This window comes from Cibotium barometz, chromosome 5 (genome assembly GCF_041138505.1).
Source record: "Cibotium barometz isolate CiBa-2024 chromosome 5, ASM4113850v1, whole genome shotgun sequence".
Classification (NCBI taxonomy): Eukaryota; Viridiplantae; Streptophyta; class Polypodiopsida; order Cyatheales; family Cibotiaceae; genus Cibotium; species Cibotium barometz.
The window spans coordinates 55,481,948-55,546,483 of record NC_141050.1 but is presented as its reverse complement, the minus strand read 5'-3'; the positions used below and the strand labels follow the sequence as shown (position 1 = coordinate 55,546,483).

Genomic DNA, 64,536 nt, shown 5'->3' with positions numbered 1-64,536 from the left:
GGAGCAGCAAGAAGAAGCCCACAGTTGCCTTGTCGAGTACAGAGGCAGAGTACAGAGGAGTTGCAGTGGCAGCGTGTGAAAGGTAGCTTAGTTACATTATCAAGAGCAAGACTCAATTTCACAATGGGAGAGTCTATTGTATTATGAGAGAAATTCACTTATATACATGGCCATAAGTGGTCAACTCACTTAAACTATGGCCGGTCGGGCACTTTAGGCTCATAAGAGGCCTAATGCTATTATAATGATGACTGCTCTCATAATATATCCATGAAGTACATCCCTTGGGACTTCATCCTACATACTACCACACACTCTTGAAGTGGGAATCTCCTTAAGTATTCCGTCACACCATTGTGGGCGCCTGTCCAAGTTATAGATTTGGACACCATTGCTTCATATCTTGAATGTATGACCCTTTGGTGTATCTACCTTGACTCCTTGATGTAAGATAATGGTGGTAGCTCTTGTTAACCCTAGGAATGGGTTAACAACGGTGAAAATGCCAGAGTTAGCTCGGCTTTTCATTGAGAATATCTATCGACCCTATGGGCTGCTAGTAGCCAATATAGTCAGTGATAGAGTAGAGATCAGAAGTTTAATAGTCACTTTTGGCAAGGTTGGACACAATGCTCAATATGAGCATTGCTGACTAGCCCTAGAGTGATGGTCAAACAGAAAGGGTCAACCAAGTACTCGAGGATATGCTAAGGCCATATGTGAGTAAATGGAAAATGAATTGGGAAGATTACTTACCAATTTTAGAATTTGCCTACAATAGTGTGCGAAGCATGTCGCCTACAAGTTTTAGTCCTTTCATTCTTATGTATGGCTTTCAACCCCCTGATCTCAAGTAGCGATGGGGTTAGCTACTGAAAGAATTTAAAAGGTTAAAGATTTTCTGCAAGATCATCACGATATGCTAAAAATCTTTAAGGAAAATTTTAAACGGGCCCAAGATCATTACAAGCATTATGCGGACGAAGACCGCAAAGTAGTCACATTTGAGAAAGGTGACCAAGTGTTTCTTAAGGTTCCCCCGAGTTTGGAAACTTTGAGGACGGGAAAAGTGCCAAAGTTATCAGCGAGGTATTGTGGACCTTTCACAATACTTAAGCGTGTAGGTGAAGTTCCCTACAAGTTAGCTCTGCTAGAACATTCCAAGGTTCATCCAATTTTTCATGTTATTCGTCTGTGGAAATGACTAGGCAAAGATGCCAAAGTGGTGGATACAGGTGTTCTCGTAGATTTGATTGAGCCTCCAGTGTTACCACATGAGCCAGAGTGCATCTTGGATTGTCAACAAAAGCAAACTTGTCATCACAGACTTAGACAACAGTGTCTAGCTAAGTGTGGAAGGATAGACCGGAAGAAGGTTTAACTTGGGAGGACGTTAGTACTCTCAAGACCTCATATCTTACCTTTGTTTTTTATGACATAAACTCTTCCAAAAGTTGGAAGTAGTGTCAAGACACAGGTAGGACTAGGTGGAGTTGGGCGATTCAGGGGAGTCTGTACATGTGTGGATGGCCAGGGCTATTTTAGCCAGCTCAGGTCTATATTCGGTGGTTGAGTGGAGAATTGGCCTATTCTCTTCTAGCAGGTTTTGTGGAGGTCTATGGCGAATCTCGTACCACCATTCTTCAACTTCCCACATTTAAAATATCTATAATCTCTCAACAACCAATATGGTGAAGGCCTTTATATAGTATGGCTATGTACCAGATCGGACGGCAAATCCCACTTGTAGGTGGTCTTTTCAATTGATCCTCCTCCTCCTTAAAACAGTGCCCATCAAAGAATGGAACATATGGGAACAAAACCTTTAATCTTAACAAGGGTCCCAACCTCCACTAACACATGCAATATTACGTAAGATATTGGCCATCGTCTCATCACCTTTGAAGACATGGTTAACACTGGTGAAATGGGCAACAAGCTGCTTTATCATTGAGATGTTGTCAAGATCTATCACCACTCAGACAATGGCATGCCCATGATGAGAGAATGTGATCTGATTAAGAAGGGAGGTACGTTGACCAAAATGATTACATCTCCTAGATATCTTTGTAAGGTGCTCATACTGATAATTTGTGACCAAAAATATACCTTAGTATGCGATAACGCTAGAGTTAAAAAATGATCTCAAATTACGCTTTAATATACCTTATTATGTGATAATGCTAGAGTTAAAAAATGACCCCACATTTTGCATAAATGTTAATGAAAATGTCAATTGACTTCATAGTAATTCAAAAAAGAGCTACAAGTGCTAGTCTAGGTAAACCAAAGACTACTTTTGAGTCCCGGCGTCAAATGTGAAAACAACGCCGTGTATATAAGATGATTTTGTAGAGCTTTACTCATTCTTCTTGAGTTTAAACATATTCTAGCACTCCACATTGAGATAAACTTGCACTCTCTTTCTTTCTCTCTCTCTACTCTTTCTCCCTTGTTTTCTTACAAGTTTGTCTTGATTGCATGCTTCTTGATGTTGAGATTTGCATGTAGAGTAGTGCAGTATTGGTTAGCTTTTGCACTTAGGATCTTCTTTTTATCTTGAATCACAAGGTTGGATTTAGGCTTTGTCAGATATAGGCAAGGGATCTCTCCCTAGCTCCCCACATCTATCACACCTTCTCACTTAGATTTAAGTTAAATGAGCCACCTTCGCCCCATGTAGGCAAGGAATAGCTCTCCCTAGCTCCACCCCACCGCTATCAGAGCTTCTCAGTGCAACAACAAGGAGATAGAACCAGTGCGAGTTAGCACTCTAGGCATGGATGGTGTCTTCTTATGTAGCTTGGTGTCACCAAAACACCACGATGCATACTAAGGTAAGGCTAGAACTTTAGGTGCTTTAACTTTATTCCATCATGAGATGTTGATACTTGTTGGCATGCCAAAGTAGCAAAGTGATGGATGTCAATACATGGTCTTTGTATTCATGCTTTTCCACCATTACAATACCCTTAACAACCCTATGCATTTGTAAACAAAGCCCTCAATAGAGTCATCGAATATGAAATTCGGCACATTTACATCCTTCTTGATGCATGGATACAATGAAAGATACTTCCCTTAAGGAGGATAAGTATGTACCAAGATCACTTACATTATGATTTGACTGTTTTTCCTGTGAGAGTGTCGCATATTGTACGTAGCTCATAAAACTTATTTTAGTTGCTATGGGATAGGACTATTGTAGTCCATGGCAGGAGAGACACCATAATGACATGATGATGTGAGTGTACTTTACCTAGTGGGAGGACCCTATCGAGTAACTAATGCACATGGATAGCATATACATTAGGGGAGAAGGGCAAGAACTTGTGCACTTCACTTACCTATAGTATCCATGCCATATCACAGTGAGGATGCACTCAGACCGTTGCCTCATATACCAGAGGAGACGTATATATTAGAAGCAAACCATAAGGATGCACTCAGACCGTTGCCTCGTATACCAGAGGAGACATATATATTAGAAGCAAACCATACGGATAATGAGCTTAATAACACTAAGTCTAACCTAGCGTATAAGTTACGACAATTTGATGATGATCTGTTGCACTAATTTTTAAAGATTTTTTAAGGCTCACAAGAAGCACAAGGGAACTTCTCAATATTACAAGTACAAATCACAAGACTGACTTCCCAACCATACAACAAACCAGGTGTATCTATACCTATCCTCAACTAACGCTATTGTTTTTAATTTCAATAATTTTTTTATAATTCTACATTTAATGTTTGTTTGAGTGCTTTCTTGCATCGTTCTGTGACTAGTCTATCACTTTTCTAGTGATTACTTGGATAACCATTCAGAGGCTCCATCACTCCACTAAGAGCCAAAGGTCCTATCTAGATCGCACATGGCGATAGTTATTTTCTTAGGCTTTTTTTGGATGTTTTTGTTTTTGGTTTTTTGTTTAAACTCTTTCACTCATAATTTATGTAGAAGGCTTTATTCTAAATAAAGAGGGCACAATAAGAAAGTTGGAGTACTTGGCATAAAATAAAAGAATCAAGGCAAACACGTCACTTAGCAGTTTCATTTATGAGGCTAGATAATAGCTAGAGATGGTTTCACCAAAGTGACAATGTGTAGAGACTAAGGTCGTAACCCAAGGCATGGTGTTTGCTCCATTTTAGTTTAGATCGAATTTTGACCAACGTTAATATTAACCTTGTCTTAACTAGAAAAATTTGACCAGTCGCGCAAAAATCTTTCCTCATTGCTTGAGTAGGTGTTTGCATTATACTTAAATTTCAATAATTTTCCAAAAGAGCACCTTACTCATTATACCATGTTGCCTTGCAGACCTTCCAAGACCAACATTTCCAATGCCAACATGCATCTAGCATCAGCCTCATGCATCTTCATCGACATATTTCAAGAACAGAATCTACATCAGAAAGGGGGTTATGTTAACCCTATGGCGTCGATGCTGTCCTCACCACATCATTTTCACCACCATTGGGCCACAAGCGCCATAATGTGCGGAATTCACTTGAAAACCATGTTTTGTATATTTTACGTGTGTACTCATTGCTTGTATATTAAAGGTGCACCACGGGATTTTAGGCGGAGAGTGCTAGCTTTAGAATAGGTGTTTACACTAGTTAGCGTGGCCAAAAGAGCTCGAGGACCAGAATTTTAACTTTGGCCGCCCAAGAGTGTGAACCGTAGAGGTCAAATGTAACTCTCATGACTCATTCTCTTTAATGCTAATTCAATAGAGTGCTCTTCTTCTCTATCTACTATCTTATGCTATTGCTTTCTTGCTTGTGACTCAAATGACTCATTCTCTTTAATGCTAATTCAATAGAGTGCTCTTCTTCTCTATCTACTATCTTATGCTATTGCTTGCTGGGTTGTTGCAAGATCAGGGTGTCCAGTTTCATCCAGTTTATGCTGGACTGGGACAATGCTTGGAGAGCAAATATTTGCAGGCCTTCTGACAGTCCAGAAGAATTTTGAAAAAGAGATCATTAAAAATCCAACCATCGGATTTGTAATTTTTACTAACCACCACATTCTACTAATGTCTCAGTATCTACCCATTCCCTACAATAAATATCTCTTAATCCTCATCCCACTAATGATGCAAAGCATTATTGTAAATTGGGCAGGTGAAACCATGTTAACCTATGAAGTGGTTAACAAGCTGTAATCATGTAATGTGAGATCTTTGTATCACTCATCATGCCAATGGAGCTTCAATCATGTAATGTGAGATATTTTATCAAATATGGTGCTTTGTACATGGTTGTTAGTCTAACTATTGAATTGAAGAGAAGTGATTTTGTTTGTACATGGTTGTTGGTCTAACTGCTGAATTGAAGAGAAGAGACTTTGTTTATACACGGTTGTCGGTCTAGCTATTGAATTGAAGAGAAGAGACTTTGTTTGGACATGTTGGAAGTGTGTTCACGCAAGCATTACCTCTCTTAGCATATCAACAATGCATACTCATTGACTTATTTTGCCTTTGCTATTGAGGAGTTTTGTGCTTGAAAAATTTGTACATGGTTGTTGGTCTAATTGTTGAATTGAAGAGAAGAGACTTTGTTTGGACATATGTGTAAGCATTACCTCTCTAATCATGCTAACAATGCATACCTATTCATGAGGAGTTTTGGGCTCGAAAACATCACTCTTATGTATGCTTATTCATAATTTCACTACTAACGATCATAGAAAATATGTGTGAATATTATGGTGGCCAAATCTGTGAAATTGGGAATGTTTTTTCGAGTCTGAATAGACGTCTTAAACGCCTTGTATTGTGGCCTGAGACCACGTAGACAGACTTCCACCTTATCATTACATCTACTGAAACGCCAATACATGCAAGGGATTCCACAATACCCTTGATCTTCAATGCTGCATAGTCATTCATAGACATACTCTTTTTCTCCACATTATGAAGTTCATTCTTCAACTGTATCTTTCGTGCCTTGGTATTCGTTTCATAGAGTTTTACCAAGGTGTCCCACGCCTCCTTGGGGGACTTGGCATCCTGTATGTGCCCAATCATGGTGTCTTGTATACTGATAGAGAGCCAATACATAACTTTTCTGGCTCCTTGGTTCCAATCCTTGAACTCTTTCACATCTGCAGCAGTCGGATTGATCTCCGGTATCTCTGGTGCCTCTTCATGCTCACCTTCTATGTAGTCCCAGTAACCCTTTCCCATCAGGAAATTTCTCAACCTAGACCTCCAAGCATGGAAGTTGTTCTTATCAAGCTTCTCAGCAACTATCTGGTTTATGCCATCATTTGACATCTTGCCACACACAAATTTACCAGAAACAGCACTCTAGTTTGTCCTGCACAAACTGCTGTATTTTCTGCAGCGGTACTGTACTAGACTCAAATGTCACAACCAGTGACCTTAATGTGCATACATACACCCAATGGCAACTGTTGACCTCCTTGTAGCACACACAATGTCTACACAACCAATCTGTCTTCCTGCAATTCTTAAAACAGAGTTTGCAAAGAATCGATGACTTACCCGCATTGCTCGAAAATCACCTGCTTTTCGAAAAACGGAGGTCCTAATGCGCCCGAAACGCGTTTTCGGCCCAAAAATTATCGTCCGATATAGGACAGTATAGTTTCCCTATAGCTTTACTCCTGCGAAGAAAGCTCCTCAATCAGAGATCGTTTGCTCGGTCCGGTGCCTCCGGTAGAGCTCCCGACAAGGGTGTAGTTGCCAACACAAATAGGGAAGAGTAGTTGAAGCTCTTACCCTCGTACTGCTTCCTGTGCTTCTCTTGCTTGCAGCTCAGCCCTTAGCATAAACCAGGCTCTGATACCATGAAAAGATGCAGGGGAGAAGACAGCTTGAGCTCTTGCAAGCACACACACACTCACAAAACCCTAAAAGAGAACACACAAGGTGAGAGGCTGAAAATCTTCTTCTTCTTCACACAACACTCAACACACCATATACAAAGATTAGAGTACACACAATATGAAAGGTACTCAACCAAATACATACTAGGGTTCTCTATAGTGTGAACCCAACTAAATGAGCTGGCGCTATAACTATGTTAGTCTCTAGAATGGCTGTCACACAGCCTGTCATCCCACTGGCCGCATATCACCCATGATCTCACCAACCATGCCAGTGGTGTAAGTGTAGGGCCTATCCCCCAGGTGGGTCATCAGTGTCCACCGCCTCACTAGATGAGCTCGATATCTCAACATACATGAGTGATGCACGTGTGAGGTGCATGCACATGGGTTGGTTCCCACCCGAACTTCTATGTTCAAATTGGACCAGTGGTTCCGCTGTGAGCGAGTCGGCTCAAAATGGACTAGGTGTCTAAGATGTTAGACACGCACATAGATATTATAACCCTACCACTCATGAGATGCGAGTAAGCAAAGATATTATCTTTGATGGGATGAGTAGCTACTATACACTAGTGAAGGCAATAGGTAAGAAGTAATGATGCTACCCCACATGTAGAGCAACAATCAACATGTGCTTAGTGGACCTAGAGAGTCCTCTAGGTCCACTAGTAGAGCAACAATCAACAGGTGCTTAGTGGACCTAGAGAGTCCTCTAGTAGTGGATCCAATGTTAGTCCATGGTTAAGCAGATTAAGAATAGATGCAGGTACACATGTATCATGTAAAGGGAAGAAAAAATTAGATCAACCTTTTATGCTTGATCTATCAATAGGTCGCTCATATGTGGGATGGCGACTCTAGTTGCTCTAAGTAGAGCCTTGATGAGGATTTTGGCATTCCATCAGTTACTCTTGGTGCAAGGAGAACGAAGGCTATTTTGAGGATACCTGGAAGTGTTCCAGGTATACGCATGTCTACGAGGATTAGATACCTTGTTGACATTGAGACCCACAGGTGGATACAGAAAGGACATCTCTCCTCAGATGAAAGCTTCTTGTAGGCCATCTTCAACTCTGAGGGCCACCTTTTGGAGTTTCCTATTGCCCTGTCCTCTATGATCCAAAACCTTGCTGGGTACATGACCAAATTCATGGTGGCTAGACAAAAGGAGCAAGCAAAATGTGACCTAGCAAGCACTGTCCTCTATGATCCAAAACCTTGCTGGGTACATGACCAAATTCATGGTGGCTAGACAAAAGGAGCAAGTGAAATGTGACCTAGCAACAAGCACTCCTCCTGGCACATGCCAACATTGTCCATAGTTGGAAACTCAGAAGAATGCCACAATCGCACTCAATGATAGGTTACATGTGCAAGCTCTTGAAGCTGACTCTAGATCAATCGTCTACGTCGAGAGCTGGAAGTAGTACATACATAAGTTGAGGGAGCCAGGGCAGCCAAAGCCCAAACACGAGAGGAACTCACCCAAGCTACCACTGCACTCTAGAGAACAAAGAGGCAATAGCTCGTGGAGATGAGGTCTAGAAGTAGATGTCTGCATAGTGCAAAGATTTTTGGAGGGCTATCAAAGCACCAAACCATATCTCATCTTGAACAACATATTATAGAGATGAAAGCTAGTCCATAACAAGAGCAGGTGACCTCTGAAACAAAGAGGAAGGTTGATAGCCTAAGGGATACATGGCTACCAACCTTCTAAACCTCACCATTCCTCCCCAACCACCCTCTAGCCTACTCGAACTACAACCTCCTCTAACACAATATCTTCATCAATGAGGAGATTCCCACATCCAACTTTTCCACAATCGTCTCAAAAGTACCTTACACTTCCCACATCACCCTCACCATGCTCTTCTTCCCAACCACAATCTCCTTTACTAAGTCTTCCACCATCTTTTGTTTCCCTCACCACATCCGCTACCTCAACCTTCAATGCTGATACTGAGTCCTTAACTTTTTCTACCACACCTGGATGAAGAAGACTACTATATTGAGCTTTTTGTGACCTAACTTTTTTGACCACAAATGATGAGGAAGACTACTACATTGAGCTTTTTGTTGAGCTATTCCCATACACAGCCTCCACCAACATCATTATCAGGAAGGCCATTCAATGGATGAGGCTTACTGCCATCTCACTGCAAAGGCTAGAATTTTCTACGTGCCCATTACCATCCTCATCTTATATCATAGAATTTGGAAGTAGTAGCTGCAACTTATGAGCACCAATAATGCCTCCTATTGACACTATGCATGTGGCCTACCCCTAAGATATCGCAGATAATGAATACAGGGAGGCACACGAATTTTATCGATCCATGAAGCCAGTGCTTGCCTGTAAAGGAAGAAGAAGAAGACATAACTAACCCTGCCAAGGACAAGGATGATGATGCTACATCTCGTACCCAATCAAGTCAAGCTTCCCATGGCCCTTCAACATCTGGCCCCTCTTTGGTTACACAGGTTTCAGATGCTTTCACCAAGGGAAAGGAAAACAAACATGCCTTGACCTCCCTTCCCCTAGACCAACATTCAACATCATCTCCCCCTCGTCACCTTCACCTCACCACTTGACACTCCTCCTTGCATGCATATCCAACACCACCGATACCCCTCGCATCTCCCAAGTGAATCCCACCACTTACCTCTCTTGGGGACGTCCTAAATGGACTCACCACCAAACCCCTTTCTCCCATCACATGTCTTAGGAAAAAGGTGAGATCCTAGCACCCCCCATCGGAGAGTAGCACAACAAATGCACCCCCCTAACCGCCCATTCAACTAGCACAATCCTCAAGATGGAGTTGACATTGACAAAGCCATTAGGATCATGAAACACTCGTAGCACCTAGACCCCATTCCTGATACGAATAGGATCACTAATCACCTCGATATGTGCCTCATCAAGCTTTAATTGGAAACAAAAGTTCAATCAGTGGGCTAGATCACATCGCAAGAGGGACTAAGGGGGATACAAAAGACTACAAGCCAAGGCAGCCCCAATAATGCACGACCTCGTGTGGGTGAGAAACCTATGCGGCACCAACCATACCTTCTCCAAGCCAAGTATTGGAAGAGAAGTACTACTATGCTCCAAGAAGGCACCTCAGGATTAGCCCTATTTATTTCCCAATCAAATGCAGATGGGCCCCTGGGACCTATTTGAGCAAGAGTTAGAGAACAATCCGAAGCTACAGTTCAATTTTCCCTTGATACCTCCACCTCGACCACCCATCGTTGTGCATGAAGAATAGATGCCTCGCACAATGCGCAAGTTCATACAGATTACGATGCAATGTGTTTGATCCTCGACATTGTCATTGCTATTCACTTTTTTTAGCTCATCGTCATGGTTTTGGTGGAGTTTCTAGAATGGCATACATTTGAAGAAGGTCTCTAGGGCATGACCTTCAACATTAATAAGGGCGCAACTCTTAACTAACAGATACTCAACTACTACAAGCAAGTATAGTGGATGCAATTTCTTTCGAATGCTCACATTCAAAGATATGTTTGAAATAGCCTTTTGGATATCCTACAAAGCCTTTCATCGAACCACCCAGTACATGAAGTCTTGCTTCCACTTCTACTAGAACTCCAACAACTTCTACCACTAACCTCCCACCGAGATTCACCGGACAACATCGTGTGATTAGGGAGGGGGATATGTTAACCACATTGGCTAACATTACTTCGAATAAGCAGCAACACTTTCATGCACTTTATGTAAAATGATTATGCAAAATATTGGAGCTTATGACTTGCCTAATGCTCGAAGATAGTCAAGCATCAAGCTTATAGCTTGTGTAAATGCCGATAATGTACATTTAGACTACAAAATAAGCCTAGACTAACTTATTGGGGCCCGAACATTATTTGGGCGGTGGCCAAGAATTGTACAAATGAGTCTTGTATATAAGCAATTCGACTAATGAGAAAAAACATAATCCCATTCTCATAATTGAGTTTGAGTTTCCTTGCTCTTGTGATTGAAGCAGCTTTTGTATGCTTTCTCTTCTTCTTCTTTGTTGCATACATGCTTAGGGGTTGTGTGGCTAAGTGATGTTGTTGATGTATGTTCTCTTCTCCTTCTTTCTCTTGTCTACTCTCTCTCTCTCTCTCTCTCTCTCTCTCTCTTTGCTCCCCACCCATTTGTAAAGCTCCTTTGTGGTGACAATGAAGGAGGCAAGGTTGAATACCCCCTAGCTCTCTCTCCACAAGAGAGGTTTACTCTCTTGTGGAGGCCCTAGCTCTCCACAAGAGAGTGACTAGACGTGCAAGCCAATAGGCCCTTGCATTATCCTCTCCTTCTCCCTATGTTTCATGTGTTCTCAAGTCGATGAACATCTAGATAGGGGAACCATAGTGGATGAAAACATGGTCCATGGTATGATCGGATCCCTTTAAGGTGCACGCACAAGCCGTCGTCCTACCTATCTTTTTGACAACTCCCCATCCCCTTCAAACACTCTAACCTCTCCCTAAAACCCCTAATCTCCTCTCAACCACCAAAGTGAAAAGGTAGAGGAAAGCAGTAGTAAGAGTTGAAGAAAGTAGAGAGTTGGAACTTTCATTCAAAGAAACTCACACACTATTTCATTTGAATGAGAACACACACGGGCACATATGAAGCCCTCATAGCCCCCCATACATGACACCTACATTACTCACACAAGGGCTTTGCACAACATCTTACATATAGAAGCACTTACACAATAGTTAGCACTGAGCTAAGCCTTATCCTCAAAGCCATCTATGTACATCTTTGGATAGTGGGGCCATGGTACAACCCATCACTTGGATCCTGTTGTGTTAGCTTAGGTAATAACCTGCCACAATAACTTTATAACCTTAGCTTAAGGGTAGTTTAGGAATAGGATTCCAATAGTCTATATACCTTCTTATAGGCGCTCAGTGTAATCGTGCATGAATGGATAAATCGATAATCAAGAAGAAGAAGAGCTTTGAGTATACTTTCTGGTTTTTGCATTCTCTGTGCAATGTCGTATTCACCTACAGTATGTATTAAACAACTGTTCATTATTTAATTTTGCCATAATGTTTACTATTAAATCTTTCATTATTGTGTTGGTTTATCCGCCAACACTTTTGGTGATCCTACTATCGATTTCCTGCCCATGCTCTGGTTTTATCATCTAATCATTATGTCTGTGCTGCATGCAGTTGGCATAGGTGGATTTTCTACCCTTATCGATTAAGTGACAAATCGTTGTTAAGTCCTCCTTCCATTTGCCTTTGTTTTCATTTAGATCAGGATGGCATTCTCATTTGCTATGTTCTACATGTCTATGTGTTCGCTCTATGATGAAGAGGTTTCCTCTAGCCCGTACACTGCTATTTTGCTTATTGTTTGTGGCATTTGGTTGATCGTGTCAAAGTGACCACATTTTGTGGGTCTTCATCCATAGGTCTTTTAGAACATCTTCCATTTTTCAAATTCAAGCATGTTTTAGCACTCCTCGAGGGTTATCTAGTCGTGTTCCTTGTCCATGCTCAATCCGATGTGGAAATCTTCTTTTGCTAGAGTTGAGGGTGGGAATGACTGTTATTAGCCACTCGCCAATCTCACCGGATTATCTGCCGAGATGGATGGACCAAGAATAACGTTATGATGCTCGTCTGAAGTGTCATCAATAAGCTGCACTAAATTATCAAAGGGAGAAAGACTCAGAAAGTTGACAATAATAATGTCTCTCTTGTGGAGGAAGATGATGGCACCAGTGTCAGACTTGGGGAAGACAGTATCAATGTTCACTCCGAGGATAGTTAGCACATGGAAGAATTCAATGTTCGACCAGCGGTAACCTCCCATGCAGCTCATAATTTATAGACTACTAGACTACTACTTGCCAGAGTAGGTGCGAAATTGTCTTCAACACGTCCTGCGTGGCTCCAGCTCCAACTCCAGCAGATCTTGAAACCTTTTCAAGTCCCCTTGGCCTTGCTGGTGTAACCTTGCCTTCGCAGCTTTTTGTCATGGCTTAACCTGTGTCTCTTAAGTATCTGAAATTCCATGGTAAGAAGAACGAGGATCCGGATACACACGTGGCAAATTCTGAAAACACCTGGTTGGCCAATGATGATGGCATGCCACTTACTATCATTATGGTTCATTCAGTGGGCAGATTTGATGGGTGAGCAACAAATTGGTATGCACAATATAACCCCAATGCATTTCCAACTTATGTAGCCCTGCACGATGCCTTTTTGCATTGATTCTGGAAGGATAAGATCTCTTGAGAGGCTTGGAGAAATCCTGTTATCTAAAACAAAAGAGCTTTCTTGTGAAAGATTGTGTGGCTAAATTTTGAACTTTGCGGAGCCGGGTTAGATCCTGTCGATCAGGCCCTCATGGGAGAATGGTTTGTCTAGGGCCTGAAGAAGAAGTTGAAACCTGTGGTGGCATCTGTGGATCTTACACTCAATGGATTTGATAAGCTAGTGGAAATTGCTCAAAGATCAGAGCACAGTTTAGGGAAGAATTCCACTTCGAAGAAGGGGAAAACAAAGTCTCAAGAGGATTCTTCAGAGGATGAGTAGGAGGAAGACACTTCGGATGACGACTTGGATACGAAGTTGGATTCAAAATCCAAGCACAAGAATCGGACGAAGAAAAGCCAAAAGCCAGAGGCAGTTAAAGAAAGGCTCGTGGCAGCATAGACTAAGTTTTAGGGTGGAGGTGAAGGAGGAGTTGGATCTGGGATGCAATCCAATGTCTAGTGTATGAAGTAATCCAAGCAAGGTCATACCAAAGAAGAATGTCTGCTTGTTCTCTATTGTGCTATATGCTAGACCCCCACTCATGCTACGAAGGCTTGCCGGTACAATGGGACACAATCAATTGTCTACAGTGCCAAACAGAGCAAACTCAGTCTGTAGTTTCCATGCAACAGATAGAAGCAGTCAATCAGCCCACTACGGGCATACCACAGGCTCGCCCTTATGGATGAGGTTGTGGAGGAGCACCCAGTGCAACTTTTTAGTGTTACTACTACAAGGCGCTAGGGCATTGGAAGACGAAGTGTCCGATCTAGTAGCAACATCAGATGGAGTGTCCAATCTAGCAGTGACATATCAGATGGAACTCCAAAAAACACAAAAAAAAGGTCCACTTCAACTCAGTCTTCGGTAATTAAGTTAGTGCAGATTTAGTCAATTCTCGAGGAAGTGGAGCCTCCATAGACCGACATGGCAGTTCCAAGGGCACAACACCCAGTAATTGATATGGAGAATCAGAATTGATCAAGGACAAAGGATAAACCCCAGAATTGGGAGGAGCACCAGTGTGTCTAGAACCAAGTCGCCAAGTTAGTGCAAAATCAGGGCGAGGTTCGGAACGTGCATATAGCTCCACGACCAATCACGGTGGTAGCAAATGTCCATAGGATGTCCAAAGAAGACAAGGTACAACGAAGAGCCTAAAAATGTCGAAAGCACCAAAATCAAGAGGGAAGGGTGCAAAAAGAGCCAAAAGCACCAGAAGTAAGTGAAAAAGGTGCGAAAAAGAGCCACAAAGTGCCAGAATCAAGAGGAAAGGATGCGAGAGAAAGAGCCAAAAAGTGCTGGAAGCACCAGAAGTAAGTGGAAAAGGTGTGGAAAAGAGCCAAAAAATTGTCAAAAGAAAGCTGTACAACAAGTCCAAAAAGGGCTGGAAGTATCATTACCGAGTCAAGAAGCCAATAAAATAGCAATAATGAACCACAAGTAGAATTCGGAGGGATGTAAACAGCAAGGGAAGGAAAGAGGAAAGAACAAACCCACTCAAAGGGTAGGAATACTAGGAGTGACGTATGCATGAGAAAGGGATACGAATGTTACCTCGAACTATAGCAAGTGAAGTGCAAACAACTAATCCATTAACAGAGTATGGTCTATGGGAGGATTTGCAGAAGATGAAGCTTAATATTATGTTGGATCAATTTAGTGCCTACTCTTGAAAAAGATTATTCATGTGGAATCATTGGTAGAGATTCTTTCCGGAAGTTACAGTAACATTTAAAGCATGGAGAGTACCTAGAGTTCTCATTGATGGAGGATCTGGAGTTAATGTGTTATCAAAAGAAATGGCTCATAGCTTAGGCATCACAGATATCCAACCAGCGCCCTTTGCTGTCAAGATGGCAAATCAGTAGAGAGTGATGCCTGTGGGCATTGTCCGGAATCAAGAAATTAGTGTGGCTCACTGTAAATTTCAGGCATCCTTTGTGATACTTTGGAATGAGAAGTGTGAACAAGCATTCCAACACCTAAAGATGATGTTGTCCTACAACGCCGATCTTGCACCTCCGAATTGGGAGAGATTGTTTCATGTCTTTGTGGATGCATTAGAGGTTGCCATCGGCAATGCCTTAATGCAACCAACCAAGGTTGGATGGTTTTGTCCAATTTATTATGCTAGCCAAATGTTGTCTGCGGAATGAGAAGAATTACTCCACGGCAGACAGAAAAGCTCTCGACATGGTGTATTCTACTAACAAGTTTAGGCATTATCGTTTGGGTAATTGATTTGTTTTTCATGTCGATAACCATGCATTAATTTATCTAGTGAGCAAGCCTGATCTTACAGGCAAATTGGCAAGATGGATGCTGCTACTGCAAGAGTTCGAGCTCACCATCAAACATAGACCCAAAATGAGCATATAGTTGTTGATTTTCTATCTCGGACAGAATCCGGAGAGCCAACGAATGGTGCTCTAGATCCGTTTTCGGATGCAAATTTGGTTATTTTGGATATTCCACCAAATACATGGTATGATGAAATGTTGTTGTTCTTGATAAATGGACCATTTCCAAAAGGCATGAGCCATGATCATTGGAAGAGGCTGGCACTTCCAAGCATAACATTTACAGTTGTAGCCGAGCAGTTGTACAAGATGAGAGTTAATCAAATCTTGAGGCGGTGTGTCCCAGATCATGAGAAGATAGCAGTAATCACATAATCCCATCAAGGCATTAGTGGAGGGCATTTTTCCAGAGAATCACAAGTCGAAAAATATTCAATGCTGGATTATGGTGGTGGCTGACAATGCTGAAAGATGCGTGGCAATTTGCCAAAGCTTGCAATTTCTACCAGAGATGAGGACAACCAATGCAGCAATAGATAGAATGCCACACAATCCGGTGTTACCTTTGGAACCATTCCGAGTGGGCATTGGATTTTGTGGGTCCATTCCAACTTAGAGAACTAGCAATAGGTATATACTGGTAGTAGCCACTGATTATTACACTAAATGGGTGGAAGCCAAGGCTCTTGAGATAACATAGCTATATTTGTAGCAAAATCCTTATATGAAATGATTATGGCAAGGTTTGGCTGCTCAGTAGAACTGGTTACTAATGAGAGTGGACACTTCCTAAACTAAGTTATCCGAAATCTGACTGAATATCACATGATTATTCGTAAAAAATCCCCAGTATATTATCCACAAGCCAATGGTCAAGCATAATCCACCAATCAGTATTGCAGTGAATCTTGAAGAAGATTGCGAATGAGAATAGAACACATTGGGATCAGAAGCTGTATTCTACACTCTTGGCATTCTGAACATCATATAAAGTAGCAACTGGAAGTACTTCCTTCTCATTGGTATTTGGTTTGAAACCAATGGAATTTATAATCCCCAGTTTTCCAGGTGGCAGTGTCTCATAGATTATTGCTAGAAGAATTAGTCACACATCAATTGGAGCAGCTCTACTGGCATTGGGAGAAAAAGGCTCTAGAGCAACTAAAATGCTGATGTCATCTATAAACTACGGAAACTTTTCGTGGACAAAATGCTAAATTCAAAAAATTTTATGTCGGTGATCCAGTATTATTGTTAATTTTAGAATGGGCCCACATCCGAGCAAACTCAAGTTAAGATGGACAAGCCCATATCGGATATCTGCGAAGCTCAGCACCGAAACATTTGAATTAATATCACTGGATGGTGTGAAAATGCAAAGCTCGTAAATGGATTGAGATTAAAGCCCTATTTTGGAAGGCTACCAGAGCTAGTGCATGTGCTAGTGTGCACTATTTTTATCACACACTCATATGACACGTGTCCATGTCCACGTAGTAGTCATGTGTGCAAAGCCATTGGGTTATTATTATTGTATTGTGGGGCGGCCTCAGCTTCATTTCTCTTAGCCGCCGTGTCGCATCAAATTGTGTGCACTGTGAATCCAGCCATCATGAATTCGTGTGAATGTCTTATGCCATGCCCTACATCACTATTATCAAAACTTTCATCCTTCTCAATCACTTGTTGATTCGCAAAGCTCATTATTATCTCACTCTCTATCTAGCCATCATGAATTCATGTGAATGTCTTATGCCATGCCCTACATCACTATTATCAAAACTTTCATCCTTCTCAATCAGTTTTTCATTCGCAAAGTTCATTATTATCTCACTCTCTATCTTTTGCTTACTATTGCTCTTATTGCTTTTTGTTTCCTTTCGAAACCATGGTGGAATTTGAGAAGCTTACTATTGTTCCCAATGTGAATATTATTCACAAACGTGTCTGGTTGGAAAAGGTGGGTCTATTGCAGTTCACTTCTCTTTTGTGGAACCCTCAGTCCTTCAACAATGATTTGATCGAGAAGCTACACGAGGTGCAAAAAAATGGAGTCATCAAAGACAACTACACAGGGCACCCAGCTGTTGACTCCAAAATATGTGGCTCAAGTTTTTCAGTTGCCACTAGAGGGAGTAGTAGATATTCCTGCAGCATCAGATGCTAATATGGAATTTTACTTTGGTTCCAAGGGAGCAGGCAAGGAATATAAGCTTGCAGATTATAAAGATGCCCATAACAGATTACATTTCAGATTATTCTTACACACAAGCTAGCATATATGTTAAAGAGGGACCAACATATTTCTAGCAATCTGGAGAAAGTCGAGAATCTAAGGAGTCAGGATGGTGCAAGCCCATTTGGAGTAGTTGTCTTTCTGGGAAGAGGTGGACACAAATTTACTAAAGGTAGCCTGTCAATACATAACAGTGTGCCACACCAAAACCAAAGAGGCAGTTACAGGTATAATAGCTCAGAAGGATGCCCTGCAAAACGAGCTGAATTTAACAAAAGCTGAGCTGAAGAATATTAAAGCAGAGTTAACAAAGCTCTCTACAATTAAAAAGTGCAGGCCTTGGAAGCAAAAATCTCAGCTCTGAAGTGAACCAAGCTAATCAAGTTAAAGCACAAATGCAGGAGGAGATACTAGATTTCTAAAGAAAATATATAAATGCAGAACTTAAATGTTAAAAAATATTAACACAACATAAATTTTGTATGGATCAGCATGAAAAGGAGGCTCAAGTGGATAGAGCAAATCTCTAATTTTTGCAGAGTAGGATCAATGCTTTAACTACCAAATGAGGATATAGAAATTTATGAAATGGCTGCAAATTATGTAGATAATTATGAAGTTAGAATCCATGAGCTTATGGAGAATTTATATGCCAGATACATTAAATAATTTGAATATATCATTGATCGCCGACCAGATTAGGTTCAACACAAAAAAACCAAATGATCAATCCGAAGCAGGCGGATCAGGAGGTGAGGGATCTAGAGCAGGTACATCCAAAGGATATGAATCCGAAAGGCGCACAGAACCAGTAAACAAAAACAACATGCCAGGTTCTCCGTAAGGTCGTTAACAACATCCGGATCATGTTCCAAAGCTGAGACCTTCTACAACCAACAGAGACTCTCCAAAATCTCCTACTCATTCACGAAGAAGAGGTATTGTTACCTAACTATATGGTCAGAGTAACCATCCAAATGTGGCTGAACAGAGTGCACAAAATCTTGATTCAAGATACACAGAATAGCAAACAAATTTTTCAAATTATGTACATTCTATATTTCATGCTTGTAGGCAAGTTCATCCTTTAGCTCATGCCATAGATATAGATTTCAGACAACCATCAAATAGACCTGGATTAGGTTTTCAAGATAATATGTATAATCAAGAAGTTACACAATCTGGATTTATTTTTACTTATCCAAATAGTCCTAGTCATCAAGTAGTGGGTTCGACTTTTATTTGCAGGGTGAACTACCCATTGGGTGTGCCAAGTGTTAGCTTAAGAAATAAGCCACCACAATAACCTTACAATCTTAGTTTAGGGGTAGTTTAGGAATAGGATTCCGATAGTCGTAGATGTTGTTCTAATTCTCAAAGCAGATAACTAAATACTTGCTTACAAGCGCTCATCGTAATCGTGCATGAATGGATGAATGGATAATCAAGAAGAAGAAGAGCTTTGATCTACTTTTTGTTTTTCGAGTTGTTTGTGCAATGTCGTATATGCCTGCAATATATATTAAACAATTGTTCATTGTTTAATTCTACCATAATGTTTACTGTTAATCTTTTATTAATGCGTTGGTTTATCCGCCAACATATTGAAATGTGCATGAACCTCCAAATATCTTCAAAAGAAAACGACTCCTTGTGGTCTCCATTGAACCGTTTGCCTTTTTTTTAACTACCTTCACCTTCACAACAAGCACCTTCGAGCAACATGCTACGTATTAACCCAATCTCTAGCTCCCCAACATGAGATCTAGGAATCATGTCTTAATGCGCTCAACAAACCCGGACCACTATTGGTCATTACCAATCAAATGAAGGTGGTCTTGGCAAATGAATCCTCAAAGCAAGCCATGGGCCCAAGCAACACACAACTCGAGAGATGAGGCCTCGCATCAAACATTTTTTTGCCACCATCAAGCATGCACGTGTGGCAGATGGGTATTTTCAGCTACTCAATCTTATGTAAAAAGAAGAAGCTCATGAGAGAGAGAAACCTACTCATGAGATGGCACATACAATGATGGTAGATGGGCCTTCCTACCATTTACATCATGCTTTGTTTAGGTTATAGGAACTACCCTATCCATCTCCCACCCCACAATATTCACATAAAGTGGCCTTATGGACCGATTTCATTTAGACATAATCTAGCACTTTGCATTAAACTTGCAAGCTCTTGCTCCCTAACCTCTCTCTTAATCTTTTGTGAGTACAAATGGACACTTGTAGAGTACAAGATTAGTTAGCTTTGCACTTAGGATCTCCTCTTTTCTCTGGAGTGGCAAGGTCAAATTTAGGTTAAGTGAACCGCCTTTATCCCTAGGCAAGGAAGAGCTCTCCATAACTCCCCAACTCTATCAAAGCTTCTGAATGCCACAACGAGAAGATGGAATCAATGATGTTCGCACTCTCACCATTGGTCTTGTCTTCATATGCGGCTTGGTACAACAAATACATCACGACACATACTAAGGTAAGGCTAGGACTTCTTGTGCTTTCACTTCATTCTAGCACAAGAGGTTGATAACCATTGGCATGCCTAAGAAACCAAGAGCATCTATTTATGTTTTTCCACCATTTCAATACCTTAGACAATCCCATGCATTTCCAAACCGAGGACTCAATAGAGCCCAAATTGAGCTTGTTTGCTCAGTTGGGCTTTAGAAAAGAGGATGTAAATGTGCCAAATTTTTTCTTTAATGACTATCGAGTTCTTGCCTTGCTAATTCGTGGGGTCGTCCAAGGTTTTGAAACCAAAAGCACTACTCAAGGATGAGCATATACCAAGATCAACTTTTGATAGTGGTGGCAAATGGGTCCTTTTACAAGTTATATTATGCTTAGCTTAGGTTATACAAGGAATGCTCTATGCGTCTCCCACCACAATACTCACACATGAAGTTTGATGATTGGCCTTGTGGACCGATTCCCCCTCCAACCAACATTAGTAAACACCTCCCCTCTTATGGACCAATTCCGCCCCGAACCAACATTAATGAACCTCTCTCTCTCCTCTTTCCTCTTATGGACCAATTGCCCCTCCAACTGACATTAATGAACCCCTCTCTCTCTCTACCATTCAAGTCCCACAGTTGGTCGCATATGCCCTTGTGTTGCATTCTACCGACGTTAATACCTCTCTCTCTCTCTCTCTCTCTCTCTCTCTCTCTCTCTCTCTGCTTTGCCACCCACCAAATGAGTATGGCAAATGCCCCAATTCTGAGATGTGGCGAGCCCACACACCAACATCAAATTTGGTACATAGCCCAACACCATAGCTGTGAGCACATACGTAAAAAGGTGAACACTGACATTATTTGTACACAAGCCCTATTTCTTCTAGTACAAAGGCTTCTGTCATTTTTAGTCCACACACTTTCGTTCAATATCCTCCTTCAAAATTAATACTGAAAGGCAAGCATGCTTAACGTCTCGTCTTGTTAATTTGAAGCCACCAGCAAGAAGTGAATGGATTACCCTCATTGCTGCAACCAAAGTTCCTTGAGGGCAAGGACACTGAGACCCCCACATATCTTGAGCACAGGTGTACATCGAATATCCGTTCCGCACATCATGCATGATGCAACAAGAGCTGCAGAAGACTTCAAAAAGCTTGAAAAGCATGATAAGGGAACTTAGCGTGCATCATCTGATCTTTTCTTAACAAAACAGAAAATGACCGGTCTCGCTTCCAAGTCTCCAGCTCCCAGAGCTCTTTTCTAAAGCCCAACTGAGCAAACCAGCTCAATTTATGTTACCATGGCAATAGCAACGATTAGCTTCTTTAAGCAAAAATGGCTAGGCATGTGTTGGCAAATGAGAAGTGATCTCTTTTGGCTTTAGAACCTGCTTTCAGTGGACAAATTCCGCAACCTCAGGTTGATATAAGGACTGTAAAAACAGCTGATACAGCAAGCTTGCACGCTCCTACCTCGCAAGCAGCTGGAAAAAAATCTTTGAAGCTGCAATTTCTCTTTCTTGTCCCACTCGTTCCAACCATTTTGCCTGTGAAAGTTGTGGATACTCAGCTTTCAGACTTAGCATCTCTTCCCATTGACCTGCTCATGGACAGCAGAATATGGACTGGGCGGCACAGATGGAATTGACTGCAAAATGAACTTCCGACCACTTCTCATGCCAGGAGATCGTAATCCTCGATGCAATGCTTCCCTTAAACCTCGATGGTGAGGAGGAGAGACTCTCTTCTGCTTTGGTGAGCTTGTTTTCAAGAGGCATACTGGGGGACAAGCAGGTTCTGGATCTTTCAAAAATTCAGGTGTGATATCATCTTCTGCAGACCCCACAAACTTCTGGCGAAAACCCTCTGAATCTTCATAAGGAGGCTTATGGCCCAAACCACAAAGAGGTGCAGTAAAAATGGGAGTCATGGGGGTGCTCTGCAAATTCACTGGAGTCTGAGAATCGTAACTGTTGATAGATGAATGAGAAGACTGATGCCGAGATGTTGGCGATGAGCTTCGAGCCACTTTCACATCATTTCTTACAAAGCCAGTGCCAGAGCTTAAAAGGTCATTGCACTGCTGCCCATTGAAGGATGGAGAAGAATCAGCCCCATCCACCATAGATGCGGATGGTGGGGTTGGTCGGAGAGGAGCTTGAGGTAGAGGAGTAAGAGTGCAGATATCACCCAGCCCATCCCAACGAGGTGAAAACTGACCAATCCTTGACTCGTAAGAAAAACGTCTTTTGCTAGCAGATCGGGACATCATCCAGGACCTATTCTGCCTGTAGCCAGTACAATACAACCATCAGCATTAAAACCATTCATCCATATATACATCAATCAACCCATTTAAAAGTACAAATCAGAGTACAACAACTAAGCCCAAATAAACCAACATTGCCTAAACAAAAGCTGACTGGACTGCCCTACCTCTCTACTCTCTTTCCATCCTCCCATCTATCCGCACACCTCTCCTTCTAAGCTGCTTGCTCTCGCTTTCAGCTGAACTGCTCTCCCATCTAGTTGCACCCAATCCATAGCTCTTTGTTGAGTTTTTTGCTGCCTTTCCCACCTGCTTCTAGGGTCAACACTTCCCCTTCTCACTTACCCCTTTTCTTCTCAGGGGTGCCTCTGGCACCAAACCTGTGTCGGATATCCTGCGCCCTTGAGAAGCTACTCATAGCCTCCGCCATGAACAAAAAGAGAAATGAGGCTAAGAAACAGCCCCGATAGACCAAATCCGGCCTTCATAAAGTCCCAACAGCACTAAAAGATAGAAACCGTCAAGCCATCCTCTCCCGGCACTTTCTGCAAAAGAGAGCTGAGAGCTCACTCCAGCTCATCATCCAAGAGAAAGGTCTCCAAGGAGGAGCTTAGTGTTGGAAGACAACAGCACCGGTATGCTGCACCCTCAAGGCAAAACCTTCTATCCTAGTCATGCAGATAATCTTGTGGAATGGCCACGGACCAAAGGCAGCCAGTCGGCAGCCTGTAGGTACCCCATCTGTAGTCGGCCAGAACTAGGTGCCCTAGAGCACCAGTCGGCCAGCATGGCACAGGGCTAAGTCAGCCAGGCTTGGGACAGCAAAGCGCAGCATTTAATGCTGTTTAAAACAGCATTTTTGTCCATAATAAACAGGCTGACAGGGTATGAAGTTCCTCGTCCTTGCATTGGGCAGTCATATCGCTTGTTCTCAAGCATTGTACAATATTCTCCAAAGAATTAATATAAGCAAATACTCCTGCTCGTAACGGGGGCCCTTCAGTGGGTAATTGGGACCCAATACTGTGTCGTCTACTTCACTTCTATTCTCTTTTCTCTCTCTACTCTATGAATTGGATGCTAAAGACCTCACCACATAAAGGTATAAAGAAGGCCCTGTTGCGTGTTACTAGGATCAACATTGGTATCAGAGCATCAGGTTGGTAACCCAACTCGGCTACCTAAAGAAGTGAGAGCATCCGGTGGATGGTAAAGCTGCAGTCTCGAAAAAACACCCAAGCCTCCACCATGTCGGGAGAGAAATCGCATCAAGAAGTTATGGAGACACAACGTTTCCAAAGTGACACACCAAAAAGTACACTTCCGCCAAGCAAAGAAGAGCTCCTGAGAATAATGGAGCAAATAAATTCATTGAAGATGCAGCTTACCGCAGAAAAAGAGAAGCCCAAAGAATGCCTCTCAAATATGGCACAAATGTTCTTCAATCTGGAGGAACAAAGAGGAAAAGACGATGAAAGACGTGAAGAAGCAAGAAAAGCAGAAGAAGAAAAAAGTAAAGAAGAACAGAGACGTGCGGAGAAACAAAGGGATAAGGAAGCCACACGCAAATATGGGATAGACTAGCGCCATCGAGAAGCCGCCCGACCGAGAGTTTCAACAAAGATTCAATTGGGAGGCTATGCAAATCCAGCATCAGCAAACGATGGCACAGATTCTAGCATCCCTCCCCAAGACGGCTCAGAATACCTCGTCCTCCACCACCCCTACCACCACCGTCATACAAACCTCTCCAAATTTTAGTAAGTATGATGGTAAGTGTGATCATGCTGTTGTTACTTAGTTTATTCATCAGTTTGAAGCACATTTTCTAGATCCACAAGACAAAGTCCATGTGCCAGCACCCCAACTTACTAGGGAAGTTGTTACTTGGTGGCAACATTGGTCATAACTTCACACAAACCCTCTCATAGGCCAATTTGATTGGGCTACTTTCGTGGTGGCTGACCTCAAGGCCCGTTTTCTTCCACCACAATATATGACCAATCTTGAGGACCAGTTTTACAAACTCACTCAGGGTGGTTTCCCTATTTTGACCTATTTCAATAAGGTCATTACCTGGCCCAGCAGTTGGGCATCTCAAAAGAAGATAAGCTCAAGCAATTCATTATAGGTTTAGACACAAATATTAGGTACCCAGTTAGGAATTTTGAGCCTCAAACTTATGCACGAGCACGGACCCTCACTCAAAATCAGGAATTAATGCTAAACGGCAATAAGCCCAAGCAAGTTCAGTCTAATCCTAAGCCCAAGTAGCCATCATCTACCCAGTAGTCATCTACCAAGGTAAGGGGGCTCATAACAGGAAAGACCAAAAGGACCAAAAGAAAAATTCTCAGGGTCAATCGGGCAATAAGAAAGATTCTACACCCAAGAAGACTCCCGAGGAAAAAGCTAAGGAGGACATCACTAGTGGTTACCTCCAGCCAGATGAACAAACACGATACAAGACAGAGAACCGTTGTTTCTTCTGCCACACTGTGGGACACGGAAAAAAAGATTGCACTAAGTTTCAAGCTGAAAAGTCTACCAAGGCATCCACTTCCATAGTAGCGACCATAGCATCTCCATCCACACCTCCACCATCAACCTCTAATGCCGGTCAGCTATTGCCCGCTTTGAATTCGGTGCTACCAGTGGTATTTGATGATAAGCAGAAGCATGAGACTAAGTGACAGACGAAGGCTCTCATTTGTGGCTATGGCACTACAAGGGGGCAGCAGTTCATTGTCCTCTTCAACATGGGCAATTCTAAGGATGCCATCTCTCCGCACTTGGCAAACAAGATGAGCTATACCTTGGTTCCTTACCAGTCAGATGTCGGCAGATTTACACCTGGTCTACGTACACATATCTCTCATAAAGCTCAGCAGTTTGAGTTTCAAGTTCAAAGGGCAACATTCCAACGGGATTTCATTGTTTCCCCTCTTTTAGGGTGTGACATAATCCTCGGGATCTAGTGGTTTAGAGAGTATGCACGTATTCTTGATTGGAGGTAGGACACTTTTACCGTTGTTGAAGTTTTTCCTGAGCCCATTGATCATAGCATTCCTAGAATTCCACTCATTTCCACATTCACGCCCAATGAGCCATAAGAAAAGAAGCAGAGTGTGCGTTGCTATATGTCCACTCTCAATCTAATGCAGTTCAAATAACACCTGCAGTGGAGCAACGGCTGGATGGTCTTTTGTCTCAATACAGCAACATTATGCTACAAGATGACCTCCCACCCAGTAGATCTGAGGACCATCGCAAAGAGTTGGTTCCTGGTTCAACGCCTCCCAACAAGTTCCCCTACTGTCTTTCCAAGGCCTTGGAGAGCGAGCTGGAGCATCATTTATCCTAGCTACTCCCATCTGGATTTATCTGGCCTTTCTTCTCCCCATTTGCCGCTCCCATCCTGTTTGTCCAAAAGAAGGATAAGACCGCACACTCATGTGTGGATTACATGGCGCTAAATAAGATAACAATTAAGAATAGATTCCCCATGCCCAGAATAGACTACATCCTGGAACGACTCAATGGTGTAAAAATTTTCTCTAAGATAGATCTTAAGAGTGGCTACCATCAAGTTCGGATCTTTGAGGCCGACGTTCCAGAAACCGCCTTCACGACCGAGCACGGCCACTATGAATTTGTGGTGATGCCTTTGGAGTCTGGACTCTCCAACGCACCATCGACGTTCATGTCTTGGGTTTTTTAGGATCTAATTGGCAAATGCATCTTCATCTTTTTAGATGACATCCATATCTTCTCAGGGAGGACTACAAAGCAACATGAGCGAGATGTGGCTCAAGTTTTGCAACTTCTGCAAGACAATGAGTTGTTTATTAATTCCAAGAAGAGTGAGTTTGGAGTACTGGAAATCCATTACCTAGGATACATCATCAGTTCATCATGTATTAGCCTCAATCCTGAAAACTTAAAAGGTACAGGCCATTCTCAGTTGGGATATTTCCCAAACGGCCCAAGAAATCCGCTCATTTGTGGGTCTTTATCAAGTGTGCAACACGCATATGGACAAGTTTTCTGACCTTGTACCACCTCTCACCGCAAGGACGTGAAGACTCGTCGTCAGAAAGTGTCCATCACCGGCAAGGCTTTAGATGTCAAAATACGCAACGGAGATGATGACCAAATCTGGGAACACGAGAGCAAACGCAATGCAGAAAAAAACAGCACAAGAGAGGGAGAGAGATAGAGGCGTGTAACTCTGCTCTATATACACAAAGAAGATCCCGTATACAAGACACATGTGACAAGGGACTAGGGGGCCATTTTATATGGCCCCCATAGTGCAGTCGGCCTGTTTCAGAGGCAGCCGACTGGCACTAAGCCTCCACGACCAGCCAAAAAAACAATCGGCTAGCTGCAGGGGTGTCGACCAGCACATGTGGGAGGTCGTGGACATGAAGCAAAACAATCAGCCAGCACCAGCATGTACAAATGCAGTCGGCCAGCATCAGAGGTCCTCCTTCCACCACAGGGCTGCCACCCAAGCCACAGAAAAATAGGGAAAAATGGGGGAAAAGTACGGAGAGTGGGGAAAAATGAGAAAACACCTACAAGGGCGGGCATACCCACAACAAAGGCCCTGGTGTCTACAGAAAGACAGGAGATGACTTCTAACACCCCCTCTCAACTCCTAGCTGTGAAACCAACCACAGGAGCTGGGGTGCCGCCTGAGCAAATCCTGAGATAGCGACTGTGAAGAGGTCCACCGTATTGTCCTCCGTCGAACAGAACTCTAGCAAGATGTCATCACAGCAATGATCTGTTCACGAACAAAGTGCCTCTGGATGACCATGGGTTCCTCCAGTGGAAGCCCAATCCTGCAATGCAACCTCTGCAACCTCTGCAACCTCACCACCTCACAAGCAGCATCACAAGCAGCCCGGTACTCTGCCTCTGTCGACGACAAGGCAAAAGATGACTGCCTCTTACTGCTCCATAAAACTGCTCCTAGGCCTGAAGTAGATCTCCTTGTGTCCGGATCTCCTCCCCAAACTGAGTCACTCCAACCGTGGAGTCGGACTCCATCAATCAATCCCCTTCCTGTGTAAAAGAGTCCATGATCCTTCGCATGCCGCAGAAACCACAGGATACACAATCCTGCCTCCCAAAGAGTCATCTGCAACCATGAGCTCGACTGCCTCCTCTCAAGAAGCTCCTGTCCAATCCGGTATCCACCAACCAAATCAATGGACCATTCTGCTTCCGAGTCAAAGAGACATCACACTGCTCACAAGGATCAACACCTCTTACGGTGGAAAGCCAAGTCCTGGAAACCTGCTGAAGACCACGCAAGCAAGGCCTTCTGAAACCTATTGACCACTCCCTCTGAATCCGAAACCACAAAGCCTGGAGAATCCACCTCCTTCTGCAAGTAATCAACTGCCACCTGCTTGGCTTTCCGAGAGGTCCCCGTGGAAAGAACATCCTCATCTACAAGAGTTTCTTTGTCCCGAATGCTACGAGACATCAGAGCATAAGTTACCTATTCAGTTTCCTCTGACTGACGAACACAAGAACCACTAACATCAGTACTGGTGGAAAGTTCCTGCCAACTGCTGCCATCAACTAGCAAGCTATCCACCATCTGGTCCCGGAAAGCCTGTACCTGCAGCGTATCCACACTTAAGTGGCCATTACCAGACTGCCACTCATCACAAACCTGAGGACCTGGGAGAGAGAGTGCTGAAAGCTTGTAAACTCCATTCTCCACTCCGCCTTCCCAAACCACCTGGCCTATTGCTTTGTCCCAGAGTCTGGAGAGCAACAAAATGCTCATCAAACTCCACCCGTACGCCAGTCTTGCAAACCTGATGCATTGACAATAGATGAAAACCAAGTGACGAAACATACAACACTTGGGAGGAATGCTTCCCCCCTCTGCCCATCGGGAACTATCTCCAACCTGCCCTCACTGTGAACTGGGATAGTGGATGTATCCACAGTAAGAATGTGACCAAAATACCTGCAGAGATCCTGTAAATTTGAACGGGAAGGAGTCATGTGCCTGGAAGCACCACTGTCTAGGATCCACTCCCAAGTATCCATTGCAGAGAATCCTCCAACCTCCTCCCTGCCTGAAGAAAATGAAACATCGGTGTCCATCACCTCCAAGTGCACAAAAGCCAGAGTCTTCATGATTGCTGCTGAGGAATCTTCACTCTTCTTGGTCTTCCGCTTGGGACACTGCCTCCAATAGTGGCCTTTCTCGCCACAATCATTACAGGTCCTCTCTGCCTTAAGTTTCTCACGGTCAGCAAACGGACTTCTTCTCAGAAGACTTCTCCGATGAAGCCTTCCCTTTGCCCATGTTACGGCCTTTCGACCTTGGCCAATTAAGGCCTCCGAACCTCCACCCTGAGGAGGGTTTGAGAATCTTTCCTCCTGGTCCAAGACCATGGGCACAAGCTCCTCCCACGTGATGGTGCTGAGCCTGCCACTGGTAATCAAAGACGAGTAAAATGTTGAGTACTGAGAGGGCAAATGCGACAGCAACGTTATGGCCATGTCCTCTGACGATATCTCCTTCCCAACCTGAAGAACTTCCTGCTGAAGAGCCTGCAGCTTGTTAATATGCTCCCGCATCGTCAACGACTTTGCAGGGCTCATAACCCACATCTGTACTTCCAAGGAAATCCTCTTCATGGGCGATACCCTGTTGTAAAGAGAAGCCAAATGCTGCCATATACCTCTGGCCAACGTCATATGCTTTACATGATTGATTACCTGCGGTGTGCAGTTGAGGAAGATAAACGAACGGACCCTGGCGTTGACACGATCCCACATCTGTGCATGTGCCTCTCGGTCCTTTCAGATCGACAGTAACTTCCCTTCCTCTAATTCCGGTCGTGGAACCCCAACAACGATGAAATCAGCAAGGTCGTAAGACTCTAGAACAGATTCCATCATAACCTTCCATATGCCGTAGTTGTTCCCGTCCAACTGACGGTCCACCGGGAACGTGGGGAGTGTAGGGATCTTCACATGCCTCTCGGCCATCTCTAACAGATCTGCCACTGCGGGGATGTACTCTGAAAAAGGGTGGGTGGGTAGGAACAAAGAAGAACTTATTCCTACAAGTGGCTGTCCAACAAATCAGCCCGCCGTCCTCTTGCTTCTCCTCTTCCCAAACAGTCCCGTACAGTCCACCAATCAGCAACACAACAGTCCCCCTCTTGCTCACACAAATCCCAAGAACTATCACGAGCCAACCGCACAAATCATCATCCACAAACGACTGTGATCTACGCCTGCGAGCTCCGCCTCCCCCCCTCCCGCTGCTTCTCGCCGTCGCGCCCCCCTCTCCCCCCCGCCTGTCCCCCGCCTTCTCCTCCGTCCTCTCCCCCGCCTCCTTCCTCGCACCCTTCCTCGCCATCTCTCCCCCGCCTTCTGCCTCGCATCCTCCCCCGCCATCGCTCCCCCGCCTTCCTCCTCGCATCCTCCCCCGCCTCCTTCCCCCCCCCGCCTTCTTTCCCCCCCCGCCTCCTTCCACGTTTCCTCCCCCGCCTTCTTCCTCGCTTCCTTCCCCCGCCATCTCTTCCCCCGCCTCTCTACCCCCCACGCCTCCTTCTCCTCCACCTCGCTTCTCTCCTCCGCCATCTCTACCCCTTCCGCCTTCTCCTCCGCTGCGCGGCTCTTCCCCCCTACCTTCTCCCTCTCCTCCCCTTCCGTCTCGCCCCTCCCCCCACCGCTAGCTCCCCCGCCTCAGCTCCCCCCTCCCCCCCCCGGGCCCCGCCCCCGCTATCCTGTAACCTTCCGCCTCTCCTCTTCCTCGCAAGGCTGTGTCCCTCCCGTTGGTGACCCCGGTTTCTGGCCTTTTCCCTCTAGAGGACTCCATGGTAGCCGCTCCGACTACCCTGCCGATTCCGGTCTCCGTCTGGAGTTCACAGCTGAAGATCATCAGTTGTTTGTTTCCACAGTATCCGCTCTTGAGGCCTCCTCCTTGGTCTGCAAGATAGTGGGTAGCCGTCCGATGCGGAGAGAGCTTCGCGACCTTCTGCAAGGCAGCCTTGTTGGCGTGCCTGCCAAGATCGTCAGCGTAGATTTTTTGGGACGTGGCTACTACCAGGTGGATTTCGAGTCCCCTCAGGCAGCTCAGATGGTGCTGGCTCGGAGCCCCATTGCCCTCCGCTCTTCCCGGGCGTTCCTGGCGCGATGGACTCACGGTTTCGACCCCGCTTCTGACCCGCTAGCAGGCGCGACAAGTTTTCTCGTCACTATCTGCTTTCCTGGACTCCGTAGGGAGTACTTGCCCCTCTTGTCATCCATTGGCAAGGCGTTCGGGCAGGTGGTGGAGACGCCTCAGACAGCGGCTTCAGTGATAGCTCGGGCAGCAGGACTCCCGGCCATTCGTGTTGTGGTTCCGTCACCGGAGTCCCTCCCGAAGACGATCCTCCTCCCATGTCTTTCTGGAGGACATCTGATACAGCGCGTGGAGTATTCGGGCCTCCCCGGCCAGTGCTACACCTGTCAGGAGATGGGCCATCTCACACGCGCCTGTCCCCGCAAGGGGGTTCATCCTTCACGCTATGCCGCCTCTGGACCCCCTGCAGGAGACCCGAGGGGTGGCCATCCACCTCAGAGACCGGACATCCCTGGCTCGCCTCAGCAGGCGCCATCATCTGACGAGCAGGCCTCGGTGGAGGATGCCGCGCAGACCCAGGAGGCTGGCGGATGGCAGGAGGTTCGCCGGCAGACGCCCGGCCCGCAGGGACCGTCGCAGACGCCAGCAGGCAGCACAGGCTGGCGGACAGGCGACTCCGGCTGGCGTCCAGGCACCTACCCGCACTTATGCTCCAGTCAGGGATAGGCGGCCAGCAGGTCCCACCCCGATGGACGAGGATTCAGACTCAGTGCCCGTTGAGGACGCCGGTGGAGCCTCCCACGTGGAGATCCCGCTCCCGCCTCCCCCCGCGGGGGGCCCCGCCCCCTCCATGGAGCAGATTCCTGAGGATCCTGGGCCGCACTCTGCGACCCCCGGCTCCTCTTCCCCTCACCCAGAGAGCACTCCTTCCACCCCCCCCCCTCCCCCCCCAGCCCCCCCCTCCCGCCTCCCCCGGCGGCCCCCCCTGACACCTATCCCCTGGCAGACGCCTCTCCATCCTCTCCTCGCTCTCCTCCCTCCTCTCCGCGAGCCCCCATCCCTCCCTCGGCCTCTCCAGGATACTTCGCCAGACCCACCACTGCCCCGGGGCAGCGCAGCTGGGTAGGCCAGAGTTCAGTCCAGCGGCTGTTCCACCGCCACTCCGGGCCGGTGGAGATGGCGATCCTAGCTTCGCCCGCCACAGTGTTCTCTCCAGCCTCCCCTGGGGGGCCCCCGCGAGTGATGGGGCTCCCAGTGGATTACGGTTTTTTCAGGTGTCTCCAGCTGGATGCTGGCCCGTTCGAGACACTGGTCGCGCCCTTGCGAGTTTGCGTGGTGTGCCATCCCTCTCGTTCTCCTTCAGTGGTGAGCAGCATGGTGGCCTTCTCCTTTCCTCTCAGTGTTGCCCCAGACACAGCATGGGATTGCAACTCTGTAGAGGAAGTTTTGCGTGATCAGATACTAGAGTTTTCTCACCACTTCAGTGACTTGGGGCTCACGGACTTATTGCAGACCCGATTACACTCAGCCCGCATGAGCTTGTTTGGTATAGGAGATTGGCGGGCGGATCCGGTCCACACCTCAGTTGAGGCGGTGCTACTGATTCTCCTCCATGCCGCCCCGAGGGTGCAACCTACCTTTAGATACATATATGTAGAGGATTGGTCTCACGCCTATGCCCTGGACAGGGCGAAGGCGGAGTGGGGCTGGACACAGAGACAGGTCACCCTCTTTTTGGAGAGACTCCGCACCCGGACAGACAGTGACTATTCTCCCTCCAAGCCGGCGCCCAAGACTCACAGAGTGGAGGGCAGATCATCCGGGCCGGCTGAGAGGGGTGAGCCAGTGGTTGGCGGCTGCTTCACTTGCCATAGCTCATCCATGAGGATCCTCTCATGGAACATCCAGGGTCTCGGTGGACATCGCTGCTACATTGGTCGGGGCAGACTTCGCCAGGAGATCCAGAGGGCTCTCGTTGGAGGACCCATAGATATCCTTTTCATCCAGGAGCACCACCTTTCCGCCGGGCGTACCCGCACCTGCGGGAAGATCTTGCCAGGCAGGAGTCACACTTTTTGGTCACCGGCATATGGCTCCCAGGGGAACCAGGGTGGAGTATGCATCTCAGTCAGCGAGCAGCTTCTATCCGAGGTTGTGGATTCTGGCACTCTGGTCCAGGGTCGAGCGCAGTGGATCATCCTTCGGGTTGGGGAAGACCGCATTGGCTTCCTCAACTTCTACGCCCCTAATGGGGCGACCGGGAGAGCCGAGTTCTGGAGCACCATTAGGCAGTCCCTCCCCTTGGCAGACCACTGGTGCCTAGGGGGGGATTGCAACATGCTGGAGGATGCAGAGGACAGGATGGGGGGCAGCCAGGAGACCATTCATGGGCCGGAGCTCGCTGCCTAGGAGGAACTAGTGCTGCAGGTGAGAGGCCAGGATCCATGGACTCTCCCGGAGTTTGGCAAGTTGCAGGGGAGTTTATCTTTCTCGCGCTCGGATAGACGGGCCACAGGAGTTAACCTTTCCCGCATCGACAGGTTCTACATTGATGAGTGGGCTTGTGATAGAGGTGGCACTGTGGGCATACTTGCAGGCTCCTCGTTTTCAGACCACTTTCCAGTGCTTCTCCAGATCGAGGACCCTACGAGAGGAGAGCGAGGCCAGAGCGTCCGGATTCCAGATTGTCTCATAGAGGAGCCCGAGATTGCGACCAGAGTTGAGCAGGTCTGGCAAGAGCTGCAGTTCAGGAGAGGATCGGCAGCCAGCGATCTTGCCAGGAGCTTGCAGGAGATCAGTCGGATGCTCAGACAGGCTGCCCTGGACCGTCTGGAGGCCTTCAGAGAGCAGGAGAGGAGCCTGCGGAGGAGTCTAGCGTCCCTTCAGAGACTCCAGGAGAGGGATCCTACGAGCCCTTGGATCTCATAGCAGATGGAGTCAGCTCGCACAGAGATCAGATCCATCGAGGAGAGGAGGGTGGAGTTCCGATTCCATGCTCGGGCTTCTTTTTGGACTCAGGCTGGAGACAGAGTGACTCGAGATTTCTTTGAGGCGACAGGGCCTCGCTTCAGACGAGAGGGTCTCAGACGTCTTCGGCAGGCTGATGGCCAGGTTGTGGTGGATCCCCCCAGGGTTCGGGCGATAGCCACAGATTTTTACAGGGATCTGCTCTCTGCTGAGCCAGCAGATGACAAGGTGAGAGAGGCTCGGGAGGCAGTCTGGCGCTTCACGAGACCGGTTGTGCCGGCCCATTTGCAGCACTCCCTTCTCTCCCCCTTCTCGGATACGGAACTGGAGGAGGCTCTTCAGGCACTTCCTCGGGGCAAATGCCCAGGAGAGGACGATCTCTCAGTGGCTTTCTTCCAGAGGTACTGGGGTCTCTTACATAGGGGTTTCAGATTGGCATTCCAGGAGATTATGGAGTCGGGAGTCATGCCGGACAGCATGGCAAAGGGGTTGATTCACTTGATCCCCAAAGAGGGAGGAGACAGACTGGAGATTAGACAGTGGAGACCGATCACCTTGCTAGGCACGGCCTACAAGGTCCTAGCTAAGGCGATCAGCAGGCGGCTTCAGCCTCACCTTCCAGACATCATCCACTCCACGCAGACAGGCTTCATCCAGGATAGGAGCATCCTGGATAACATCTTCTCTTTCTGGGAGGCTACGGCTTTGGCTAGATTTCGGCAGGAGGATCTGGCAGTGCTCCTTCTCGACTTCGAGAAGGCATATGATCGGGTGGACTGGGCCTTCTTGGAAGGCACTATGGAGAGGATGGGCTTCCCCCCTCAGTGGATCCGTGGGGTCTCTGCACTCTACACATCGGCTCATAGCCAGGTGCTGATACAGGGCGTGCGCGGAGAGAGGTTCCAGCTCTCGCGCTCGGTGCGGCAGGGGTGCCCCTTGGCACCCTTTCTTTTTCTTTTTGTGGCGGAGGCCATGAGCACTTTTTTGACGACACAGGATACAGGTTTGCGGGGCCTCCAGCTCCCCATCCGCACCTCGGAGGAGCTCCTAGACTCGGAGTTTGCGGATGACACTGCTGTCTATCTTCAGGGAGGAGAGGAGAACCTCTGCCGCTTCGCCTCAGCCATGGATAGGTTTTGCAGAGCTTCGGGCGCTTTGATCAACTGGCACAAGTCGTGTGGGTTGTGGGTCAGTTCTATGCCCCCCCCGACCTGGAGGCCAGTTGATGGTTTTCAGTGGCTGCCCCCCGGCACTACAATGCGCTATTTGGGATGCTATGTGGGCATTGACATATCTCCGGAGCAGCAGATAGCCCCCCTTCTTCTGAGCATTCGGAAGAAGCTTCTGTATTGGAGTACCGCTCGTTTATCTCTGGCTGGCCGAGTAGTGGTGGCCAACCAGGTTCTGCTTGCTACCATGTGGTACATCACTTCTTGCTGGGCCTTCTCTCGGGCGTGCATTGGCCAGGTGCAGAGGCTCATCAGGAACTTTCTTTGGTCCGGTGGCGACGGGCGGCCCGCCAGGGCCAAGGTGGCATGGGCTATGATCACTCAGCCGAGGGAGAGAGGCGGCCTGGGCATTGTTGATCCTATTTGCCAAAGCCGAGCTTTGCTTGGCAAGTTGGTGGTTCGTGGCCTCCTACCAGGCGCTGAGCCGTGGAAGGAGTTTCTTGTTTCCAGGATGCTCAGCCGCACTCCTTCTCTTAGCGGCCCCTGGACCCCAGCATCAGGTGGATCTTTACAGAGCAGCGATCCAGAGGAGTGGGCCTTGGCTTCGAGGAGCGTTTTGCAGCTAGCCTTCTGAGGGCCTGGGTGCATCTGAGGCCGTCACTCTTCCAGACTCCCCCGGGCACCGATGAGGAGCGCCTGAGGCAGCCATTGATCTGGAACCCCTTGATCCGACTTCCCGGTGGCCATATGGTTGGATCGCGGTCTCACGTGTCGTGGGGCCCGTTGAGCTCCGGCCCAACCCAGTCCTTAGACGACTGGATTTGTTTTCAGCAGCTGCCTCTAGAGGCTCAGGAGAGGAGACTCAGTGGGATGAGGGGCAGAGAGTTGATGAGACAGGACATTGAGGCGGCCATCCCCCGGGAGTGGCGGACCCCAGTACAGGACCCTCCACCTCCACAGTGGATGGGCGTCTTTACTCGGCATGAGATCCTTCTAGCGGTCTGTGGCACAGCGGAGAGAGCCACCCCACTCACTTTCGAGGTGGGAGAGGGTGGCCAGCTTCAGAGGACACGACTAGATTTGGATGAGCTCCAGGGTTGTATTTTTCAGAGGGTGCGGGTGGTCGGCTTTCATCAGAGACAGTGGCATGTAGACCCCTCACCGGCCTCGATAGGGGAGGACTGTTCTTGGAGATTATGGGCTTGGGACAGCAGGCCTCTTATTCGCCTTCAGTGGGATCCAGGTGAGTGGTTTTGGCGAGATCCCTACTCGGCCCCTACCAGCCCAGGCATCCCCTTTTTTCAGTACACAGCGAGGCTGGGGCGGCGGATTCAGAGGCACAGGATAGCGAGCACCCCGGCGGCGGCAGAGCATTGGCGGCGACAGGGACTCTCCCCTGCCTTTCTTAGGGACTTCTGGCAGCGCCTTTGGGCCAGCTTCCGGCCCCGGAAGGTGACGCTTTTTCTCTGGCTCACAGCGCATAGAGGACTGGCTGTGGGGGCTTGGCTAGCTTTTGGCAGACACCCAGCGTCCTGCCCTCGGGGCGGCCATGCACAGGAGTCGCAGCGGCACTGCTTATGGGATTGCCCACAGGCACAGCAGGTCTGGCAGCGCGCTCTCAGGATGGTTTTTGCTGGCTCGCCACGTGAGATGCTGGTGACGTGGGGTGCGGTGGCTTGGGCCACGGACAGCGGCCCGGCCCTTGGATACGAGGACGTCCCTGGCAGTGCGACCATCCAGGTCTCTGACAGGGCGATGGCGGTGGTTCCGACGCCAGACTTCTCTTAGGCAGTCCCTCAGGAGGGGGACGAGCACAGATGGGAGATGATCAGCAGCATGACGGCTTGGCACATATGGAGAGCCCGATGCAGGGAGGCCATTGACCGCCAGGCGACTCCACCGGCGGAGGTCATACAGGCCCTCTGGGTGGACATCATTCACACCCTGAGAGGACACTGGGGGAAGCTTCAGGGCGACTCGGATCGCATGAGAGGTCACCGCAAGGCTTTCCTCCGCACTTGGCAGCCTGGCCCTTTCCTCATCTCGTGAGGGGCGAGGATGTCACTTGGCACTATAGGCCTCCAGTTTGGCTTTTCTCACCTCCCACATGTACTACTAGGTCGCCCCCCCCAGAGAGCGGCCAGCCACGGGGGTGGAGCTCAGGTGTTCACTGTGTGTTTTTTATCCCTCCTTGTGAGGTGAGCTTTGTAGCCTTATGGCGTTTTCTCATTAACTAATAGAAGGATCGTTTTTCTGAGAAAAAAAAGAACTATCACGAGCCTAGGGCTCTGATACCATGTCAGAATATGCAACGGAGATGATGACCAAATCTGGGAACACGAGCAAACGCAATGCAAAAAAAAACAGCACGAGAGGGAGAGAGATAGAGGCGTATAACTCTGCTCTATATACACAAAGAAGATCCCGTATACAAGACGCATGTGACAAGGGACTGGGGGGCCATTTTACATGGCCCCCATAGTGCAGTCGGCCAGTTTCACAGGCAACTGACAGGCACTAAACCTCCACAACCAGTCAAAAAAACAATCGGCCAGTTGCAGGGGTGTCGACCAGCACATGTGGAATGTTGTGGACCTAAAGCAAAACAATCAGCCAACACCAGCATGTACAAATGCAATCGGCCAGCATCAGAGGTCCTCCTTCCACCACAAGGCTGCCACCCAAGCCACAGAAAAATAGGGAAAAATGGGGGAAAAATACGGAGAGTGGGGAAAAATGAGAAAACACCTACAAGGGCAGGCATACCCACAACAAAGGCCCTGGTGTCTACAGAAAGACAGGAGATGACTTCTAACATTAGAGACATTCCAAGCAATGAAGAAAGTTGCCTTTGAGTCACCAGTTTTGAAGTTGGCATCATGGATGATCCTTTCGGGGTGATTACCGATGCCAGTAACCTAGCCATTGGAGTTGTTCTTTAGCAAGATGGTAGGCTAGTGGCTTATTATAGCTGCAAGTTGAATAGTGTCGAAAAGAATTATTTAGTTTATGACAAAGAGCCTTTGGAAGCGATGATGTAACATGCGGAAGCTTCGGAGAAGATCGGTAACTTCAATGCTCAGAAATCAGCACTCTTTTCGCGACGGAATTAACGCACAAACTGAATGAAGATGTACAAAAAATAGAGAGAGAGAGAGAGAGAGAGAGAGAGAGAGATATGAAGAGGACACAGTATTGGGTCCCAAATACCCTCTGTAGGGCCCCCAAATACCCTCTGTAAGGCCCCCACCACGGATAGTGTATTTGCTTTATTAGAATGATGTAAATCTGAAAAGAAAATACAAAAATCTTGACCTTTCTTGGCTGAGAAAACTATGCCCTTGACCTGCAGTCCTTCACCCCTTTGCTTTAACAACTCCTTGGCTTGTCTAGCCCTTGTTTGCCTTGGCTCTTGGTGAAAAATGAGATGAAACAATGGGATTGTGGGCTCCCTATTTATACTACTCCATAAATAGCAGTCGGCCAGCTTAAGTCCAGGCAGCCAGCAATAATCATGTCCCACGATTGATAAATCAGCATTAAATGCTGGAAAAATCAGTAAAAATGCTGCGCATCTCTGATTTGGCTAGCTGGCACTAGGCGCCTGAGTTCCAAGAGGCTGGGCACTGATTTTGCAAGTCCCTTGGGGCTGGGCAGCCTGTATGGGCTGCCCCATACTTGCCCTACACCCCTCCTAGGGCTGGATAACCAGTCGGCTACCCTTGGCTTGCCCCTAGGGCTGTCCTACAACCCTCCATGGCCTACCCATGGCTGGTGGGTACAGCCAGGACCTTCCTAGCCCTCGTGGGGGTGGTTTCACACCGTCCCATGCCCACCCTAAGACTTGGGGTAGCCCTATGGGCTGGCCCCTTTTCCTATAATCAAACCTGGGGTAGCCCTATGGGCTGGCCCCTTTTCCTATAATCAAACCTGGGGTAGCCCTATGGGCTGGCCCCTTTTCCTATAACTAGCTACCCAATGATCTGGCATCCAGTACCATACCAAAAACACGGAATCCCTGACATCATTCCAAAGGGAGACTCACAACGCGGATTGGCACTATTTCATGTGCAGGACAGTGCAAACCTGACCCTGGACTCCTCTGCAGGACAATGCACACCTGACCTCGGATGACTGAGATGGATCCTTGGCTGACTTGTCCCAGACCGGGCTCACATGGGACCAGTTCACCATCCCAGGTCCTGCACCTTCTATACAGATATGTCTACGTGGCATCCAAGTGCGGGATGCACGTGAAATAACTCTCAGAAAGGAGTCATGTGCTTGGAAGCACCACTGTCTAGAATCCACTCCCGAGTATCCCAAACGGTGAGACTAATTGCCTCCCTACTCGACGAAGATGAAGCTCTAGTGTCCATAATCTCCAAGTGCACAAAAGTTGGAATCTTTGTAGCTACAGCAACTAAGATTTCTCGATGCACCACTGAGGACATTTCCTCCAATAGTGACTCTTTTGGCCACAATGGTTATAGGTCCGCTCGGCCTTCAAAGCATCACGCTCTGAGTCGGGCTTCTACTTCGCTAATGAAGACTTCCCTTTACCCTTGTTGTTGTTGTTGTTGCGGCCTTTCGACTGCGCTGGCCAATCAAAGCCTCAAAACCTCCGCCTTGCGGAGGGTTCGTAAACCGCTCTTCCTAGTCCAAAACCATCGGCACAAGCTCCTCCCATGTAATGGTACTGAGCCTCCCATTGGTGATCAAAGAAGAATAGAAAGCTGAGTACTAAGGGGTAAGATGAGACAACAAAGTAATGGCCATATCCTTTGAAGATATCTCCTTCCCAGCCTGAAGAACCTCCTACTCACGAGCCTGGAGTTTGTTGACGTACTCTTGTATCATCGAAGACTTTGCAAGATTAATCACTCGCATCCGCACTTCCAAGGAAATTCTCTTCATGGGCGATACTCTATTGTACAAAGAAGCCAAGTGCTACCAAATCCCTCGGGCTAGCGTCCTGTGTTTGATGTGGTTGATCACTTGGGGTGTGCAATTAAGGGAGATGAAAGAACGCACATGGGCATTGACACGATCCCACAACTGTGCCTGAGCCTCCCGCTCTTTCTTCATGGATAGTGGAAGCTCCTCCTCCCCTCCAACCACAATGAAATCAACCAAATCATAAGACTCCAAGACAGACTCCATCATTACCTTCCATATGCCATAGTTGTTCCCATCCAACTGTCGGTCCACCAGGAACATCGGGAGGGTGGGGATCTTCACATGTTTCTTTGCCTCTCGAGCAAATCTACCATCTGGGGGGTTTACTTGGTCTTGTGAAGGGACGGTGGGTGGGAAAAAAATGAAGAGGCTGCAAATAAATGCAAAGTGGCTGTCCAGCAGTGATGCCGCCTTCTACCTCCTCCACGGCCCGAACAGCCCAACAATACTCCAATCAGCACTAAAACACAGCAGTCCCGAATGCTCTCTCCGTCTCAGAATCTTCAAGCCACCTGGGGCTCTGAGATCATATCAAAATGAGCAGCAGAAATGAGACGAAGTACTGAGAGCAGAAGTACAGAAAAGAGAGGAGAGGGTGGTATAAACTCTACTATATACACCAGAATCCGATACAAACTGAGTGGGAGGCCAGGGCATGCTATATATACAAGAAGGGCAGCCAGTCAGCCAGTAGCAACTGGGCTGACAGTCCCCCTGATAGGCCCATGACTGGAATATGTCCAGTCGGCCAGCATAGTATGAATCGGCCAGCAGAAAAACACTAGTCGGCCAGGAGATACACGTCGGCCAGCAGGTACAGCAGTCGGCCAGCTCATATAGCCCCCCTACTCCTAGCGAAACTGGAAAAAAAACATGGACAATGAGGAAAAATGGAGAAAGCTCCTAACCGGCCGGGTACACCCACCACAACAGAGGCCCTCACTCCCTACTGAGTAGTATGGTCGAGACAGGAGATGACTACTAACAGGATGCACTTCAGGCCTTTCATTTGCAGGTTACAGCAGCAGCTCTCATACACAGGCATAGCACACAACACTCTTTTAACAGCCAGATCGCTGTAGATTTTGGAAAAACACATGGCTGCCTGCAAATCTGCACTCCTTGCCCATGATGGAGACGGGCTTCATAGTAGAAATCACTTCACTTCTGCAAGGATGGACGAGCCGAGTGCTGTGCAAGGAGATTGGGAATGATGGCACCTTTTTCTTTGAGTCCCAATCAGTGCAATTGAGTACATGAAACATCAAAACGTGTCATTGTCTATGGTTTTGATTCTGGCATCTGCCGAGTGCATTGGATCTGCTAAAAAAGGGTTTGGTGATCCATATGAGCAAACGCACTTGAGGATGGGGTTTTTGTCATGACTTTTAGAAGGGATTCTGCCAGAAATGTTGTAGCACACCTGTAAGATCCTGGCTGGGCACAGCCATAGTCAAGTTGGTGGGCAGCTGTGTACGCAGCCATGCCAAACAGAAGAAGGCAGACAGGACAGCTAAGTGTGGACCAATCAGGCAGGTGTAGCCAATCAGGTGTCTGGTTGGGCAACAACAGGCCTATAGCATGGAGCCTTATATAAATAAAGGCCCCAGCCCTCCACTCAAAAATTAGCTACAGGCCTTCACCTCTGTAGCAAGCAATCCACATGATTTGAAGGACCGCTGAACGGATCTCCCGCCAGCATTGGCCCTGAGCAGCGTTCATCTGCAAATTGTACTGAATTAAGATGTTGATCACCTTCTAAGAATAGATTAAAGACAATTTATTGTGATTTTTCATTGTTGATACAACTTTAGAGTAAGATACTTATGAATGATTGTGCTTTTTTCCAGTCTTCCGCTGTCCATATCTCTCTGTTCACACTTTCATTGTAACGATAGTCTTACATTTCAGGATGCAATGCAGGCACCTCACAAAAAGGGTACCCTATCGTAACAAGGAAATCTAGTTTCTTCTACTGAAGGTAACTCCACCCCCCCCCCGCCCCACAAAAAAAAGGCCCACCAGCATAAACTTCCATCAAAAGGTGAGCATCTCTACCCTCCCTGGAGGGTGTCATATCTGCAAACAACTGGGATTTGTCAGCCGTGCCTGCAGCACAATCTCAATAGCCGTTGCTAGACAAACAAATCCTTTGGTTCATGCAGGAGAAGCACCAGACTGTTTTTGCAGCATAGCCGCTGTGACACAAATGAGTTACTTGACAACACGAAAGTGTGCCTTCACCAACAAGACTGTCCAAAAATAAGCTATACTAGCAAAGCATGCATCGCAGAAGCAGTGGAAAGAGAAGTGTACCCTGCATATTGAAAAGAGGGAGTGATAGGAGACAAGTCATTCTGTTGCTGCTGCGATGCATGCAGGAGCTCATGGCTAAACTGGGATGTATCCATTTGTTCCTCTGTGGCCTCTTTTTCAGCCATAACAGCTTGATGAGTATCTTTGTCTTCAGAATCTTCAGAACCTACAAAAAAAGGAATCGAAATTTAATGGGGCTATAAGATGTAACACTGAAATATATTGCTTCACATGAAAATAGCTTGAGATGAGAATCTGTTACCTTCTTTTCTTCCGTACATGTTCTGGCAGTTTTCACACCTACAACCATCGGAGCAGCCAACGGCTGCCTGAAATAGATGCCAGCTAGAAACGTCAGAACTTGGTCATTTAAAATTTTCACGTTGTGAACAGCGCAGCTTTCATTGAGGATGTGTCTGTAACCTACCTGATAGCACTCGCAATACTTCTTCAAGCACTTTGACTTCTTGCAGTTACAGCCTCTCTTATGTCTTGCAGAAGCAGGTGTGTCACCACTAGTTTTTTCCTGTCAAACCATCAAGATGCTTCAAAGTCCACCAGGTAAATACTTACCAAGCCAACAGTAAAGAGATGCCATCTCCATGAAAGAATAGGTCAATACATTACAATATCAGTGTATTGAAACTATTGGAGCATCACCACACAAGCAGGTCTTTACCCCAGTCGTAGGAGAGATATCAGCCGCCAGTGCTCTCACAATCTTTGGTGCAAAGGCAAGTGGATTTCGAGACTCGATATGCTGCCGTGTTTCTAGGACCATGTCTTCAAACTCAGGCTTGTTGTAGCAGTCATGGCAAGAACAAGAATCTACACAATACACCCCAGCCGCAAAGCACTCGCAGTACCTGTAAAGAATCATGCACTTCCATATTCAAAGCAAAAAATGCAAGGTCTAGTAGAGCTATAGGATGATGGCATAACTTACAGCTTCAGGCATTTGGACTTCTTGCAATTACACCGTTTGCAACCATCTCCAGAATTTTCTGCTGTAGAAGCGGACTTTCTACACATTGCACACAGAAAAAGTCAGTTCATAACCTACTAAAATCGTCACCTAAGCCCATGTACTGAGTTCTACCTCTTCCTTGTATCTATAAGCAAACAAACTATACACAAGACTGTGAGTACCTTTTCTTCTTCGGGTTCTGAGGACTTTGGCCAGAATCTTCCTGCCCACCATCCAAGTTTGTTTTATGAAGTACATCTGGCAATAGCACCCTCTTGCGACCAAGAGGACTTGACTTCTCCTCCAGTCCACTCGAAGGCACAATCTCTTCCAGAACACAAGCCACAGATTCAGTGGCACTTATAATCTGTTCAGAATCTTCTGATTGCACCTCACATTCACCCATCTTTGTTTTATCAACAAGGGAAACAACCAATCCCTGTCTGAAACTGGCTGTCGATACTGCCTGCAAGCTATTCCCAGAGTTTCCAAGAGACAAGTTACCATGTTTGTCTTCTGAAATTCCTTGCAATCTAGATGGAGGTGTCACCCCTAAGACTGCATTTACCGACCTTAAAGATGCTGTGGAGGCACAAGCCCCATCAGTTTCCCTTGAAGACTGTAATAATGACATGCTACCAGTGAGACTATTCAGATGTAAACCGATACCAGATGGCATGCTAGCCGGGACAGGAGAGGTTCCCGATGGTGGCCGTGTCCCATGCAACTGGCTGTCCAGATTCGCTCGTGTACAGCCTGAGTCCTTCAAGGATGAGCAACACGAAAGCCTTAGCATCGAAGTTTTTACATGAGTAGGCATGGAGTCACTGTTTGTTACACCAGATGTTGCTAAGGCACGTTCCCTCAGTACGGTAAGATGAATACTTGAATCTGAGATACAGGCAGGACTGCTTTGAGACCTGGTTTTTATGCTCGAGTACATTGATTTCAATGAAGAGGTGGTGCTCTTGCTTTTCCACTTACCCTCTGAAACCTCAAAATCTAAGCAACGCCTTCGAAGTCCACGCTGAACAGGAAAATTGACCTGAGCACACACAAATTATCCTTTAAAAAATTGCATCCGCATGGATGCAATCGCTCGTCTTCAAGCAAGATGATAAGTTAGCTTTCACACTGACATCATCTTCCCAAGTCCTTTCTGAAAAGATATTGGGTTCATTCATCTTCACATTCCACCAGCCTAGGATCATATATAAACTATTATGCTTGCAACGTTGCTTTGCTTATGGTTTAGCCCTTAAGCATACATTGATGCATGAGTCCCTTTCCTTGCAAACATCATCAAAAAGTGGCTTCGGCTAGCACTACATTGTTTTCCTTCAAGTTTACATAAAAATTAAACGAGTTAAAAACTAAGTGCCTCAAAATTACAGGGAGGTCTATCTTACCTTGCTGGCGGGTCCCTCTTGTTGATCACCAGAAGCATCTGCAATCTTACTTGCCACAGAATTGGTTGTCATTTGAGTAGACAAACAGTCCATTTCTATCTCCTGAGCCTCCTCATTCACAGTTTTGCTAAGTGAAGACATATAACCCGTCATGTGCTGGATGGACAAGTCAGACAAAGTGGCTGACACCTGATTCTGCCAATCAGCTAGGCTTGCATGTGGAAGAAGAGGTTTGTCAGCACCTACGGACAACAAAAACACAAGATCTGAGGTGTCCTGATCAAGTTCCAGAAGTTCCTTATCATTTTTGCTTCCCTGAACGCTCAGGTGGACTGCTTTGAAGGACTCCATTAGTTGACTGCCCTGCACAACTTCTGTGTTCCCCTCCAAACTGGCCCTTCCCTCCTCCTCCTCGTCTTCTAAGAGCTTGTATAGCACATCAGGTGAAGCAGCAGTCCCCTCTTTAGCAAGTAAGTCACACCGTCCCAAATCCCTTGCACTTGCGACATCCTCAGGGTTAAGTCTACTGGCTTTTACTTTTACTTCACAAACTGAAGGCAATCTAGAGGAGCTTGCTGTATTTGGTTCAGCTTCCATGGGCTCGGCAAGATATTGCTCCACAAGTTTAGAGGGACTATTGCAAGGAGAATCAAGTGTTTGATCCTTCTCTTGCTTGTCCCTGCCCTTCCTGACCCTTCGACCCGAATACAGAATAACCCGCCTGTTTTCAGTCTGTATGCTGGCCTGGCAGCTTCCTGACTGAGTTTGTACATGGCCAAAATTGCTATTAGACTGACTCCTGCAGTGAAAGTAGCAGATTGCACATGACACAAGCAAGAAAGAGACCCAAAGGGCTTAATATACTTCTCTATGAACAAATTTACATGTACCATTATAGTAATGATAGCTTATAAGCCAAACTTTACTCACCTTTGGAGTGAATTGGAATCCCTTTGTGAGTCAACCCTTGGGGTTACAAAGACAGCAGGAGGAGGAGGGAAACTAAGCTCCGAAAAAGTTTGTGCCACATGCATAGATTTCACTGGCTTAATAGGAGAAAGACTGCACAGAAAGTTGAAAATTGGGGACCCCTGCAAAAGGCAAACTCGTGCTTTAAAAGGCATGATGGTTGCCATAGTTGCATCAACATGGCATTTTCATAATGAAAACTCCATGTGTGCGTTTGTACATGCGCACAAAGAATGGGAGACTTGCAAGCTGATTAACACATATGAAATTAGCTCACTAAGGAGGAAAGCCACTTTTTAATATAGCATTTGCATGTTGTATTGATAGGCATGCCATAACACTTCAAAGACTTGGCTCACATTACATGCAAATTGCACAGTTTGAAGGCCACCATTATTCACATCTATCCACATGCACTTTTTGTCATAGCCTGGCATGCATGCATGCATGCCAACGTGCGCATGCATGCGTGCGTGCGTGTGTGTGTGTGTGTGTGTGTGTGTGTGTGTGTGTTCATTTAGGAGGGAAGCCACTCTATAGTTTGGCATTTGCGTGTTCTGTTGATATGCATGCTGTAACACCTCAAAGACTTGGCTCACATTACATGTAAGTTGCACAGTTTGAAGGCCACTATTATTCACACCTATCCACACACACTTTTATCATAGCCTGGCTAACAATCTCCCAAATAAAGCAGAGAAGCTTAAAGCAAATGCCTATGCATGTTGATTATCTGGCATGATGGCATGGCGTATTGATCCATATGAATCTTCTGATTGCCGACTCATGCAATTGTATATAAGCTGTAATGAGCAAGTGCTGTGTCATACATGGTAACTATGGTTTGGCCTCCATCTGGGGCCAGACTGGGTGGCAAACCCAGTCTGGGTGGCAAACCCAGATGCCCGCCTCCTTTTCTAAACTGTGCCTTAGTGACGACCACTGATATTACTTACTGAACATGCCAATGTGTTGAACCTTCAGCATGGAGACATGTAAAAGACCCGTATCACACACTATGCAAGCAACAGACAAGGACATCAAACACTATAAATATATATAAACAAACTGGCAGCAGCACCAGATGAGAACATCAAATACAGCACCTGACCCTCTGCTGTAGCGACCATTGGGTTTCTTTCTGGAGATTCCATCAGCACACTGGTAAAATGCCTGCTACAGACAGAACGCTGTCAAACAAAAAAGGTGCGCCCAGTGACCCTCAAATGCTTGCACTGATCTAGCCCCTTTGTCCACGGAAAACCCTATCTTTTGTCTGTCATTGAGGGGATCCCTCTGCTAGGCTTCGTGCCTATGAAAACAGAAAAACAACTTGAGAATATCTGTAGGAGTGCTGCGGGTGAGAGCAGCCGAAACCGTCTGGTTCGTTTCAAAGGGAAGGACGACCGCCATTTTCGAGCTTCTTAGCGGAGAAACCCCAGAAGAGCATGGCAGTGACCGATCCAATTCGCAACGATGAAGAATCGTTGTCCAGACCCCTCCGGAGATTCAACCCCGCCTTCCTTTGAGGCAACAGTTCAGAACCTTTACCTGCAGAGAAACGTGCACACCAAATTAGGGCTTCCAATGCACGAAAATGATTTGTCCGCACCGAGAACACCACCCTTTTTTCCATCTGCAAAGGCAAGAAAATGCACCGATCAAGAAGAAGATCCATGCACGGAAAAGCATGTAACTGACCTGGTGAAGAGTCCATAAACTCGAAAACAGGCATGAGAAGATATCAGAGCAGGTACAGGCGATAGAGAAAAGCGCCCTCTTCTGATACGGGCGCAGGGCGCGGAGACAGTGAGGAAGCCAAACAAATTGCAATGCTGATGGAAACTTTCAGCAAGCAAACTCTGGCTATGGTGATACAGAATCACACCGTAAGGAAAGAGAAAAAGGGGGGGTCGAGCTCAATCCGGATATGGCTATGGCTACGTTTTGGCGAGCTGTGACACGGGAAAACGAATCAAAAGCGCGCGGGAAGGAGGAGAAGAAGACGACACCTGGTGTGTGCGTCTTCACCCTTGTTGCTTTTTGGTCCCCTTATCCCAGATTCCAGTGCCCTTTAAAGCGTTGGTTTTATGTGCCTAGCTCGTCAATGCTTTTTTCCGCATTTGTTTGCTTCTTCTTGTTCTTCTTTAAAGTGAGGACACAACTTTTTCATGTCTTTCTTTAATCCAAAGAGGAGCTTTTTGTACACCCAATCCAAGTGGCAAATGGTGGAGTGTGGTGGTATGCGAGTGGTATTGTTGCTCCATTGGTGGAGTATGGTGGTCGACTAGGTATTGTAATCCCCTGCGCAATCCAAGTGGCAAATGGTGGAGTGTGGTGGTCGACCAGTGGTATTGTAAACAGCGGTCGTCCTCCATCGGTGGAGTGCGGTGGTCGAATAGTGGTATTGTAAATATCTATACGAGTGTGGTGATCGACTAGTTCCATTGATGGAGTGTGGTGGTCGACTAGTGATATTGTGAACCACCATCCCCCACTGCAACCCACATACAACTGGAGCAACAATGTGATGTCTCAAAATCTACCTTTGCCTGCATACCCTTTGAAATCTAAGAGAGCTTTTTCCTTTGCTTTATTTTTTCTTCCTTAATTTTATACTTTTACCACCGATGTTCAACCCTAAAGTTATGTGGAAACGACGCTTTAAGTCACTAGGTAAGCTCATTCATTAGGGTACATGGACCAATTCTTAGGCACCTTCCCTAACCCGATGCTGATATTCCCTTTTCACATAGATGTTCAATTTGTTTTCTTCTTCCTCGCCCCTCTTTTGCTAACAAAAAGCTGACATATGGACTTCTTGGTCTCAACCTTATTGAAAGCTTCTCTAGATTACCCCTCCTTACTATCCATGATATGGCTCAACCTCATTTGAAAGATGCTTTGGATTACCCCTCCTTGTTATCCATGATATGGCTCACCTCGTGTTGGTTGCTCAAAACACAAAAGCACAAGCAAATAGCTTCAATGCAACAAGCGATCTATATTCATCATTGAGAAGAAACATCATTTTAGTTATCAAAATATCTCCAATATACATTCGTTTAGGTGAAAAGGGCAATGTACCTGACCACTGGGCCTGCCCGGCCGGCATTGTACTCTATGTACTATATACCTATCCAGAAAACCAAAAAGAGGTACACTATTGTACCCACACACTGTGTCATTATCTCTCTCTCTCTCTCTCACATGCATAGCATCCACCATTGAAGCTCCGTTCTCTCTTCAATCCGCGCACTTCAAACTGGTATCAGAGCTTGGGATTCGGGAGGAGCAGGAGCTTGCGCAACAGGGGAGCAGCAGTCGGCTTGAAAGCTCGCAGCTATGGCAGCCATGGCAGCTCTTCATAGAGGTTTGTCTTGATCTCATTTGCTTTGGCATCTATCAGGGCACCTTTGAACCTCATCAGGGCAGAGCTGGGGCATTATTGAGTGTGTCTTGAGCTCTTTTGGAAGAGCACTTCGAGCTGGAAAGAGGAGAGCCATGTCTCTTTGCTTCTTGTGAAGCATAAGCATTACCATTGCCTCTGAGCTTCAAGAGGGAGCTTGGGAGGGTCATTTGGGATCCCCTCCACATTAGCATTGAGTCATTGTAGCCTTCCAGCCCTCCCAACCGGCCAGGCGCCATCACGTCAAACAGCCATGAGTCTCAGTTCTGGACAGATTGACCACAGGTCACTACTTTGCTCATAACGTGAGCTAGAAAACTCGGATTCAAAAACTTCTTTTATGAAAACGAAGCTCACTTCGAGTTGAGAGCTTGTGAGCTAATTTGGAGTGCAGGTATGTCTAAAATTGAAAACACAAAGGCTGTTTTCTGAGGACAGTGTATACAGAATGCAGGCAGATCAGCCCACTATCTTGATCATCTCCTTCATCATTGGCAACTCCAGGACCATCATTGGATACTTGAGAGCTCATTCTTGAGCTTGGCATTTGATTCGAGCTTGGCATTGGCATTGGGAGTGTTTTACTCAGTTTCTTGGACTGTTCATAATAGTTTACAGGGCAGCATTAACAGTTCATGCATATGCTTGAATAGCATTGGTTGTTTGATGCTTATACATGCCCAAATGGATCTTCACTTATCATGGGATGTTATGCCTACCATTTGGTAATGATTTGGAGCTGACTTTGGCACTGTCATTGCTCTTTTAACCAATGAATTCACTGCTATAATAGCAGGGGCTGAATGCAATTTTGTCAGTGAATGACATGCCTATTGGTTGCAAGCACTATCTCGGGTACTCAAAGTGATGTCTAGATGCTTATCTTGGATGTCATATACCTGGGAATAATTTTGGGGATGCTTTGAGCTTGGTTTTGAGCTTGGGACATTTTGTCTTGGCTGGAAAATTACAGTTTGCAAGTGTGCGCTTTTGCCGCACAGGTCGTAGCTGGGGACTTGCCAGACACCGTATGCGAGCCACGAATGGCTACAAGCATACAACCAGGGAAGGAAGCTCAAACAGAATGCCAAAGGGTGTGTCACTCACCGCTTAACTGCTGCCTTGAAGGATTCCCGCGTCGCAGCCGTGAAGGAGGAGCCGCCGTCGCCGCTCTACCGCCTCTCCGCCGTCTCGCCGTGCCGCTACACAGTGCGCTCGATCGCTCTCTCACTCTCTCTCTCTCTCTCTCTCACACACGCAGGAGAAGGAAAACAAGGAGATAAGGCAAGAGCACTCTTCTATTCACAACACATGAGAATGAGGATTTTAGGGTTACATTTGACTCATATAGGTGACTTGGCCGTTCACACTTGGGCGCCCATACATGGCCGGCCGACCCTAACCCTTATCCTACTGATATCCAAGGTGCGCCTCTCATCGGCGATCACCCAATCCCTTCATCCTTAACATATGGTGCCGACAAGCCCGGCCCATGACTCAGAATATTTAAATTAATGACGTAAAATATAGTATGTCGCAATGTCCGCCATGGGTTAACATGCCCCCCTTCCTGATGTAGATTCCGTCCTCGGAAGCTATGGTATGGTAAGCTCGAGAGGGTTGTTGTGGTAGACCGTCTGCAAAACAGGGAAGTAGAGTGAAGGTATGCTGGAATTCAAAAGATATAAAGTGTATAAATTCAAGCGTGTGAGACCACAATAGATGTTGCTATGAGAACTTAGTTTAAAAGTCACATGAGTGAGCTAGTGTAGCAAATTAATAGGAGTTTAAAATTATTGAAAGGAATTCAAGAGTTAGCAAGGTGTCACAGGTTAATCAAGGTTTATAACTGGCCTAAGTCAAGGAAAATAACCAAGCTTAATAAATAAACAGATGACCACACTGTGTCTACTCTAAGAACAAGTTAATACCACACGTCTAGGGACACAAGAAACATCACAATTACAGGAGCCTTTTGCCTTTTTTTTGTTTTTTTTTTTTTGCACATGACAATTTTTATACACAATGGCGACCTTCCTAAGGCAAAACTAACATCGATCCTGGTACCATGTTTAACACAAGGCATTATCCAGGAATCTATTAGCTCACTTTAGGCAAGGCTACCCCCTACCAACCAAGGCATCGGTCTGGAGTAGAATACTCCTCGCCTACCAAGTATCAATAAGGCGATAGGCCAACATTAAAGCACATCATAGACTTGTATTGCCATTTATTGTAGGCTTTTTTTTTAAAAAAAAAAAGTTTATTTTGATCTTCGCTCCTGAACTAAAATGTGCTCTTACATCTTTTCGACAAGGGATAAAATCTATGTCCTAGAGGTCAACACACACACAGCCAGGTGTTCAAACATTAAGATGGTTTGACCCTAGACCTAAGACAATTGTATTCCAAGGTTAACTAAAGACGTCATGCTGCCTAGGAATATTTCCAATAAAGTTAAGCTCATTAATGATTTACACTAGCATGCAAGCAACTTCAAAAACTAAGTAGTACATTGATAATTTCCATGTGGTCATGCATTATAGTTTATGCAATTGATTGAACAGTAAAAACGAAAGAGAGTGGGTATGGAAGAATTACACCTGTAATTGGAGATCTCCTTGATTTGACGAGACACCTTGCAATTTGATGTAGATATATTTTGATGAACGTTGCGGCAGTCTCTGGACTTGGAAGCGAACCCACCTCAAACTTTTTAACCTGTACAATCAACTAACAAGCACTATACCTCGAGAGGCACATGAGTGTGAAAATTTCAAGACTCGTTTAAAGAATCTAAACTAGAAAAAACTTGAAAACACTAACCTACCTACCAGTCACCACACTACTACTGAGGATACGGTAAGAGGATGTTGTAGAGTCCTGGCTCTAGCCCTAAGGCTAAGCCTCTATCCGCATCATCCAAATAAATAAAATCAACCTCAGTAGTGCCATGAGTTTCATCCGTCCATTCATCATTGTCAGATATTCCCTTTTCATTTTCCCATCCACATAGACTCATCAAGAATATAACCATGCGAGGATAGTCATCTTGTGGAAAAGGAAAGCATTGGGCTATTGGGGATATGTCCTCTACGGAGTAGGGGTCAGTCATGGTTAATAGGCGAATTAGCCATTCTAATTCCTCAACATTTTCCTCTCTGGCTAATACATCTATATGATCCCATTCAGTTTCAATAACAGGATAGCACATGTGAAATATCTGAGAAAGGTACAGATGATACCTCTCATCAAAGGCGGGAGTGGATGAAGTGTATGATGATCGTGCATCTGCCATATCTGCAAACACAGATATAGCATCAGTAGGTTTGTGAGACAGGTCAATCTAGTTCTTGATTGTATACAGATATTTATCCTCTTTTTGTGCTCTTGCTCTTTTTACTATTTTTTGTTTTTCTTTTCTTTGTTTTTATTTTTTTTATTTTTTAAAAATGTATGAAGCTATATATATACATCCCCTTGAATTTGGCAATTACATGGTCAGGGGAGAAGGTTAAGGAGGAAGCATTAGAATGTCGAGCATGAGTACATGCTCCCCCTTTCCTTGGGTAGATCATATTATTTGCAATGATGTTGCAGCCTCTTGGAACCAATTTGCCCAGCGGGTCATAGGTTGTGATGTGGGCAGATAGCTTTTTATGACCCTTGTGGCCACATCCAATTGTAGAGATGGTAGTGTACGCTCCCATTGACGAATGGAGGAAATGGTTTCCGACGATACTATTACAAGGGGAGACGTAGACTCATCAGTTTTTTGTTGGGTGTTGACAAGAGTAGGTGTAGAGCATGTAGAAACTTCTATATCAGCGTGTGCCTGGCATGAGGAGCTAGAAGCTTCATGTGGCTCCCCCCTTCCTGAGCTAGGTGGTAATGATCGATATCGTTTGGGAATCCAAACTAACTCTGGAAGAAGTGGTGTGGAGCACTCTGTTACCTTTCCCTTACCACGATCTTGAATTATCGTTGGGGTGGCAACAATTGGTTTGCAAGGTTTTATAGGTGATGTAGAGGGATTCAGCTTATGTTTAGGGACCCAAATCTGGTCATTTCCCTCATAGTACCCTTGGGCTACTAATAATTTTTTAGGGATCCATCGCGATGTTACATTGCCCTTTCTCGGGTGGGTAGCTGCTTTCCTTTTACGAGGCTTCTTGGTGGCTGAACGAGATTGAGCAGGGGAAGTAGCTGTTAACGAAGCTTTGGGGACCCATTTGTATGTACTCTTTGGCATAGTAAGCGAAGCTTTATGGAGCGCCTTGCCTGTTTCCACTCTTGGCGTTGAAGCGTTAGAGGGGTGGCCTACAATCGAAGATGGTTTTGCCACTGGACTTTGTGATTTTTCATTATCTAATATTTGAGTGGATGACTTAGGTGCGGGATTTTGAGCGGTCAGACCTAGTGTTGGTTCTTGCGTTGTGACTTGTCTGGTTGCCCAATCGATATTGCACTTGGTGGCCATCATCCATTTGCGCCCTAAGATTACAGTCCCTTCCATGGTGCCAGCAGGTATAACCAAAAAGCTTTGAATTATGGTTCCCTTGTCATAAGCAACCGGAGTGTGCAGAATTCATGAGACAGGGGTTTTCTTCTTGTTGATTCCTTGGACTTGGATAGAACTCTTGGTTAAAGGTGGTTTTCCCAGTTGACACCACACGCCATATGATAGCAAATTGTGTTGAGCTCCTGTATCCAATAATGCATTATACAGCACCTCCCCGTAAGGACTCTGTAACTCAATTGGGTATCTTAGAGGTGGGTCAGATTCCAGTGCATCCTCCTCTACTTCCTCGAAAAATACTTGCGTAATTCCCAAGTTGGCTTCTCGTTGTCTCCTAGCACGTTGTTGACGTTCTTTGGCTTCGACTCTTGCTTGTATCTTTTTAAGCTCAGCATGTTCTTTAGCTGCCTTCTTTTGATGGATTGCGTGTAACTCCTCCTGGCTCAGGGGGTCATAGTATCTTTTGAATTTACTCCCATTAAGGAATCCAATGGTTTCAACTCCGTCGAGAGTCTCCACTCTGATGGTACCTTGCGGTGTAATTTCACATACTCTATACGGTCCCTTACCAGCATATTTGAGCTTCTTCTTTTCGTTTCGCACTCCATACATCAGGACTTTATCCCCAACCTTGATGTCCTTGTCCTTTAAATGGCGATCAAACCATTTTTGCCTTCTATCCTTCTCCACAAGGGCATTGTATACAGCCAATTGTCTTTCTTCGTTTAGCCGCTCAAGGATATACAGACGCTCTGCTAAAGGATTACCATCCCATCCCTCTTGAGTAGCAACACGAAGACTAGGAATGACAAATTCCCACGGCATGACTGCTTCTTGGCCATATACCATTTTGAATGGTGTGCAATTAATAGCCACTTTGTACGCAGTACGATAGGCCCATAAAGCTGTCGTAAGCTTTAGATCCCAATCCGTGCGATGAGCTTCAACTGTCTTTGTCAAAATAGAGATTAAAGTCTTGTTGGTACTCTCGGCTTGGCCATTCGCTTGCGGATAGTAAGGAGTAGATTTATGATGCGATATCATGAAATTTGTTGTGAGCTCCTTAATCACTTCATTTATAAAATGCGTACCATTGTCGCTCACAAGTTCAAAAGGACAACCGAATCGTGTGATTATATTTTCAAAGAGGAACTTGGCTGTTGTCCTCGCATCTGCCTTACGTGTCGCTTTCGCTTCAGCCCATTTGGTCATATAGTCAGTGGCCACAATAATATAGCGAGATTGTGTGTTTCGGGCCGCTGGACTAATTGGACCTACAAAGTCTAAACCCCACTTTTCAAATGGTTGGTTTACTTTGATCGGATGTAGGGGCATCTGATCTTTCCTCTGGGGTTTCTTATATCGTTGGCATTCATCGCAACCCTTCACAAAGAGTGATGCATCCTGGAACACAGTGGGCCACCAATACCCTGATTGTAAGATCTTTCGCGCAGTTAAGTCTCCTGAGAAGTGACCACCGGCTACGCCCATATGTGCCTCTTGTAAAATGTATAGATACTCATCCTCTCGGGCACAACGCCTAAGAACGTCATCCTTTCCTCTTTTATAAAGAGTCCCGGCTATCAGGCAATAGGGTTCGCATTCTTTGATCAGCTTTCGAGCTAGATCTTTACGAAGCTCCTTGGGTGGAAAGCCATTAACCAAAAAGTTAACAATCTTCTCACTCCATTCAGGCATTGTCTCCACCATGAACAGGGAAGTGTCAGGTAAGTCATCATCAACCCCTGTAGGAGCCTCACCATTGGGTATGCGAGACAAATGATCAGCCATAACATGTTTCTTGCCAGGTCTCACAACAACCGTGAAATCAAACTCAAGAAGAATCAATAGCCATCGTGTGATTCTTCCTGTGGAGCATGGTTTGTTTACCAGATACAACAATGCTTGATGATCCACATAGAAAACAAACTTGGTGGCAAGGAGGTAATAACGAAATTTCCTTACTGCATATATCATAGCCAACCCTTCTCGCTCCGTAGTGGTGTAGTTCATCTCAGCATCGTTCAACTGGCGACTGGCAAAGCTAATGGGGTAGTCTAGCTTGTGTTCTCCAGGTTGAGTTAACACACACCCAATAGCAAAGTTTGATGCATCAATATGCACATGGAAGAGTAAATCCCAGTTAGGCATTCTCAAGATTGGAGCACTCGCCAAGGCCTTCTTTAATAGCTCATAGGCACGGTCACATTCTTCGGTCCAAATAAACTCGATGAGAAGCTTATACAATGGTCGAGCTATCTCGGCGAAGAAGAGAATAAACCTTCGATAATAACCAACATGGCCCATGAAGCGTTGGACTCCCTTGTAGTTGGTGGGTGGGGGTAATTCCAGAATGACCTTGATTTTACTCTCGTCAGTGGAAATCCCATTTTTGGACACTATATGCCCTAAGATAACTCCGTGTTTAACCCAGAATTGGCATTTGAAAGGATTCAAGGAGATGCGATATAATCTACATCTTTCAAATATTTTTCGTAAACACATCAAGTGCTCGTCCCAAGAGGAATGAACACAAAGATCATCTAAGAAAGCTTCACAGAAGTCCCTTAGATATTCCTTAAAGGCCGTGTTTATCAATCGTTGGAATGTTGCAGGTGCATTGGTCAAGCCAAAAGCCATGACGCGAAAGGCAAACACTCCAAACTCCGTGATAAATGCTGTTTTAGCTTGGTCCTCGTCTGCAATTGTGATCTGATTGTAACCCGAGTACCCATCTAAAAAGCTATATGCCTCCTTGCCTGCCACTCTTTCAAGCACATGTTCAGAATATGGCAAGGGGTAATGATCCCTTCTGGTGGCTGCATTAACCTTTTTGAGATCAACGCACACTCTGAGTTTCCCATTCTTCTTTGGCACGATGACTATCGGAGAAACCCATTCTGAGTGCTCAATTGGGTATATGAATCCACATTTTACCAGCTTTTCAATTTCCTCTTGTACAATCTTTGCGTACTTAGGATTCATTGGGTAGGGACGTTGCTGGACTGGTTTAGCAGTGCTAATCATTGGAATCGTGTGTTGCACCACCGAGGGTGGAACACCCTTCATATCATGATATGTCCAAGCAAATATGTCCTTGAATTCTTTAAGAAGCTTCGTAAGTGCAGCTTCTTCCGCCTTGGTGAGGTCTTGAGCAATATAAACTGGTTTAGACTCCTCACCCGGATCTGCTAGGTCTATCTCCTTAACTACCGCAGGGCCATCGTAGACACCGCTACTCCCATTGGTAGGCGTTCGTTGGGCTTTTGTGTAGACTACTTTACGTTCCCCTGTGGTGAATGATTTGAAATGCTCGGGTGCGGGGTGTAAGTCTACTGGTTCCTGTTGTGCCAGACTTTTTTCTTTCAATTCCGCTTCCTTTTGCTGCTGAGCCAACTCTTGGTTTTGTCGCCTTCTTGCAGTACGACTTAGTTTTGGCTTCTCTTCGATTTCTAATTGGGCGACGTCATGAGGTTGCGGAATACACCACATGACACTTTGGAGGTATTGTCCCCAATTATCCGCTATCTTCCGATGAGCATCAATGGCTCCTACATAACTAAGCCATTCTGCAGTGGATCGCTCCTTGTTTATTGCAGTTCGTACCTTAGCTCGATAGCGTTGGCGCTTATGTCTCGTTTTCTTCTTACCAAGTTTTTGATTTTTGTTTCTATCAGATTCGAACTCACTTGGTCGATCTTCACTTTCGGATGAACTGCAAGAGGTCACTGTCCTAGGCCTTGAGCACCTTGCTTCCACCTTTGGGTGAATATTTGATTCATTTTCCCCATCAGGCTCAGGGTCAGTTTCTTCTTGAGATTCATACTCAAAGTTGCATTGGTCAGAGTCTTCGCTACTTTCAGTGTCGGTGGAGTTTGCCACGTTCTCGCCATCAGGAGTCAAGTGTGTAACACCTATCATGTTTATTGGCACTAACGGTGGCATATCTTGCCCCTCAGGTGTTACCCAACTTGTGCCTCTATTTCCCCATGTGTCTATGGTTGCCGCTAGGTGTACCCAATCCACGTTATCCAACTCAGTCATACCCGGTAGGACATCCATGTAAGGAGAATCTTTTCCATCATCAGTCTCTTTTTTGCATGTATAGCAATACCTTAATGGGGCGGAGTGAATAGTGGTATCTGATCGATTATCAATGATAACCTTGCTTCCTAAAGGATGCGCACGACCATTCTCAAGATCAACTCGAATGACAGAGTCCTGGAATTGTAGATAGACATGGTTTTTCGACCAGTCATGCACCATTTGTGCTTCCCTCATGAAAGGACGTCCTAAGATCATTTGATATGACATAGGATGCTTGGAGAAATCCATTACAATGAAGGTATGTTTTACCTTGTATCCCAGGACCTTGATCTTGAGGTCCCTTAACATTCCAATAGGTTTAGCTATGGTTCCGTTTGCCATCTTAACCACTATGTTTGTGACTTCGAGGTGAGGCCTTCCCATAGATTCCCAACAGTTTTTAGTCACAATGCTCACTCCAGCACCACCATCAAGGATTCCCTTTAGAGTTAATCCCTTGGTAGTAATGGGGAGGGTGGCATTAGATTCGTCACCTTCAAAGTACTGTCCCAACTTGTTCACAGGTATTTCCACGACCGAATCTTCATCAAAGTTGGGTTGTAGATCCCAATGCTCCCCTTCATCTTGAAGCGTGTCAGGTCTATCCGTATTTGCAAATTGTGGTAGCCCCGTCTTTAGTTCTCCATTGAGAAATGCCCGAAGAGCTAAGAATAGCTCAGGATCTCCGTATAATTTGGATATGATCGTGGTTCTGATCTCGGAGGACATGAAATCCATTAGCTTGGACACATTCAGCGGTACTTTTCGAGACATCGCCCCTTGACTAGGGACTGGTGAAGATGGAATCACTTCCTCCTCGATGGGGTCAGGCATTCCCTCACTAAACATTCGTTCAAGCAAAAAGGGTGTTTGCCCACTTCCTGATGTCCTATCCTCACTTTCTTCCCGAATGATACTAGGTATCGCTAACGGTTTATGGTTCCTGTGAGGTTGAACTTGCGTAGGAAACACTGTGTCTGGAATTTTGACTTTTCTCGGGTTTGGCTCTAGTTCTCTTTGTGTTTCTTCCACCAAACCCCTTAAGTGTTGTACTTGTTCAATCTCCTCAACTGGGTTTGGGTAAGTTCCAATCTTTTTCTTGAGGGTTTTTGGCCCACGTGGCTTGTCTTGGGGAGTCTTAGTCAGTTTGGGTGGTCGAGAGGGCATTAACTGACTTGGTTGTGGGGCCGAGGAAGTTTCCTTCTGTTTTCCCTTATTTATGTACTCGCTTGATTCCCCTTCATTGAGCTCCCGTGTGGGTTCCTCCCTTAAGGTAGTGGCTTTGGTCCCCATGGTTTCTATTGAATCAGAATCGTCTTCAGGATCATTCATATACACGGGGTCGTCTCCTGTCCCTATGTTAGTCTTTGAACTGGGCTTGGAGCTTGTGGCATTAAGCGATCTCTTTCGCCGTGTTTTCTTTTTCTTTGCCTGAGCGATTGATGCAGTATCCCTCTCTTCAAGAATGTAGTTTTGATTTTGAAGCATTGACCGTGTAACTACATTCGCGGGTACAACGGGTGTGGTTCTTCGTGCTTGGTTGGTGACCTCAACCAAATTCAATGGCGTAATCTTGGGTGCATTAGGATTATGTGGACATTGTGCGATCAAATGATCTATGCCACAACGATTGCATGTAAGTACCGGCATTCCCGATGTGCTCGCTTGATTTGGTTGCATCTGAGTAGAGATCTTCTGTAGCCTATTAGGGCACTCTGCTACACGATGCGGTCCACCACACTCGTAACATTGAAGAGGTGGTCTCCTTGCCAAGGTATTAAGGTTTTGCCCTCTTGTGGCAAGAGCGGCCGCTTGATATACAGGCTTGACTTGCCCGAAATGATCCTCCATGTAGTACTGGGGAATCATTTCAAACGTATCAATCCCATATGGAGCAGTAGGGTCTATCTCCTCTTCATAATCCCCACATGCACTATGTGACTCACAACCCATCTGGTTTATTGGGGTAATCCTTGGATGTGGAGGTTGTGGTCCTAGCACTGGCGGTGGTAACGGCACAGACTGGACTACATTCGGATTCCTTGGAACTATGTGCTGTGACGGTTGCTCGATAGGTTGTGCAGGCATTAGCGCGGGTACTTGAGGTGTGTTTGACCAAGCTAGTGGTGCCTGGTTTGCCAACATTCGCTTAAGTGTTAGGCAATCTTTAGATTGATGGCCATACTTACCACATGCATTGCAATTTCCATTGAATTTGACTCTAAATGTGGGACATTCACTCGTGCTATGTGGTCCTAAGCACACCGAACACCATTGTTGCTCTCTCCTTGGGTACATATGGCTATTCTGAGGAGCTCGATTACCCCTAAAGTATTCTTGGAGAGCCTTAGTAAGGTCGGTCACAGACATTTCAGATATCTTGGGCTCCTTGGCAATAGGTTTTACCGTCATTGGCTCGTGCCCAGATACTTGCGAACTAACGGATTTTGTTTCTGAAGACACCTTTTTACCTGCAATCATCAAGTTGTCTTCTAACTGGATTGCATTGGCAGTGACTGCTTCCCACGTTGTAAGACCTCTAATGACTAGGCCATTGTAAATGTCCTCGTGGCGCAATCCTCGGATGAATCTATCGAGGAGTTGGTTGTTATTGAAGCGTTCATCGGGAGTGCAGCGAGAATTTAGATGCTTCAATCGACTTATAAAGTCTCTCACTGACTCCCCTTCCTCGCGTTCAGCTTTTTGGAGTTGAGATGCTACCCCCCAAAGCACACCCTCGCGTATGTATTCTTTCAAGAACAATCTCTTGAGAGTGGGGTAGTGAGTGCGCTCTTCAACCCTTAAGGTTCGATACCAATCTCCGGCCTTCCCACTCAAGGTTAAGCCTAAGGCTTTACACTTGTGCAGCTCATTGTGCTCTTCCAAGGAATCACACACGTGTTCAAAGACTTCAATGTGCTTCCTAACATCCTCGTTACCACTGAAGTTTTGAGTGAGCTTAGCCACTTGTACTGCCTTGCTTCTAGGTTCTCTCTCAGGCATACCCCGCATGTTTTCTGCAATGGATCGTCCGATCGTCTGAGCAAATGCTGCGAGATCACCTAAGTGAGCAGGCATAGTTGGTGGAGGCACTTCTGGGATAGCCTGGCTGATAGGAGTTGGCGTTGGTCTGAGTAAGTTGGCAAATGACGTAGGATATGATATGTGGCTAGGCCTAGCTCCCCTTGGATAATGGTTATGATAAGGCAGTCTTGGAGCATACGCCATTGGCATACTAGGAGGCGTAGGAGCTACATGAGCATGAGTAGCAATAGGTACATAAGGCCGATAGGCACTGCCATGCACTGTTGTAGGTACTGTTCCACTAGGTAGTGGTGTCGTACTAACTACAGTGGTAACAGGTGCGCTTTCTGTCATGCTCATCATTGGGGTAGGCATTGCGGATTCCTTAATGGAAAGTTGAGCCAAGGTTGGAAAACTAAAGTTACTACTCGTGGGCTCAACCTGCATTGAGACTCCAGGCGAAACAACATATGAAGGGTCTATGGGACTCACCGAGGGAGTCTCCAATTGTGATAGGGTTGGTTGTTTGGCCTTGCCCGTATCCAAAAACCTCATAGGGCCAGTGGAAACTAGGTCCACTCCCCTATTTTGCCTCTCAATTTGGATAATTCTATGAATCACCTCACATATCATGTGTTGTTGCTCCTCTAGATTAGTGGCGCTAGATGTAGATCGTAGGACTTCTAACCAGCCTACATGGTATGTGTAACCCGTGTATAGGTCCGTTAGAGTCTCTGTGTGTAGATCATATTCCCAATTTTCATTGAGAAATATCCCATCTAGACTTGGTGTGCCAAACGGTTCTCTTGAAGTGGACGCAATGTCACTTCTTATGGATTGGCTTCTAGGGACCTCTACTTTAGGAAGAGCATCGGAATGTGGTAGCTCAGTAGGGCCCTCATTAAACGAAGTGGGTAGAATATCCACATGGACACTCTTTGGGAGGGTAGGGTCCACATAAGATGTGAATGGCGAATCTACTACCCCTCCTTCCTCATTTACTTCGCTTGTCGCATGCTCATAGCGTGTAGCTCTACTAAAGGTCTCTATTAAACGACTAAACATGCTAGATCCGGGCTGTGGGGCCCACACTGGCATGTTTTGGCTTGTCTCCTCAGGGTTCTTGGTAGGGTGTCCTTCCATGGCTTCTGAGTCAGAAGACGAGTCACTATCCACTATTCGTGGATCTTGGGTTGCACTCCCTTGGGTTCCAGCCGAAGGCCAAGATGCCAACGTGGAGGGATGGTGTGAGCCTGCGTAGACTGAAATGCTTTCTAGTGGCTCAGACTCCAGCACCCGACCAGAGCGTAGATGCATGTGATGTGGGTACCCTACGTGCGTTGGTAACTACCCTTGAAACTCACACAAGTGGTTTCTTAGGGTATTTTGCACCTCGTTTTTACTTGTTTTTAGATTGTTTTTAACTCGTTTTTGACCCCCTTACTTACGGTCGAACTTGGACTAGGGCGTGTGATAGCTCGAAACGAGCGTATCGTTTAAAGGGTCCTAGTGTGCTTTACAGCACCGTGTTCGCCTATATAGAGCTCCTGTAGTCCTCAAAATAGTCCGTTTCCTTTGGGGGGAAGGGGCAAAAGCCTATTTGCTTGTGGAGGAAAGGGTGAGGGCTTTATCCCACATGCTCACTTTACTCCTTGGGGAGTGGGCTACATATAGGGCACGACTTCCCATAAGCTCTCACTTGAGAGAAAGCTATGGAGGCTCACTCTCCTATATATATATATCAAAAGACCGAGACCGAGGCCGGGGTCGTGGGTCGTGGGTCAATTGGGGTTCTTTCTTTTCAAAATTTTTTTCTCCAATTAGAAAAGCTTTCCTCTCCACATGTTTGGTTCTTTCTTTGAAAATAAAATTTAATTTTTTCCTTTTTTATTTTTTATAATTTTTTTATTTTTTATTTTCTGTTTTTTTTTGTGAGATATGTTTCCTAGGGTTTCCTTAGGGTTCAGCCTTGGCCGCGGTGCAGTTCGCACACACAGCACAGATCTGGGGATTCAGAAATCCCTCTCGCACGCAGAAACCAGATAACAGAACGTACGCCCACATGCGGAGCGAAAATATAACAAAAGAAACAGGAATACAGAAGACAAATTGCAGAAACAGAGATTGAAAACCACAGAAACACCTCAACAGCAACACAGACGCCTTTCCTGTAGTGTAGATTAAACTTCACGCAGCAGCCGAGCTGCAAACTGGAGCTTGGTGCAGGGCAACTCCCCGGCAGCGGCGCCAAAAATGTGCGCTTTTGCCGCACAGGTCGTAGCTGGGGACTTGCCAGACACCGTATGCGAGCCACGAATGGCTACAAGCATACAACCAGGGAAGGAAGCTCAAACAGAATGCCAAAGGGTGTGTCACTCACCGCTTAACTGCTGCCTTGAAGGATTCCCGCGTCGCAGCCGTGAAGGAGGAGCCGCCGTCGCCGCTCTACCGCCTCTCCGCCGTCTCGCCGTGCCGCTACACAGTGCGCTCGATCGCTCTCTCACTCTCTCTCTCTCTCTCTCTCTCACACACGCAGGAGAAGGAAAACAAGGAGATAAGGCAAGAGCACTCTTCTATTCACAACACATGAGAATGAGGATTTTAGGGTTACATTTGACTCATATAGGTGACTTGGCCGTTCACACTTGGGCGCCCATACATGGCCGGCCGACCCTAACCCTTATCCTACTGATATCCAAGGTGCGCCTCTCATCGGCGATCACCCAATCCCTTCATCCTTAACATATGGTGCCGACAAGCCCGGCCCATGACTCAGAATATTTAAATTAATGACGTAAAATATAGTATGTCGCAATGTCCGCCATGGGTTAACAGCAAGTACCATAACAGAGAGGGTATTTTGGACAGTTGGATGGTTCCCATTGAGGTCCTTATGTACTGATTTGTTGGTACTGATATTGTTGACATATGCTTGGACATTGGGTGCACATGCTTTATGCCTCATTTTTAGGCTGAAACAGATCAGTCTATACAGGCATTTTGGTGCTGTTTATAGTGAACAGCAGATCTTGCTGGTCAGTTTGCATCTCTTCTTGATCACTTTGTTTTTTTTGACAGATTTGGCTTGTCTTCTTGTCATTTGAGCTGCAATTATGGCTGGCAGCAGTCATCTTATGCACATCAAGAAGCTTGAAGGGGCACATAACTTTGCAATTTGGCAAAAGCAGTGCTACAATGTCTTGGTGCAAAAGAAACAGGTGAAGCCTATCAAGTTGAAAGGAGCACGACCAGCAGACATAGAGCAAGAGGATTGGGATGAGCTGAATGAGCTGGCTCGTTCGACCATTGAGCTTTCAATTTCCGATGCTTTGTTGTTCAACGTGCCTTATGCCATTTGGAAGCGACTGGAGGAATTGTATGCTCAGAAGAATGCTGCAAGTAAAGTCTATTGGCTAAAGAAATTGATGGATTTACGCATGAAGGAGGGGACAGCCATGTGTGTACACCTCAGTGAGTTTAATTCCATTTTCAGCCAGTTGGTTGCCTTGAAGTTCAATATCGATGATGAGTTCAAGGCTACTTTTTTGTTATGTACTCTACCTGAAAGCTGGGATACTTTTAGGACAGCCATGAGCAACTCGAATGCTATGCTGTTGTACTCTGATGTAGAGAGTTCTCTACTTATGGAAGAGATGAATCGGCAGAACAATGCATCTAACAAGTCGTCCAGTGCTTTGCATACTAGAGGCAGGTCTCAGCAGAGGGGGAAATCTGAAAGCAAAGGACGCAGTAAATCTCGTGGGAAATATGTGGAGTGCCACCATTGTGGCAAGAAAGGACACTTTAAGCGAGAATGCTTTAAGTGGAAGAAAGAGAAAGGAAAGAGTAAGAAGACTGATGATAGCAAGGATGAGAAGAAGGACAGTCAGCCAGCTAAGAAGAGTAGTGTCAAGATTGAAGAAGTGAATGTAGTCAGCCATGAGAGCGACAGTGGTAATGATGTACTCCTTGTCTCTTCTTGCTTCAGTGCACATGCCTTGGTAGCAGATATAGATGATGACATGAATACCTGGATCTTGGATTCAGGTGCCTCATTTCATGTCACTCCTCATCGTCTCGTGAGTGGTTCTCAGACTACACTGGGGGTAGACATGGTGTTGTCCACTTGGGGGACAACTATGCATGTGACATTGCAGGCATTGGCAATGTGCAA

General features: G+C 46.0%; 1 protein-coding gene across 2 annotated transcripts; it reads right to left on the bottom strand.

Annotated features, from left to right (window-relative positions):
• Positions 1-21,021: 21,021 nt before the first annotated feature.
• LOC147638661 (uncharacterized) lies at positions 21,022-47,433 on the bottom strand. 2 transcript variants are annotated; one of them, XM_086798612.1, is made up of 12 exons: positions 47,026-47,433; positions 46,431-46,875; positions 45,286-45,446; positions 44,356-45,154; positions 43,931-43,991; positions 43,129-43,837; positions 42,926-43,003; positions 42,659-42,845; positions 42,407-42,505; positions 42,242-42,308; positions 41,980-42,145; positions 21,184-22,474 (listed from the first exon to the last, which is right to left on the bottom strand). In XM_086798612.1, the coding sequence occupies exons 2-12, from the start codon at positions 46,476-46,478 to the stop codon at positions 21,766-21,768; spliced, it is 3,084 nt and encodes a 1,027-aa protein (XP_086654738.1). In that variant the 5' UTR covers positions 46,479-46,875; positions 47,026-47,433; the 3' UTR covers positions 21,184-21,765. The 2 variants fall into 2 exon arrangements, with proteins under 2 accessions (XP_086654737.1, XP_086654738.1); XM_086798611.1 differs by having other exon boundaries at positions 21,022-22,474; positions 43,129-43,991.
• Positions 47,434-64,536: the final 17,103 nt, after the last annotated feature.

What these genes read in the sequence shown, in the direction of transcription:
- LOC147638661 (XM_086798611.1), bottom strand. Translation starts at nt 46,478, where the DNA reads ATGGAATCTCCAGAAAGAAACCCAATGGTCGCTACAGCAGAGGGTCAG. An exon ending in AAGTCCAAATGCCTGAAGCT is followed by an intron (nt 42,846 to 42,925) that starts GTAAGTTATGCC and finishes GATTCTTTACAG; the next exon opens with GTACTGCGAGTGCTTTGCGG. An exon ending in CATGTACGGAAGAAAAGAAG is followed by an intron (nt 42,146 to 42,241) that starts GTAACAGATTCT and finishes CTTTTTTTGTAG; the next exon opens with GTTCTGAAGATTCTGAAGAC.